The sequence below is a fragment of the Dreissena polymorpha genome, chromosome 2 (assembly GCF_020536995.1).
Source record: "Dreissena polymorpha isolate Duluth1 chromosome 2, UMN_Dpol_1.0, whole genome shotgun sequence".
Classification (NCBI taxonomy): domain Eukaryota; kingdom Metazoa; phylum Mollusca; class Bivalvia; order Myida; family Dreissenidae; genus Dreissena; species Dreissena polymorpha.
The window spans coordinates 83,523,926-83,596,014 of record NC_068356.1 but is presented as its reverse complement, the minus strand read 5'-3'; the positions used below and the strand labels follow the sequence as shown (position 1 = coordinate 83,596,014).

General features: G+C 36.0%; 3 protein-coding genes across 4 annotated transcripts in view; all 3 read left to right on the top strand.

The window, feature by feature from the left end:
• LOC127867858 (major facilitator superfamily domain-containing protein 6-A-like) overlaps positions 1–1,529 on the top strand; it is a 43,102-nt gene extending 41,573 nt beyond the window's left edge. For both annotated transcript variants that reach the window (XM_052409351.1, XM_052409350.1), the window contains exon 7: positions 1–1,529. This exon is cut by the window's left edge and continues 381 nt beyond it. The gene's annotated coding sequence lies outside the window, so the exon portion shown is untranslated.
• A 2,602-nt stretch (positions 1,530–4,131) lies between these two features.
• LOC127867857 (uncharacterized) lies at positions 4,132–15,697 on the top strand. Its single transcript, XM_052409349.1, has 9 exons — positions 4,132–4,406; positions 9,358–9,526; positions 10,105–10,310; positions 10,621–10,779; positions 11,875–11,990; positions 12,587–12,770; positions 13,035–13,085; positions 14,082–14,214; positions 14,334–15,697. Exons 1-9 carry the CDS (start codon positions 4,328–4,330, stop codon positions 14,920–14,922), a joined length of 1,686 nt encoding a protein of 561 aa, XP_052265309.1. The 5' UTR covers positions 4,132–4,327; the 3' UTR covers positions 14,923–15,697.
• A 6,772-nt stretch (positions 15,698–22,469) lies between these two features.
• Positions 22,470–43,743, top strand: LOC127867856 (uncharacterized). Its single transcript, XM_052409348.1, has 9 exons — positions 22,470–22,787; positions 26,426–26,600; positions 29,569–29,780; positions 34,648–34,809; positions 35,809–35,924; positions 38,901–39,084; positions 39,444–39,521; positions 39,884–40,034; positions 40,411–43,743. Exons 1-9 carry the CDS (start codon positions 22,715–22,717, stop codon positions 41,657–41,659), a joined length of 2,400 nt encoding a protein of 799 aa, XP_052265308.1. The 5' UTR covers positions 22,470–22,714; the 3' UTR covers positions 41,660–43,743.
• Positions 43,744–72,089: the final 28,346 nt, after the last annotated feature.

The following is a 72,089-nucleotide window of genomic DNA, read 5'->3' as shown; positions in this document are numbered from 1 at the left end:
TAGAATTGTTTCGTAGAAAACGCCAACTTACGTAACCAAAGTCAATATACACATGTACATATCAAACATACATCAAATGAAAACTTTCAACTAAGAAATGTGTGCTCACGTGTTTTCAACTTGTTTTTTTGTTTGAAAAAGTTTGGGCATATTATACGTCTGCATTTCGCTTTTAATTTATTCTTACTCCTGTGCGCCATTCATCGGTGCAAACACATACTATTTTCTTGTTTTGTTTACAGTTTTGCTATATCAAAGCTTATATTGTACTTTATTTTTATCCATTTTGAAATTGAATATTTTACTGTGCTGTTTTAAATATAAGTGTGTTGAATGGTACGCGTCTTGTGGTCAAGAAATGCCCGTCGTCACCCGCTGTTCTCTTACCTCGTCATGAATCAAATCGCCTTTTTGAGAAAAATAGGCTTAATGCATGGGCGTTAAGTGTCTTTCCAGATAGGCCCGTGTATTTCACAAAGACGACATTTACCCTGTAAACTGAATTTTCGTTTAGATGAGACTTCCATCAAACTTAAACTTTCATAAAAGCCGAAAGTGTCGTCCCTGATTAGTATGTTGGGACTTCACAGGCTTTTCTACGACGACAATATGAGCCACGCTCTGAGAAAACTGGGCATAATGCTTGTGCGTAAAGTGTCGTCCCAGATTAGCCTGTGCAGTCCGCACAGGAAAATCAGGGACGACACTTTCCGCTTTATGACATTTTTCGTTTAAATGAAGTCTCTTCTTAGCAAAAATCCAATGTAGGCGGAGAGTGTCGTCCCTGATTAGCCTGTGCGGACTGCACAGGCTAATCTGGGACGACACTTTACGCACATGCATTATGCCCAGTTTTCTCAGAACACGACTGATGTGCGCGCTTGAATGAAGCGCAGTTCTTCAAGAACAGTGCGCAATGTAATTCGAATAGTATTCTACTTCACACTTTTTGGGGATGCTCGTTAACCAAAACATTAAAACTAGTTCGATGATTCCCTTGATTATGCTACAGGACAAGAACGCTGGTCTGACAGAGCTTAATTGATGTCATCTTGTCTTCAACAACTTGCTAAATTTACAATTGCTGTCACACTTATTTTATTAAGTAGTTTTTATTAACTGTTTATTGTTATTTTGATTCCTTGAAATCATTACTGCTCGTTGTAGGGTTTTCTTAGAAGAGAAATCTTCGTTTATCGTTTTCTCTCAAAGTTGGATTACACTGCCTACTTTAAAGGGGCCTTTTCACGTTTGGGTAAATTGACAAAATTGAAAAAAGTTGTTTCAGATTCGCAAATTTTCGTTTTAGTTATGCTATTTGTAAGGAAACAGTAATACTGAATATTTACCATGCTATAAAATGGCCATTATATGCATCTTTTGACGATTTAAAAACCTGAAAATTATAAAGCGTTGCACCGCCAAACGAATTAATAATATGGAGAGTTCTGATGTTGTCGTTATATTTTGTGAAACTACGAGGATTGCTTATATAAAGTATAAAATACATTTGACATTGTATCAGTAAGGATGGCCGAGTTTTAGACTTTTTAATCCAGGACTCCAGGGGTCCGTTGTTCAAGCCCTGCTGAGGGTTACCTTTAAAAAAAAATCTTTTTGTCCCCTACCGGTAAAACCGGAGGGGACTAATGGTTTGCGCTCTGTTTGTCTGTTTGTGTGTCTGTCTGTCACATTTTTCTGGATCCTGCGATGACTTGAAAAGTTCTAAATATTTTTTTATAAAAGTTTAAACATGGATAGATGGCAATATGGAGATTATGCACGTCATTTTATTTTGTTCTTACCTCAAGAATTCTGGTTGCTATGGCAACAAATAGACGATAAATATTGCTGAAAATGGTGGACTTTCACCGGTAGGGAACCATATTGCTTGACAATAGTCTTGTTTTAATTTTTATTCTTGATTTTTTACTGGAACTTTTTAGATCCAATGTTTACATTTATCAATATAAGCATTTAATGACAAAGCTCAAAACATGCCAAAATCTGTGAAAAGGCACCTTTAAAAGTATTTTTCATGATTTTCCTATACATCAAGTTTTGTAAGTCTGGTATCATTTTTAAGATAAATATGTCTTCTTCCTAAAGATTAAATCGCAAATAAAACGTTTTATTATTTCTGAGAAAGAAAAAAATCGCCCAAATGCAAGCACCCTTGGAAATCGAGTAATTGTATCTGAGATTTCGACAAAGGTACAGTAACTGAATAAACACTCTAAACCTTCATATTGAGACGTAGTCCACAATGAAATGCACCTAAATGTTGCAGACAGACAGACATACGATACAGGACATAACCACAAAAGCATGGGTGCGATTGCTAAATTGTTTTTAAACCAGAAGAGACAAGGAACTCTTTAGAAATAGGCACTGCTTTCGAAGGAAAACGGATATATACACAATGATTTAGTCTAATGTACCCTTAACCACATGTATGGTTGGAAATATAATGTAAACTGTAAGGAAAGTAATGTTGGAACTTGATTGTCATATATCACGGCCGTTAATCGAGGGCGCCACTTCTATTTTGTGCGATGCATTAATAAATGAGCCATTGCTACTTTCGAGGTAGCGCTGAGGACCGGATGTTATGAAATTTAACGGATAATTCTTCATGTTGAGTAGGTTTTATAAAAAATTTTTCCCAACATATTTCGCAATATTTAAAAAAATCGGGAAATTTATTGCGATTCAGCGAAGATTTTTTCATCCACAAGTTTTACTAGTTTGCATTGGACATATGAGTATTGTTTTGGGAAAACTGGGCATGTACGTTAAATGTCGTCCAGATTAGCCTGTGTAGTGCAGTACGACACCTAAAGCACATGAATTGCGCCGCCGCTTGTTCCCAGCGCGACACTCATATGACATTGACTTCGACATCGTAGTGAAAATTCTGAAGGAATGAGCTTCGATGTGGTAATAAAGGAACTTATATTAAATGAGTGAATTGAGTATGACATGTAATACATAATGAACTTAAGTATGTTGATGATGGTAACGGTAAATTTTGATAATGGAAAGAAGGTTTGGTAAATCAATGTTTACCATGTACCTCATAAATATGGTCGCCGTATAATGATTGCGCAAATGTGATGTTACTTTCGTACTGAATTGAGAGACACGTACACGTTCATGGAAAACACAATATACTTACAGAATCACTTCCAAAAGTGCAAGAGGTAAAGTTATTTATCTTCCTCTTTTGTCACTATTTAAGGACGTATAAGAAAAAAAGCGGTTTTTACGGTACAACGCAGCGATTGAACATCACATACAAGTTGGATTCATTCGATGCTTTAGTTAAAAAGATCATGTCGAAGATGTGTATGCGCAATTATACAAGTGTTTTCTCTACGTTTATAACTAAAAAAGACCTGTAAAACGTGTGATTTTGCTGTACATCAAGCATTCGTAAAAACCTTAATTTTCCACGTAGAAATAATTTGTCATTTTATCTACATATTAAAATCATAAAGGATTTATTTAAGGTACAATAGTAAACATAAGTAAGATGTTATATGTGCAATAACAGATTTTACTTGAGTAGCATGTAAATTGAAAACTATCGCTGTTAGTGAGTGTATTCCGAAATGTATGAGGAACTTTCGCGCCCGAGGTTGCATTAATTGTTGACACGAAGTTTGTACCGGCACTCTTACATAATTGAGTCGTGTTCTGAAAAAACTGGGCTTAATGCATGTGCGTAAAGTGTCGTCCCAGATTAGCCTGTGCAGTCCGCCTAAACTTGATTTTCGGTAAGGAGGGACTTCCTTGAAACTAAAAATACCATAAAAGCGGAAAGTGTCGTCCCTGATTAGCCTGTGCGGACTGCACAGGCTAATCTTGGACGACACTTTACGCACATGCATTTAGCTCACTTTTCTCAGAACACGACTCAATTAACTAATTAAACAATTATCTCTGGAAAAATGAGTCGATTTCAAACCTTTAACTCAAATAAAAATGGAAATTACTTTAGGGCTTAACAGGACCTGAAACATATCATTTATTACATCGTAAAAATTTAGATGAACACATCTGGTGTCTATAAAGACAAGGGCAGAGCAGTGACACTCGTAGGCGATCGGATGTTGCTTGTTGAATAACAATTATTTTTGTTTAGTAGATCCGCGTGTGTTGGTTAATATTAACATCATTTAACATCAAGTATATTTGTAAAAACATTCGAAACTATGGAAAGGCGGAAATAAATAAAACTGTTAAACATCATTGTGTTATCTCAACGAGTTCGATGATTTCCCCGACATAGCAAACATAACGGCAGTTGTTAGTCGTACTTACGATGATGTTAGCACAAGTTTGCACAGTGAAGTGTTATTTGATGTGTATTATTATCACACTGATACCAACAGTTGGAACAAGTAAGTGATATGCAAATACTTGCGAGAGTTTCATATGAGAACTATAGTTATATAGTACATTCGCAAAACGAAAATCGTGGCAGCATATTCCTCTTAATTATAGCAATCTCGACTTAATATTAAAACATGGCGTGTTTTTAAGCGTTTATGTATACTACGTGTTTATGTTGTATTATAATATCTGTCAGTTAATCGTACCAAACTTTAAATACTCTTCAAATTGTACAACTGATCATAAAAAGATAGTTCTTTTAATGTATTATTAATTTTTTATTTTGCAATTTTTAGACGCTCTATAAAATGGTATAATTATCAATGTTTGTTCCTTGCTTATTGATAAAATTTCAAGTCGAAGTATTGTATAATACATATTCTACAACATAAATATTATAACATCTCTATTGCAAAGACATTGAACAGGTGAATATTAAACAATTGAAAAATTGAATTCTAATAAAATTGATATTCTATTGTCATATAGTTTGAAACCAATTATTTGCGTTTTTTTATGTATTACTTTTTCGTTTGTCTTGAGTAAATTTGCTTGAAATGTGAGGTTCGGCTTGATTTGAAACCAGCTGAGAGCTGATAGGCATTCCGAAATTTGTTTTTGGGTGTGATAAGTACTGGTCGTAGAGAGCTGGTAGGCATTGTGAAATTTGTTTCTGAGTGTGATAAGTTCTGGTAGTAGAGAGCTGGTAGGCATTGCGAAATTTGTTTCTGAGTGTGACAAGTTCTGGTCGTAGGGAGCTGGTAGGCATTGCGAAATTTGTTTCTAAGTGTGACAAGTTCTGGTCGTAGAGAGCTGGTAGGCATTGCGAAGTATGTTTCTGAGTGTGACAAGTTCTGTTCATAGAGAGCTGGTAGGCATTGCGAAATTTGTTTCTGAGTGTGACAAGTTCTGGTCGTAGAGAGCTGGTAGGCATTGCGAAATATGTTTCTGAGTGTGACAAGTTGTGGTCTTAGAGAGCTGGTAGGCATTGCGAAATTTGTTTCTGAGTGTGACAAGTTCTGGTCGTAGATAGTTGGTAGGCATGGTGCATGTTGTTTATGTGTGTCATTAGTTCTGGTCGTAGAGAGCTGGTAGACATGGTGCAAGTTGTTTATGTGTGTTATAAGTACTGGTTGTAGAGAGCTGGTAGGCTTTGCGCAAGTTGTTTATGTGTGTTATAAGTACTGGTTGTAGAGAGCTGGTAGGCATGGTGCAAGTTGTTTATGTGTGTTATAAGTACTGGTTGTAGAGAGCTGGTAGGCATGGTGCAAGTCGTTTATGTGTGTTATAAGTACTGGTTGTAGAGAGCTGGTAGGCTTTGCGCAAGTTGTTTATGTGTGTTATAAGTACTGGTTGTAGAGAGCTGGTAGGCATGCTGCAAGATGTTTATGTGTGTTATTAGTACTGGTTGTAGAGAGCTGGTTGGCATGGTACAAGATGTTTATGTGTGTTATTAGTTCTGTTCGTAGAGAGCTGGTAGGCATGGTGCAAGTTGTGTATTTGTTTTATAAGTACTGGTTGTAGACAGCTGGTAGGCATGGTGCAAGTTGTTTATGTGTGTTATAAGTACTGGTTGAAGAGAACTTGTAGGCATTGCGCAAGTTGTTTATGTGTGTTATAAGTACTGGTTGTAGAGAGCTGGTAGGCATGCTGCAAGATGTTTATGTGTGTTATTAGAACTGGTTGTAGAGAGCTGGTAGGCATTTCGCAAGTTGTTTATGTGTGTTATTAGTACTGGTTGTAGAGAGCTGGAAGGCATGGTTCAAGATGTTTATGTGTGTTATTAGTACTGGTTGTAGAGAGCTGGTAGGCATTGCGCAAGTTGTTTATGTGTGTTATTAGTACTGGTGATAGAGAGCTGGTAGGCATGGTGCAAGTTGTTTATGTGTGTTATAAGTACTTGTTGTAGAGAGCTGGTAGGCATGGTGCAAGTTGTTTATGTGTGTTGTAAGTACTGGTTGTAGAAAGCCGATAGGCATTGCGCAAGTTGTTTATGTGTGTTATAAGTACTGGTTGTAGAGAGCTGGAAGGCATGGTACAAGATGTTGATGTGTGTTATTAGTACTGGTTGTAGAGAGCTGGTAGGCATTGCGCAAGTTGTTAATGTGTGTTATTAGTACTGGTTGTAGAGAGCTGGTAGGCATGTTGCAAGTTGTTTATGTGTGTTATTAGTTCTTGTCGTGGAGAGCAGGTAGGCATGGTGCAAGTTGTTTATGTGTGTTATTAGTACTGGTTGTAGAGAGCTGGTAGGTATTGCGCAAGTTGTTTATGTGTGTTAAAAGTACTGGTTGTAGAGAGCTGGTAGGCATGGTGCAGGTTGTTTATTTGTTTTATTAGTACTGGTTGTAGAGAGCTGGTAGGCATTGCGCAAGTTGTCTATGTGTGTTATAAGTACTGGTTGTAGAGAGCTAGTAGGCATGCTGCAAGATGTTTATGTGGGTTATTAGTACTGGTTGTAGAGAGCTGTTAGGCATTGCGCAAGTTGTTTATGTGTGTTATTAGTACTGGTTGTAAAAGACTGGTAGGCATGTTGCAAGATGTTTATGTGTGTTATTAGTACTGGTTGTAGAGAGCTGGTAGGCATGGTGCAAGATGATTATGTGTGTTATTAGTTCTGGTCGTAGAGAGCTGGTAGGCATGGTGCAAGTTGTCTTTGTGTGTTATAAGTACGTACTGATTGTAGAGAGCTGGTAGGCATGGTGCAAGTTGTTTATGTGTGTTATAAGTACTGGTTGCAGAGAGCTGGTAGGCATTGCGGAAGTTGTTTATGTGTGTTATAAGTACTGGTTGTAGAGAGCTGGTAGGCATGGTGCAAGTTGTTTATGTGTGTTATAAGTACTGGTTGTAGAGAGCTAGTAGGCATGGTGCACGTTGTTTATGTGTGTTATTCGTTCTGGTCGTAGAGAGCTGGTAGGCATGGTGCAAGTTGTTTATGTGTGTAATTAGTACTGGTTGTAGAGAGCTGGTAGGCATGGTGCAAGATGTTTATGTGTGTTATTAGTACTGTTGTAGAAAATTGGTACGCATTGCGCAAGTTGTTTATGTGTGTTATAAGTACTGGTTGTAGAGAGCTGTTAGGCATTGTGCAATTAATTTATATGTGTTATTAGCACTGGTTGTAGAGAGCTGGTAGGCATGGTGCAAGTTGTTTATGTGTGATAAAAGTACTGGTTGTAGAGAGCTGGTAGGCATGGCGCAAGTTGTTTATGTGTGTTATTAGTTCTGGTCGTAGAGAGCTGGTAGGCATGGTGCAAGTTGTTTATGTGTGTTATAAGTACTGGTTGTAGAGAGCTGGTAGGCATGGTGCATGTTGTTTATGTGTGTTATTAGTACTGGTTGTAGAGAGCTGGTAGGCATGGTGCAAGTTGTTTATGTGTGTTATAAGTACTGGTTGTAGAGAGCTGGTAGGCATTGCGCAAGTTGTTTATGCGTGTTATAAGTACTGGTTGTAGAGAGCTTGTAGGCATGGTGCAAGATGTCTTTGTGTGTTATTAGTACTGGTTGTAGAGAGCTGGTAGGCACTGCGCAAGTTGTTTATGTGTGTTATAAGTACTGGTTGTAGAGAGCTGGTAGGCATGGTGCAAGTTGTTTATGTGTGTTATAAGTACTGGTTGTAGAGAGCTGGTAGGCATGGTGCAAGTTGTTTATCTGTGTTAATAGTACTGGTTGTAGAAAGCTGGTAGGCATTGCGCAAGTTGTTTATGTGTGTTATAAGTACTGGTTGTAGAGAGCTGGAAGGCATGGTACAAGATGTTGATGTGTGTTATAAGTACTGGTTGTAGAGCGCTGGTAGGCAATGTGCAAGTTGTTTATGTGTGTTATTAGTACTGGTTGTAGAGAGCTGGTAGGCATGGCGCAAGTTGTTTATGTGTGTTATTAGTACTGGTTGTAGAGAGCTGGTAGGCATGGTGCATGGTGTTTATGTGTGTTATAAGTACTGGTTGTAGAGAGCTGGTAGGCATGGTGCAAGTTGTTTATGTGTGTTATTAGTTCTGGTCGTAGAGAGCAGGTAGGCATGGTGCAAGTTATTTATGTGTGTTATTAGTACTGGTTGTAGGGACCTGGTAGGCATTGCGCAAGTTGTTTATGTGTGTTAAAAGTACTGATTGTAGAGAGCTGGTAGGCATGGTGCAAGTTGTTTATGTGTGTTATTAGTACTGGTTGTAGAGAGCTGGTAGGCATGGTGCAAGTTTTTTATGTGTGATAAAAGTACTGGTTGTAGAGAGCTGGAAGGCATTGCGCAAGTTGTTTATGTGTGTTATAAGTTTTGGTCGTAGAGAGTTGGTAGGCATGGTGCAAGTTGTTTATGTGTGTTATTAGTACTGGTTGTAGAGTGCTTGTAGGCATGGTGCAAGATGTTTATGTATGTTAGAAGTACTGGTTGAAGAGAGCTGGTAGGCATGGTGCAAGTTTTCTATGTGTGTTATTAGTACTGGTTGTAGGGAGCTGGTAGGCATTGCGCAAGTTGTATATGTGTGTTAAAAGTACTGGTTGTAGAGAGGTGGTAGGCGTTGTGAAATTTGTTTCTGAGTGTGATTAACTCTGGTCGTAGAGAGCTGGTAGGCATTGCGCAAAATGTGTCTGAGAGTGATAAGTTCTGGTCGTAGATAGTTGGTAAGAATGGCACAAGTTTTTATGTGTGTTATTAGTACTGGTTGTAGAGAGCTGAAAGACATTGCGCAAGTTGTTTCTGTGTGTTATAAGTTCTGGTCGTAGAGAGTATGTAAGGATTGCGCATGTTGTTTATGTGTGTTATAAGTTCTGGTCGTAGAGAGCTGGTAGGCATTGCGCAAGTTGTTTCAGCGTGTTAAAAGTTATGGAAACACATTTATCCTTGAAAAAAATCAGCCAAGTTTACATTAAATTCAAATAAAATGGTACTTATTTTAGGGCTTACTCTGAACGGAAGCAAACTACATTGTCAAAAACCCATACGAATGCTTCTATGTTATTCTTCAGAGAAATGTATTAATACGTGTAAGTACAACTTAATGAAGGGGTCATCATCCAATCTCCACGAAGGAATACTGCATGTCAAGGACCCGACCAATAACACCAACTGGCTGCCAGTTTGTTGGACAAATCTTGAATTCGAAGACCAAAAATGCCTGCAAAATACAATAGACCAGTAAACATTTCAGCATTACTTTCTCGTAAATCAACGAATTGTGGAAACAATAGTGTAAATTGTCGTATATACTTAAATATTTAAAAATGTTTACGTTATGTTTTCAAGATGATGGTGTGTAAAATTCAACGGTAGGATGACATATTGACCAAAGCGGTAGCCGAGGTCAAAATAATATTATTCCTTCGATTATCACAACATATTGTAAAGACCATGACTAAATTAGTTTTCGTATTATATAATAATGTTAGTTATATCAAACAAATATCTGACCCACGTAAAATTTACATCGTAATTACAAAAGTACATATTTAGATCGCAAGAAGCATGCGGTATTATCTGTTTTTATACTCTAGAGTATCGTTTAACAATTGTTTCGTGGCTCAACAATAATATCATTCTCTATACTCAAATAAAATGAAAAACCAGGACATCAAATATTTTGAGAATTTTACATAAATTACAGGACGACAATGTATATACACTAAAATCAGGTAAATCGACATATACGTATGTAAGATGCAATACATATATCTCAATGCGTTTCCAAAGTGTTTTCAATGTGATGTGTATTATAGGTCTAAAACGGGGATATATGTCTTCCTTGACGGAGTGTTTCATTTCCCATACACAAACATCACAAACAGCTTAGTTCACCTCAATGCAAACGTCTGCAACAGCCGCTCAAATATTGCGCCAGTTTCGTGTGACCTCTGTACGGAGACCAAACAGAGCGGTTGTTGTAACCCGCTAGCAATATGTTTACAATCAGCACGCCCTTCAGGTGGGTACCGTCACTTTACTTTGTATTTTCTTAAACTTTCAATATTTAGACATTATGATTGACTACCGGTCCAAGCTTGCCAAACACGTTTTGAAGTACGTTGTGGTTTCTACATATTTTTAATAGCGAACAAAAAATATGTACAGGTAATCACAAAAAAAATGAAACAATATACATTCGCAGTGCATTTATGAATGAGATGCCCCAAATATGATTCATGGTATTCGTAGATATAAAAAGAACTGGTTAATTTAACAACTAATAAGGCAAATTCAATGTTCCAAAGAAAATGTATGACTCTATGATCCAGAGTTTGGACCAGCCGAATGCAGTAGAAACTGGACAGGAGCTCAGTCTAAAAGGAACGACAAACCTTGTCACAACGGACATACGTTGAGCATGTCTAGAATTCGTAGTGCGAACATTACACAGTTTCCTGGGAAAGCATGGACGGCATCCGCGTTTAAAGGTATGTTTCTAGATAAGTATGTGGCACTTGAGCTTCCCAGACACGTTTATTGTTAATTACAATGCTGTACAGTTGTGTGTCGATTTTTTCAAGCTTTTATGAATTTAAGAAAGGGATTAAAACATTGCATTGAATAGGAACAGATTAAAACAAATAAGTGTTCGCTTCGTATAATTAATCAAGCAAGCTACTAGAAGGTCGTGGTCAAATATGAGTAAATATTCAATATTTGAATAAATGTCGAAGAAGACTTCTATGTCATGTAACGTCTTTTAAATATCAAACTCTGGGTCTGGTGGTTTCAGGGTAGATGTTATTTAAAGCTATTTTTCTACTTCACGGTTCCTCTATGTCGTAGTCAGTTTTAATACTATGAGCATAATGTGAACAATCCTTGTACAGGACGAAATATCTCAGTCAGCTTTTGAATTTGAAAAAAAAAACAAGAGTTCTTACAACGTTCAGTATATAACTAGAAGGGGCCATTTTGAACCTAAGGGCCATGAAAATACAACATTGAAGAATATCACAATACGATGTTACGTAGCAAATACGAAAGCTCTGGACATTCCGATTTCAGAGGAAATATTTTTAAAGTTTTCACGATATAAACATTATAGGTACATGAAACCACAGGGAGAAGCAAACCCCAAAGACCTTATTGGAGCAAACTTGGTATAGGACCATGTAAAGATAAAAAACATACTAAACTTTCCGGCCTTTTAATTTCAGATAAGATGTTTTTAAGTTTTCCTTTTATGACTATAAGGAAACACAACCATTCCACATGGCGGTTCAAACTTTGCACACAGGGGTATATTTTTTGCAAACTTGGACCACCATAAGATGTTATAGAACGAATGTTATCTCAGGGCTATGCAACGTCATATGAGATTTTTTTTTATGTTCTCACAATATACTTATAAGGAAAACAAATTACTCCCAGGGGATGCACATTGTTTACACCGGTGAATTAAAAAAACAACAACTGTGTACAGTACCAGCATATGATGTTTCATGGCTAAAACGGTTAGGATTACTTGTTGCACATACTAAATATTGAAATGGCACATATTTTATTTTAAATGTACCCAGAGATTTGCGGAGAGTACAAGGGGACGACCATCAATTATGTAGAATCTGGCTTAAACCGATGTCTTCAAGACTGGAACACCCGACATTATCTCAAGAATAACTACGTCATTATGGATGTAAGTGTAAATACTGGAAAACCAAATTTCGACATTGACCGTGTTAAACAAATATTAAGCCGTCAATACTTATTTTGCATAAGCTTATCTTGGTACATATGCATAATTAACTGTCGATATAGATGCTGTAAAACACAGACACATTAATATTCATATATAAACTAACACGTTGAGGATAATCTATTGAAATAGCACCTGACCTTAAAAGCAATTGCATAAATCTTATTTTTTATAATCTTTTTAGAAAATCTAAATGTACTACTGTGTTGTTTAAAATCACTTAAAAGCGCATGCTATTGCACTGTGGTCGTGAAGCTTAGCCTCTTATTGACTTGATTACCGCCATCAGACCAATGTCTTACCAAAGATCTATTACATGTAAACGCTCCTAACAAATAGACACGCCCTCAATGTGCATACAAAATAAGGGCGAACGGTTGACAGAAAATGAACGTTATAAGTAAGCATAGCAGTGTGTGCTCCACAACTATTCTCCCTCAAAAATCGTTTGTCGTACGATGTTTACTAATACGGGGTCAAGAAGTGCAACTGCAGATTGTCTACGCTATATTACAATACTGCATTGATCATTGCAGCAATATCTGAACTGCTCGTGGAGTTCTGAAAGACCATGTCCACGCAATCAAGGCGTTGTATTTGAATTTCATGAATTCGTGGATCACAATGATACGAACAATATATATTGTATCGCAGCATCTCTTCAAAATGATTGGGACTTCACTGTGGAAAATTGCACTACCCTTTTACCTCCCTTTTGCGGTAAGATAACATAAAAATAAACATCATTTGATTATTGTATTCAGCTTGTGCACATTATTTATATGATTAAACATTTAACATATTTAAAAAAGCATATATAAAATGCAACATTTATAAATTTTAGTCACTCACATTTAACATTTGTAATACAGAGCTGGTAAAACAAATAGTATATATATGCCAGTAAAAGGATACACACTATTCACTATTTAGTCATATTTTGCCATATATGATTTGTCATTTGTCATATTTGCAACCTTTAAGGAAAGGTGACAGGTGCCGATAATCCAACTCAACCGCCTACTGCGAACACCGGTAAAGGACTGTCTTTTCGTAATTCGACTCATAGTGCATCAATCTCTTGCACGACGGTCACATTACATTCACCTCTGTGTTGGGCTCAGAACGGACTATTGTTTTGAAAGCATCTCATTCATGTCATGATCATTCCAAGCGTTCATCATTGAGGTTACAGTATACTAAACAATCTCTTGCACGACGGTTACATTGCATTAACTGCATTAAAGAAAACCATCTCATACCATGATATCTTATATCAGTCTTAATTAATTATTATAAAATTGATATGTTTTTTTATGTTAAGAAACCAACATACATAAATACGTCGAAGCAATGCCTAACGTCACTCAATAAAAAATATGTACAGTTGTTTACATTTGTGAAGTGCGTTGAATGATTACATCTGTGTAAATGGGCAATACAATAGTTCCAAAGAGTTGCATTAAAACTCACAAGTTTTTGCACGATTTATCGTACATTTAAAAGTCATTTTTCTTAATTAAATGCATGCGATCTTAAATATCCACTCAACTATACATTGTATGCGTTTGTTCGGTTTTAGCTATTTAGTAGACAAAATGGCGTGCTGAGCCTTATGCAGAGTTGTATGTGAGAGCAAGGAACGACAACTCTGCGTGGAGATTGATAGTGCATATTGATGATCAGCTGTATCCGTTTTGATATTTTAACGCTCTAGTGCATTTGCATACGTACACTGCTGTCGATCGTTGTTGAAATGGCCATTTTAGTATCAGAGATCGTAGTGAAAATGCCCGCTTTTGATTGTTTCTGCTTGAACGGTTAAGCAATGGGCCGCTATACGTAAATACAGATTTCGTACTTATAATAAGATGTATATTCTGTAGCCTTTACTTTGTTTATACTATTTAATGTAAGTTTCAGACAACAACGTTCAGTTTAGTCAATTGTTTGTGATAAGAAGTTTGATTATCCAGCTGTAACTTAGTTCTTGCATCCTATGACAAACAGTGTGTTATCTTTGTTCAATAGATACGACATCCCACCGCCGGTTCAGCAGAATGCCAACAGTCAAACCACGGAGCAACGAAACAGTGCTTGTGATAGCAATCACGGTGCCGAGCACCTTGTGTGGTGTTATAGCAGCTTGCTGTTGTTACACACGGTACGTAAACCAATCTTCTAAAAGGTCTTATAATCATTATTTATTTAAGAATATGAACAGTGCGAGCGTTACAGTTTGGTTATGCAAATGTAATACATGTTTTGTTTTCTCAACATCAGTTACAGGAAGGTAAACCGATCTAGCGGCGATTCTCCTAGAGAAAACACAATTATAAATCAAACCTACGGTGACCACCTAGATGAAACTTACCATTTACTGGATGAATCGAGGCTTAAAGAAAACCCAAAGCCAACTTTACCTGTGAGAAATAACGCTCATGAATTAAGCGTCATGGATGCCTATTCGATGCCGCATGATTCAATTGTTCCTACATTAACGCATGTCGATTATGAATTGACGTACGATGACCAGCTTAAATGTGCACACAACTTCCAGAATAAAGTAACTGGAAATAGTAACGACCCATGCGCTGTAATAAATAGTCTTCGCAGACCCAGGCGCAAATCTCTTTATTATGACATTCATGCAGTTGAAATTTCAATCATTGGTTATAATTGTTTACATGACTCATTGCCAAAGCATTATAAGCGCCGAAGTTCTGTGATGAACACTGCACGAATAAAGAAACTTAGATCTGAAAGCGATATTTGTTACCATATGACAAACCAACGAGGTAATGTTAATAACAGTGGCTTAGAAACCAGCGAAGATGTGAAAACTGATTTTCAAAGTGTTTCTCTAACTTAAATACACTCTACGATATACACTTTTGAACATAAAACGAACGTTTATTCATCAGTCAAACAGATTTTTAGTTATTAAGGAATGGTATATTCTGACTAAATCTCCACAAGGAAGATGGAATGTATAGGATAGGAGTATGTAGAAAAAGATCATAACAGATCAATCGGGCACTTATACTTTATTTATGGATTACGAGTATCTGTATTACTTTGCAACGCATCAACTTGAAAAGCTCTGTATACTTATCATGGGCGATGATGGTACATATGTAACATTAGAACTTGTTTTCAGACACTATTTTGCACGTGTATTGCATTTGAAGATGCAAATACCAATTCCCCAAGGTGTTGTCGCATGTGATATCAAACAAAGTGGCCGTGTGGCCAAGTCGACAGACACATTCTTAGATGCTTTCGTCATCGAGAATAAGAAGCGTGTTACGTAGAGACAAAAGCGTCCAATCTGAAGTGTACAGCTAAGAAAAGAAATTCGTGCGATATATTTAAATTAATAAAAATAGAAGTTAAACAATAAACACACACATGCAAAGATCTACAGGATGTTAATTGTAAAAAAATAGAAGCGAAAGAGGAAGCTTGCGCGTAAAGAACGTCAGAATCGACTTCAATATTACATACAAATGTTTCGTGATTTTGTATTTTTATTCAGAACATATTGCCGCATATTTGAAATAGAACTCTGACTTAGCTTTAGTTTTGCAATTGTAGTAAATAACCTGAAAATAAATATGTTCAGAAATAAAAGCATCATATAACAAGGCAGACCTCACAACAATACTTGTTCACCACCTTATTGGGTCGGTTTTGAAATATATCGCATCTTGCCAAGATGCTCCAAAGGGCATGCCTATTTACATTTTTTGGTTTTGCAATTCCATCTTGACTCTCTTAATTTGAAATGAACAGTCGTAATGGCTCGCAGTTATTTAGTTTTGGAAACAGTTACCAAAATGATTTATTCGCAATTATTTAAGGACAATTAATGGCTGCTTTACTAAAAATCTTATAAAGATCTGTTTATCGGTTATAATTATTCCTCCAGAAAAGCTTGAGAAAACTTGTATTCCGCCCAGCGACGACCGTACACACTAAATATAGACAACACGCACACTATATTGACGGGTATTGTGCCATTGGGGCCGCTTTGTTATCAAATATCGAGCCGATTTAATTACGAACCGAGCATATCTTATATTGAGTAAGTTGAATTGATTGTACCTGAATTGACATCGACATTCAAAGGCGAACAATAAATATCGAATTGGTTCAAATATGAGCTAGCTTTAAATTTGGTAAGCACTTGCATTGGATTAAAAATGAACGGCTTATATGGAGCTCATGTTAATATCGTGCTAGCTCTGAGATTGAAATTCAAACACGTACCGCGAATAGCGAGCAAGGTTGAATATAAAAGCCAGCACTCACTTCGACATAAAACGGCGTACCGCGAATATAGAGGTGGTGCAAATTTATTGCTGGTGCAAAGCTGTTGTGGCAATTCAAAAACAAATCCGAATATCGAGCTAGGATGAGTTTCAAGCTAAACGTCAAAACTGACCACGCCAAAGGTGTCAACTTATTTATATAGACTTCTATACCTAGTAGCTTAAATGTTATTCTCTGAAACCGCAAGGCCCCGATCTTTCATATTTGGTGTGTAACATCAGATAGTAGTGCTCTACTACGGTTGTTTAAATTATACACATTTGGCCAATCGTTGTAATGCCACATGAGTCGCAGGTTTTATTAAGAACTGTACAGTAGTTTGTTTTAACGTATTCAGCAATAAACTGCCAGGATAAATGTTTTACAATATGATGTGTAATAGAGTATAGTGGCCCTCTACAAAGTTAAAAAAACAATCATGCCATGCCCAATATGTCATATGGATTAAAAAGACTTTGGTGAAATATGCTGAACATCTTTTCTTCTGAAAGAACAAGACTACTGGGCTTTATATTTTGCATGCTACAGCATAAGGTGTTCCTTAGCTTAGTTCCTGTTAATGCCCCTAGTGTAAAAATTGGCTAGCCATATGGTGGGGAGACGAAACGAAGACGAAATTAAATTAATCAGCATGAAAACTAAAAAATACACATCTGAAACCAAAAAACACACATCTGTGATAACAGATTTTGGTAGTGTACAAATATTGTTGAATCATTTCAAAGGGTTTGAAATTTGACTCTTGTTATTTGTGTTTGTAGCTATGTTGCAATTTTACTGCCTATACTAAAACATTAAAGGATGAGTAAGTGTATCTTTAAGCACAGTCAATGAGAAACAATTTTGTGTTTGCAAATAATGCAGAATCAGCAAAGGAAGCACACCTTGACACACAATTTTAACTAAGAACCACTTTTGTTAAGATGCAGATGCGATTATGTAATAAATATGTGCCTAAAAGGGCTCACATAATGTGCTCCATCCGGAATGGAACCATGAAGAGCATGTGATTCACGAGTTTAAGGACATCGAGTATGTCCGTAGTAAGCAGGTGAGAACGTTGAAAGAGACTCGCATCTATGTAAATAAACAGTACCCTATGGAAATAGCCGACACAATGAGAAAACTTGTACCCTAGACGAAATCGGTTAAGAGCAAGAATGCCTGACTATCGTATGATACCATATACATTTGTATATCAATCAGGTACTGCGGCCTCCAGGGCGGTAGTGTGCGTGTACTAGAGGCTTCCTGAATGTTAATGGGCTTACCGGTCAGAAATTTGACGATCCTGATTTTACAGAACTTGTATCAAGTCACGATATTATTTTCTGTATGAGACATGGGCTTCAGATACAAGTTTCATTAATCTGTCTTCCTTTGATAGTTACGATTATTTCCCTCAATTCCATCATAGAAATGCCAAAAGAAATAGCGGAGGTGTAAATTTATATATACATGAACCTATTTAAATTTGTGTAGTAGACGTTGATTTTTCGATACGCTAGAAAACGATACAGACAGTTATAATATTTTGGGTCTAGTTTTTATTACAGGTGAGTTTAATGCCAGAGCTGGTCAAAACACGATTTTATAGTGTTTGGCCAATATGTTGATTTTCTTGACTGTGAAAAGTGCAATGCATAAAAGTTTTTAACAGGACAAACCATGTAACATGTTTGGTTGTATGCTGGTTGACCTATGTAAAACTTTGGATATGGGATTCGTTAACGGCTGATTATTTTATGATTGCAGCAAAGGTTAATTTACATTCGCATCACGTAAAGGTTCTTCTACAATCGAATATGCACAAGTACGTAAATTTCATTTAACTCTGATTATTGATTTTGTCGTGTCAAATTTTAAAAAGTGGAGCGATCATGCACCGCTACATTTTGCTGTCATATGTAATACTAGCCTATTGTCAAAACATGAATATGTTGAAAAAATATAGATGGCTTGCGGATTTAAAGTGATGACTTTAAAATTGGCTTATTATCGACTAACTTACAATTAAACCTCGTGTCTACATGTATAAATTACGTTGTAAATCAGTTTTCATTTCTCTTGAAAGACATGGCTGAAACACTGTTTGCACAATATTTTGCAAATCGTAATAAAAGACATCTTTATCCATTCCATTTGCTAAGCGTGCAGAATGGGTTAAAAACGAGCTGTATTTCAGCTAGCCTGCTACTACGAACAGAAGAAGTCTTAAAGCAGTTGTAAAGGTTTGTAAGAATGGAATTGTACTGTTGCATTAAATCTACTTTTGCCTGTCTGGTGCATAGGGCTTACCTGTATGTCACCCAGTTCAAATTAACACGAAATGCAACTGCGCTGCAACCCCATTTTAACACCATTCATCACACAGGCTCCATCCGAGCCATGGCACAGAATTTGTTAGCAAGAATTCCTCTTTCTGCCATATCATTGGACAATGTGTTAGTACTGGTAGTGGAATTTTGTCACCTTTGCCAAAGTTACGCAGAAAATGCGACTTTTCCTCAAAATATTTAGTTACGAATCGAACATACATGATGAGTTTTCTAGTGACCGATATACCTGTTTACTCGTCACTTAATACGGCAACACAAAATGAGTAGTTCATTTCATCAAGGATATCAGCAATGATCTGCTATGGACTGTTATATTTCATTTTAGCAATGGAAACTGAACTGTAAGATGCATTCCCAACATTAAATTTAGACATATTGCTACACCCTTCTTTCTCTAACAGTTCCAAGAAGGAGGCATATTTTTCTGAAGCTGTTCTCTTTGGTGAGCCAGTATTAAGTGTCGATGGCAGCTTCAACTTCTGCATCACGGTGTGAAAGAACTTCTAGAGCATTTAACCGCGAGCTCCTGCAACAACAGAAAGTTTAGGGTCCTCTGTCTCAACGTGTTGGGGCTAGTGTTAACTACGGAAATCCGTGCAACCAGTAGTTCATGCGTTAGAAAGCTTGTCATCTATACAGTACCTGCACAACATTTCCCTTTTTTCATTTTGAACCAGCCTTGGTCAGTCTTTCTTTCATGACTTTTGGCGTTGAGAAGTAGTTATTTTTTTCGGACGGACCGGGTTAGGGGTCACACTTTCATTTTAGTTACTTGCGTATCGGATTTGGACTGCCCAACCTCCGAAGTAAAGACCTGGATTTCGAAAGAAATCCGTTCTCCTTTTAGATATCGCGAACACAATCGTCTGCTACCAAACGTACGCATTAATGAGCTGTCTCTCCTGATTTCTAAACTATGGAGTGCGCGAAATTAGCACACACATTATAAAAATGTGCGTGAACGTTTAAAAAAATCAATAATAAAAAAAATCGCGCTGTCTAGAATGGACACTGCAAACTAGGATATGTATTATTCAGTTATCCAACGAAATTGTGAACTCCTTTTGCACGAAACACTTTTAATTCAGATGCCGATGTTAATGGCGAAATACGATTTTTCAATATCGGTTGATAAAGTTGAGAAAGCGATAAAAATAATACATCGAAATAAGACAAATGGTATAGATTATTAATAAAATTAGTATTTAAATTAATGTTGAGTTTTTCTCTCGCCATATATTCGTGAAATATTTAATGCGATATTAGTTTCTGTTGTTTTTCCGGAAAGTTAGGCAGATAGATCATTGTCCAGAAAGGTGAGCATAGCTATGTTGCAAACTGCAGAGGTATCACATCATTAAGGTGTTTTTCATGGTTATCTACAACTAGATTGAACGTTATCTATAATTCGGTCGTTTAAAAACCACATCGTTATTTCCAATGCGCTTTTTGGTTTTCGTAAAGTTTTGTCCACTACGGATGCCATATTTTCCTGTTGTCAATATTGTCTCAATAACAATAAATGGTTATATGTAGCATTTATTGATCTTAAAAAATGCTTTGATAGTATATCGAAATGCACTTTGGTAAAAATTATATATGGCTGATATACTTTGTAAAGTTTTGCTTAATATTAAAAATATGTATGTGCATGTCAAATAACGTGTAAAGCATTGTAATAGTCTTTCCCACTACTTCGAATGTTCTGTCGGCTTAAGTAAATGAGAGATTGTTTCCCCTTTGCTAGTGTCTCTATTTTTTATGAGGACGTTATAATGTTTTTACAAAATAATGCAAATATTTGTATTGAGTTATATGATATTTTTGTGCAGTTGATATGGAGATTTTAGGTAAAGCGCCACAATAATTACAAACACACTTAATTAAGAAGGCAATTTATTGCAATACTAGGAGTTTAAAATTCAGTAGTTCAAATACTATAATTATGGTTTTCAGAAAACGCGGTGCACTGCATGGAGACGAAAGAAAATGAACCAATACAAATTGTTAAACAATTTAATTAAATCGCCTGTGTTTTTAAATGTACTGTGAATTTTGCTAAAAATAATGAGTTTATAATTGGTAAAACTTTAAAAGGTTTAAATATTAGGTTATATTATTTAAAAAAAATCCTTTAAGTTAAAGACGTGTTGTGTATTGTTCGATGCTTTTGTAGGTTCTACACTTAATTATTCGTACAAAATCTGGGGTTTTACCAAGTCAAAATATATTGAACGTGTGCATTTGAAATTTTCTAAATCTATATTATATGTAAGAAAAACAACTTCATCTCATGATTTGTTGGAGTATACAGCGACATAGGACGATACCCTTGACATTTTCTAGCTGTACGCATTTAGGTAGCTCAATTCTGTTACAATAAAGAACATGTTATAATGTTCACATTTTTGTTTATTTTGTCTGTTATACATGCTCGTTAATAAGTGTATGGTTATTGTTTCATGTTTTAAATGCGTATAACTTAAATACATTTATTGGAATGTTAAAATATTAGATTTTACTTCATATTTAAAAATGATATTCTTGAGGCATTGATCATGTGAGAAGGAGCGTGAAACACGAAAAGTTGTGTCGTGATATATGTTTAGATTCACGCAAGTTACTTTGGAAAGACTATACGAACGCCCAGAAAAAATGCATAAGCATAACTATGTAGAACAAATCTCTGACACTTATTGTGTACTATAGGTGCAGTTAGATTGTTCATATTTTGTATTTATCATTTTGAATATTTTAGTAAACATATTAGTAATATATTACGAAGAGTTTCAACATTCAATACATGAAATGTGAGCGTATACCGAACGAGAAAGGCTCATACAAGACAATCAGTGTCAAAAGCCTGTATAAGTATCTCTCATTGTTTAAATGATACGCACTATTATATCTTAACATTGTCTCATAATTATGGGCAGCACTCAACATGATACAGAACCTGAACATGACGCGTTCACTCGATCGCCACTTGAGCTCCAGGCCATTGTTCCCGTTCTATAATATTTAACTGCGCGCCACATCATCAATTGTTCTGAAACAATAAGTATTACACGCTCCGTATCTATGATAAATCTAACATAAGAAAATCAAAGAAGTATTTTCACATTTTACGAAATTAAAGGATAGGTTCATCTGCTACCAAGCTTTTATTTTATATTGTATTAGATCTTATAAACTCTCCATAACATAAATGTGCATTCATAAATGGAACTCTTTCGTTGTAAATATATTGGTATTGCATTTAATTGAGGTGAAGTCTTTAACATGTGCACTCGTGTTTTTCTGTAGAAAATTGTATTTCAATTTTTCGACTATGTAGTCTAAATTTGGTCATTTTGTTGATCGCCTTGACTTTACTCAAATGTTTTCGATAGTCAACAACCCAGCTTTACCCATTTATGCCTAGCGTCCTGAAAAAAAGCCTTGACAAACAGCGAAGACCATCATGCGGCGTCTCATCTGGGTCTGCGCTGTTTGCTTAAAGAAATTCCTGTAAGAAATATTCTAAATATAGAAATAACTATACTAGACTTCCCTAATTTTGGAAATAAATTGATCCAAATTAGAAGGATGGGAGAGTCCTCTAGGCATAAATGGGTTAATTCCAGTTTGGCAATCAACCCAGATAGAATTTATTGTTTACTAAAATGGAAGAGTGTTTAAGTGTTTCATCTGATATAATAATCTGTTTTCAGATAGAATATCATTTATTACTAAGACACTCGACTACAGGATGTATCTTGTTGACTAACGAACATGTGTGTATACTATTTCCGTCCGTGTTTGAAACGAAATTTGACATCATAAGGGAAAATACTTCACTGCAATTTTTGGGAGTGTGCAGATACTTATAAGAAGCAATGTTCAAAGTGTAGAGGATAAGGCGTCTGTATTTTGTTTATTCTTTGTAATGTGTTTTTATTTTTTTTCTTGTCATAAGGGACCTCACTTAAATATTTGCTGACACTAAGGATGCAGTCAGGATTTGTTATACAGTGGTGTTCGATGTTAAGTATGATCTTCATTAACTTCACGGTTGGAACAGGTTAGTCTAAGATGGAGTACATCGACGAAAATGCATGCCTATCACTATTTTATTTGACATGCGTAAAACGCCAATACAAGGTACTCTTCAGTTTTAGTACATTTGACAAACTAGTAATACATGACACTTTTTTATTAAAATATATATCATGTTTAACACAAATTAATGCAGGTGTTAACACAAATGTATATGATTCCTAAATTAACCCATTTATGCCTAGCGTCCTGAAAAAAGGACATTGCAAAAAGCGTAAACCCAGATGAGACGCCGCATAATGCGGCGTCTCATCTGGGTCTGCGCTGTTTTACTTAAAAGGAATTTCTTTATGAAATATTCTTAATTGGAAATAAATATACTTGACATCCCTAATTTTGGAAATAAATTGATCCAATTTAGAAGAATGGGAGAGTCTACTAGGCATAAATGGGTTAAAATCGGCGTGCGTTTAAGTACAAGGGATTACTGTGGATTGTGTTTTGTGCAAATAAGTTAACAACACAGCCTAAATGTTGTTCAGAATTTATTTGTAAAAACGTTATAAAAATGCAGTGCCAACACGAGTGTTCTGTCACAAACCCAAGGAACCTAAAAATATGCGCTGGCAACTTCAAAATCAATATGGGTATTTCTCAAGTAACCACTTTTTTAAATATCAAAGCCCAAAGCATTCTTAATATAGAAATACATCTGCTGTGAAAAGACTCTTTGGTCTTAACCTTCTACAAGTTGGACTAAAACTAAAAATCGATCGTCCTTTCTTACCTCACCAGTAACCATCACATCAGTTTGCGTGGTATCAGGGCAACATATCATTTATATATCGCGGGAAAAAAAGGTCTACGGATCAACCGACGGACAGACCTATCCACCAACCTACCCACCGACATACCGGCACACCGAAAGTGATTTTTATTTAATTCGTTATAACGTTTATATATTACTAATATGTAAACATAACTGAAGTAAAAGCTAAGCGCGTTTGGTGCGATTTGATTTATTCACTACTTATTGATTCATCAAATGTATCAAACACGTACAGTTAAGATGCACAGAGTGTGGAAGTTGCAATGTTTTTTCCTTCAAAACAATCGCAATAACATCGAATTTAAAAAGTCACATTGTCGTCAATCGTATTTTTTAACAATTATCATAGTTTCGTCGACGACAGAGTAACATTTTGTCGGTCTGTTACGTTGAAACGAAAACAACCAATTGGTCAAACTGGCCATACTCACTGATCCATTTAAATAAATTATTGCATTATAAAATTGTACAAGTTGTGGAAAATAATCTAACTATAAGGTTCTGATGGTTTTACCTTTGTGTTTAAGTGTGATGATAGTTGTAAAGGTAGAGGAAATATCACCGACATTCACGTTTGTCTACTTAAGATTTTAGGGCGCTCATAACCTTCTTCAAACAGGCTTTCAACTGCTTTTCCTTTGAATGCGACGAAGTCCGTTTGTATCTATGTGTTTTTTATACGTATTTAGTTTGAGCTTTTCTCGGATGTTTTTGCAAAAGGTCAAGTGACAGACATGAAGAGACATGTTGACAGTTTGGTAAGAATGACAATTTAAAAAATGTCATAGATTTTGACAAGATTAATAATCATAATAACAATAATAATAATAATAATAATAATAATAATAATAATAATAATAATAAATAAATAATAGTAATAATAATGATAATAATAATCATTAATAATAATAATAATAATAAAAATAATAATAATAACTATATTTCATGAAGAAATCACATTAAGAAATAATTTCTTTTTTACAATGTGGTCTTCAGTAACATTACACAGGTATATATTTTGAAACATGCATACGACATACAAGGGAAAAAAAGAACTATGAAGATAAATGTCATAATAACTTACTTAACCATAACCAACCAATTTTTTTGAATAAGGAGTTGACTATGGTTTATTAAGTATTATTTTAGCAGCTCGTTTTTGTATTGAATGTATTTTACGTAAGTGTGACTGTGTTGCTGAACATCTTAATGCGCAACAATTATCCATAGTCGTTACATATATGAGTTGTAAAACAGTTTCTCTGTTTCATAGTTAATAGAGTTAATTCGTTTTAATAAGGCCAGTTTAAAGTTAAGTTTACGACATACACTGTCTATGTGCGATTGCCAGGTAAGATGCTCACCAATCGTAACTCCTAGTAAATAAAATAGATTGAGTACTATATATTGGAGCAAGGCGTCGAAGAAGAATGATAGAAGTATCGGTTCGTTTATAGATAATCCGAAAGCGTTTCGAAAGCATTTTATCGACAAAGTATATATTAGTCAGTGGAACAATAAATGGCTTTTGAAATACCCAGATCTGGTATCAAACGCCTTGAAGAAAATCATGTTGTCTTAGCTGACAATTGTCTTCGTTAATCAGGTTTGCAACTTTATTATTTCCGCACCGACTGTCTACGAAGTAGAGCGTATAGGTTGAAATCTTCATGGATATCGTCAATCCGTCTATCCATGGATATCGTCAATCCGTCTATCCATGGATATCGTCAATCCGTCTATCCATGGATATCGTCAATCCGTCTATCCATTTGTTGGTAGACGCAAACCTGTCCGGAAAGTTGTTCTACATTTGTCAGCAAACTGGAATCAAACGTTAATGCAGCGTTGCTGTTGATATGAGGATATTCATTAGCTATAAGAATTATCATTCGTTATTTTTCTCAAGATTGTTTTCCTTTTTTTAAATTTTCTACAACATGGATATTATAAAATGAAACCTGCATTTATAGCAAAATAATTTAAAAAAACATACATCTTTTAACCAATGACATTTGGTATGTAAAATTGTTTATTGGAACTCAACTAAGTTTGATAAAATCCTGATGCTAGGCTCTCAATTGGCCTTCCCAGAGGTGTTAGGGGGGGGGGGGTAGTTATATAGATTTATATAGCTAAACAGCTTAACACTATTTTCGTCTGAAACATCATAATCGAAAGGTCTAATAAGAATATTCCAATCATCTTCATGTAATTTCAGGAAGAAGCCACAGTTAATTGTTGTTTAAAGGAAATATAGCATTGGTTGTTCGCGTATATTCATTTGAAGGTGTACACACATAGCATGTTTTACATTGTTTAATAAAATTAGAAATATCTAAACCGATAACAAGTTAAAAACAATAAATTAACTTAAGTTTTTCCAATTAAATATAGTTTTTATAAAAGATGGCTTGCATGTTGGCGCCCGATGAAAATATAAATGTAAAAGACTATTTAGTTGAAAGCAATATGTTCGCCATAATTCAACAGTAAAACCAAATCATGTTTTTTATTGTAATTAAATCATTAAACCTAGCTTCGACATGTTATAAACAATTAATTCATGTATGTTAAGCTGTAAAGTAAAAGAAGCCATATTAACCTGAACGAACACGTTTAATAACACCATTGTAAAATTAAGGTTAATCGTATCGTCCAAGATAAATCATTAACACTTTAGCAAACAAGCAACACATTAACTCAGCAAAACTAACGTATTACCTTTTTTACACAAATATGTTTGCCAAAAAATTAACTTAATTTATGGATAAATATAAAATCCAATACAATTTAAGACACAATGATGCTAATATGTCTTTTTTTGTTTTCAGAAGAACCTAAATGCGATAAAACGTGCACGTACTCATTAATGAAGGGCCCGTCACGTGATGCGTCAGAGGGTATCTTACATATCCAGGATCCGAAAAATAACACCAACTGGTTACCCGTGTGCTATGCGAAACTCGACTATAATAACAAAATTTGCCTAAAAACTAAAATAGCTAGGTAAACCATTTATTAATAAATACTTGTGAATCAATGATCGAATTGATCATTAAAGTGAGTATGCACGATTTGGCAAATATTTACGAATTTATATAAAATGTGTAAAAAACTTATTATACATATATTTCAATATAAATGAAAATAAAAGTTAAGAAGAACATGTGTCGAAAAATGCGAAATAAGCCAGATATTTAATTCTGAAATCGAAAATGTCTGTACAGTCGAATTCCCCAGCATGTATATCATGCATGTACGATGTGAATCTAAATTTAGATTTACGGATCATTTTTATTTCCTGCAACGATATATATTCATACGACACACAACTCCGATCCTGATAAAAAGTCGATTGCTTCGGTTATTGTAGGACAATATGTAAGAAATATCTTCGTCACAATCGGCTCGGGGCGCTAATTTGTCTTTTCTGCATTTTATGAAATTCGTCTTCAAAGTATACTTTTTCTTGTCTCTTTGTTGTTATTGTAACATATTTTTATCAATATATTACAATTTAACACATGACAAAATCGTGCATACTCACTTTAATAGCGCTTTTATATTTTAACAGTAAGTAACAGACATGGTTACATACTCGAATCGATTAACTAAAATCCATAAACAAAAAACCCCTTGGACAAGCAGAAATACTGTCCAATGATAAAATGACATTAAACGAAAAGCATGAATTTAATTCTAAATGGTATATAAACTTATTTCAATAACACCTTCTTTTAATGATGTATTTGATCCGGGACTATTTTGCAAAAAATTTGAATTAAATGTAGTTAGTATTATATGTGAATGTATTTCATCAATTCAAGTCTACAAAACGCGAAATACGTTAGATACCTTAGGTCGCCGTGGCGTAGTGGATATAGTGTACGCCTAGCGAGCGGGAAGTCATGGGTTCGATCCCCACCTTTCTTTAGGTCTCCCCCATACACACCAAGTACTGGTTCTATTACCAGGAAACGAAATCGAGAGCGTTTAAAATAAGCCTTAGGCTTTCGATGCAATCGAGCTAAAATAAGTAGGTTTAAAGTAAATACCTTAGACACTCACCTATTGTTATAGAAAAGGGAAACTATAGGTGTCTTCATTTGATACTATTTGATAGTTGTTAAATATGAATTAAACTGGATTAGATGTGAAAAATTACGTTGTTCATAAAGTATACAGATTACTGCGTCGTATCTAAATGCAAAATTATTGATTTTACAAGAGCAAAAATTACCACGAGAATTGATATCTTAAAGAACCAAATAAAAGTTGTGAATAGGTCAATAAACATTTGCCGGAATCACACCATGAGGGTGTTAGCCAGAGCCGTTGTTGTAGAATGAACAGTTCATAATGATGTGCGCATAGTTTTCTATTCTTACTTGATTTGATGAAGATATTTGTAATTTAAATAAGATTTATGCAATTTACGACGTCTAATTTCTGTATGTTTTCTCCTTGTTAACTATACGCTAAACCGAAACTTTGTACCCATGATAGAAATAAGATCTAATGCCCCAAACGAGTTCCTATTGCTGAACACTAATTTTGCTCACTATAACCGCGTCTGACATCCGGCTGACCTTTAACTATTGTACTAAAATAAAACCAAATGAGGAAGTTTAAGGCCTTTACAAATTGATTATCGTACGTTACAACACATATAACGATACAATTTTATTGCTCCTTTTTATGTTATAAAATATGAAAATAAGAGATGAACAGAGGGACAGTTTCTTTGTCGATTACAAGTTCTTATTTCCCCAGGTCAAGTTTCAACGAATGTTAATTGCCGTTTAAACGTAAATACTTAAAACTTCAGAAGGTCTTATTTTGTTTGGTTTTCAATATGATGTACTGTTACATTATCTATACATAAAAACAGATTCATTGGTTAAGACAGTGATCCGTGAATAATATGTTTGGTATTCTTAAATGTATAGTTTTCCCGAATTAATACGGTTACCCGACGACGCTCTACATGATATTAGTCCCTACCCATCAATTAAATCAATTGATGTCTTGGTCAGTATGCCATTATACCAGTGAATATCAGATTATATTCAATGGCACTTAAGTCACTTATTGAATAATATTGAAGGGTAGTCATATAGTCACTAACTGTTGAATATCCGAGGATAGCCATAACGTCACTTACTGTTGAATATCGAAGGGTAGCCATATAGTCACTAACTGTTGATTATTGAAGGGTAGCCATAAAGTCACTAACTGTTGAATATTGAAGGGTAGCCATATAGTCACTAACTGTTGAATATTGAAGGGTAGCCATAAAGTCACTAATTGTTGAATATTGAAGGGAAGCCATATAGTCACTAATTGTTGAATATTGAAGGGTAGCCATATAGTCACTAACTGTTGAATATTGAAGGGTAGCCATAAAGTCACTTACTGTTGAATATTGAAGGGTAGCCATAAAGTCACTAACTGTTGAATATTGAAGGGTAGCCATATAGTCACTAACTGTTGAATATTGAAAGGTAACCATATAGTCACTAACTTTTGAATATTGAAGGGTAGCCATAAAGTCACTAACTGTTGAATATTGAAGGGTAGCCATAAAGTCACTAACTGTTGAATATTGAAGGTTAACATTTTATCAAATCAGAGGCGGTAATGGCGGTTACTGTAACATCATACTGGCAAATAATACCACATATTGTATTGCTAATTAGTGAACACATTTTAATGCTATATGATCATTATATTTTTTAATAGTGCAAATATTTGATGTAGGTGTTGTGTGCTGAGTGTTTGTAAAACAAAATATGTGAATAATGAGTTGAAAAACATAAACATCTTCACTGTTACATGTTTCTAATTATTTGTATTCACTAGCATGGCATTTGCACAATAAAGCATGCATGTCTTGTATATGTATACTGATTTTTTTACATTGTCAACGCATTTTAATATGTTATACATAACATGTTATACATGTACATTTTAGTTCATCATCTGGGTCATACCCTTTCCCGAACGAGGTACTTCATTTTCCCAACACAATTATTGCGAATAGACTCGTCAGGCTTACTGCAAACATGTGCATAAACCGCTCACAAATTGAACCGGTTTTATATGAGCTCTGCACGGAAACCAAACAAAGCGGTTGTTGCAACCCGCTAGCAATCTGTTATCAGTCGGCGCCGCAGCATACCTCGGGTGAGAATTGTCACAATAATGTTTGCTTTATTTTGTAAATAAAAACATATGAAAAGAGGCTAACGCCTTGCTAAGCATTTGTTAATTTAGCGTATACGTTATCAAACCAAATATGTGATTTTTTTTTATAGCAACCAGGTCATTCTGAATGTACCATGCACCCGTTTTAATATATTATAAATATATAAGATCAGGCACGAGTTGTCCTTTCATACCATATTTTTATTAAACGAGTTCAGGAATTTTGTTAGCAAGCTAGCCTTTTTACTAACGAATTTCCTGGACGAGTTAATAAAATATTGTATGAAATGACAACGAGTGTCCCCGGGGGGGGGGGGGGGGGTGGAGGGGGGGGGGGGGTGGTAACTTCCCAAATTTTAGGGTAGGGATGTCCCACTGAGACTTCCGAAATCGAAATGTGACCCATATTTTTGAAAAAGCAGACCCATTTGTATACAATACCATTGAGAAAGTGGACCTATTTCAATACAAGAATTTTGATAAACAGGACCTATTTCAATACTAGATTTGATAAAGTGGACACATTTCATACTATAATTTTGATCTATATCATATCAATACAGTATACCTATTGAATTTGCTATTATATGTTTATTTGTAAATTTCATATATGTATCATACAACTTTATATAACTTTTTATACCCATTTATATACAAGAATGAAATTTATCATACCCATTGTGATACTGATACTTTCAAATCTATATGCATTTATATACAAGAACATTTCTTATTTCAATACCCATATCTATACTAAGATGCTCAAAACCATACCCATATCTATAATTTTAGTCGAAAAACACACCCCATATTTTCGGCACACCCATATATACCCGTAAATAGGAAGTTACCCCCCCCCCCGGGCGAGTGTCAGATCTTTTTTATCACATGCTTTTAAATGAGCAAATTAAATAAATATTTTTGCAAACATAATGATAAATCCCGAATGTTGTTGACATTTCGTGACTTCATTTGACGTTGCAACGTCATTTCAGCAAAATAACAAAATGCGATTGGTCAATCGAACGAAAATAAGCCAATGAAAACGCTTAAAAAGTATATTTCACATGTGTAAGATAAAAATATTCGTAATGGTTATATTACATGGGAAACAGGGCATTGCATGTGATAAAATAATCTCTTTATTTTCCGAGGGTAACGCATTAAGACAACACATTGATACAAAGTCATGCAAACAGTTTAACAATGGCAATCTTATTTTCAATGAGGCCTTCAAACAACTATTGTATGTAAAATGCATGTTTGAATTATTATGCGAACATGTATATATTTGTTGATAAGAATATATATTATATAAATACATTAAATGGAAAATGGATCTTGAAACCAATAGTTATGAGGCCGCCAGCGTATCAGACATTTTACACAAAGCATCGCTTTCTCTGATGTCCGAAAGTGTCGCCGTCTGTGACCGTGTTCTGAAAGAAACTCAACAGCTGAAAATGGACTATGAAACTAAGCTTTCATCACTTATCAGTAAACCGCAATTTGACAAGAAACTTTGTGAACTTACAGACTTTTCAGTTAAAATGAAAATTGATCTCCTCATAACTAAAAAACGAAAACTTAAATTACTTCGAACTCGGAAGATAAGTGCAGACGATCAGTGTCTTCTTTTGATTGAAAAAGATGGAAACTGCTTTTTCCGGTGTATTGCAGCAGGAATGTTCGATGATCCCGATAAACATGAACTTGTAAGAATTTCTGTTACTAATCACATGCTGGACAACGAATCCACTGACAAGAACTATATTGATGGTGATTACGGTGTACACATAAGCTGCATGAAACAAAGCGATGGCAACTCTCGCTCTTGGGCTACAGAGGCGGACATATTAGCGGCTTCTACATTATACGACGTAGACATATACGTGAAACAATACAGCAATGGATGCTTTAGTTGGCTGCGATTTCTTGTCGAAAAAGAATCGCCAAACCGGAAGTTCATTTGTATGCGGCTTGAAAACCAGCACTTTGACTTTATTCGGCAGCATGAAAGACCTACGTCCGTGATTACAAAAGAAACAACACTCACCTCGGAGGAAATGCAAACCACACGGTGCATGGCAAAAACAAAGACGAAACATTACGAAAACAAAATGAGTGTTGTTACCAACCTGTCAAAGAAGACGTTAACTGATGCTCAGATATCCCTGCTGTCGAAGGGACTGAAGTTCATACCGACTAGAAAAACAATAGACAAAGGAAAATTACTTACAGACTTGTCAGCGTGGGAACGCCGTATGCGCTTAAAAGAATATTTTTATTCAGAAGACGTTGAACCTAGAACCAGGGAAGATGAGCATCAATACAAAAAGAAGACCTCGACGAGGAATCCAAAGGCTGGCCGCGACAAATGGCTGGACACATATATACAAGCGGTCAAAGACGACATCATTTGCGGATTAAAACAAAAATTTAAATATAATCTAAGCAAATCGGAAGAACAGGCAATCAAAGAATTACTCCACGACGATGAAATAGTAATTCGCCCTGCCGACAAGGGGTCGGGGATAGTGATAATGGACAGGGAAGACTATGTCAAGAAGCTGAAGTGTGAAATGTCGGACAGTGAGACATACGTCTCGTTGACGGATGATAAAACAAAGCATGGGGAAAACAAAGTGAAGAAAGTGGCCGATACCCTGTCCAAGAAGGGGTCGATCGACAGTGACCTTAAAAGGTATCTCACCAGCGGCGGTAGAACTTCCGGTAAGCTTCAGGGCAACCCGAAGCTTCATAAACCAGGGATGCCTCTCCGCACTATTGTAAACGGCCGCAATCACCCGACAGAGAAGATGGCAGAAATAGTGGAGAATGAATTGCGCGATCATGTGACGTCACTTCCGTCGTATGTGAGAGACACAACCGACTTCCTAAACAAAATAACACAGATACAGCAGCCGTTACCAGACGGTACCATCATATTTTGTTTGGATGTAAAGGCTCTTTACCCCAGCGTACCAAGAGAAGAAGCACGTGATGCAGTAATTGGAGCTCTCAATCGGCGAGTGCAACCGGAAGAACCAACCAACGACATGATCACAATGATGGACACTGTTCTAAATAACAACACCATTTCATTCAATGGAGACCACTACATGCAAAATGAAGGAACTGCTATAGGATCGCACTTAGGAATGAATTACGCATCGACCTACATGGGAGCCTGGGAGACAAGAGTTATTTTCAAAATCAAATAAACATCCAATAGCCTACTTCCGGTTTGTTGATGATGTTTGGGGCTTGTGGACACCTGGTTTGGAGGCACTAAAGACATTCCATGCGGTTGCAAATGAAATCCATCTACGAATACAGCTAGAGCTCCGCTACTCCACAGAGCAGCTCGAATTCCTAGACACCATGACGTCTATTCGAAAAGGAAGGCTGGTTTCAGACCTATTTACCAAACCAACAGATCGGCACCTCTACCTGCACATGGACTCGTCGCATACCGAGTCTACGAAGAAGGCCATTCCGTACGGCTTAGGTGTGAGGCTGAAATGAATATGTTCGGAAGAGACGGACTACAAAAAACACAGAGATGAGATAAAAGAGCAACTACAGAAGCGAGGATACAATGGCCGATTCGTCGAGACAGAGCTGAAGAAAGTTGTTAGCAAGAAGCGAGAAAATCTGCTGCATACGAAAGTGCCTTCAAAAAGTACTTCCAGGGTACCGCTCGTTATCACTTTCTCCAGAGCGCTACCAAATGTCGGCCATATCCTCCGGAAACAACTGCCAACACTCCACATTTCAGATCATATGAAAAATGTATTTCCTGAACCCCCGTTAGCAGCATTCAGAAAAGACTGCAACCTTCAAGACATATTGGTTCATAAAAAGCACAACCGGATGTTTTTCCGAGTTCTTAATAGGAGCGGACCTTGTGGGGCACAGTGGTGCGCAATCTGTCCATACATGATGAAGGCTGCAAAGTTCAGCGACACCACCGGCAAAAGCTAAAATGTGCGGAACGAGGTCACCTGCAAATCCACCAATGTAGTCTACGCTCTACACTGCGATCGGTGTAAGACCTTCGTATACGTAGGAGAAACGGGAGATACCCTGTACCAGCGACATCTTCTTAACCTGTCCCGGATACGGACTCGACACAACGACCCGGTAGCCGAGCACTTCCACACAAACGGCCACAGCGTCGCAGACTTCCGGGTCATGGGACTCGAAAAATTAAATGGAACCGAAGAGTACCGGAAGACCATCAAACAACGTTGGAAGCGCAAACTGAGGACGTTCAAACCATATGGACTAAACACAAAAGACTAAAATTGGCGCGCAATGTAACGTGCGATAATATAACGTCACTTCCGCTAAAGATGATATGCTTATTCACAAATAAACGCCGCTGAAGAAGACCGAGGGGTCGTAAGCTACGGCAAATTTAATAAAAGCGTTTTATTTTATATAAACGGCTAAAAGCGACTTTATTATAATATATATATATATATATATATATATATATAGTTATATAAGTAAAATGTAATAATCCAGATTGTGAATATTATATAATAAAAGTAAAATGCCCTGATGAGCTATGCGAAACGCGTTGGCTAAATCAATATATATTTAAAATCCCAGACACGTGTTTTTACTTTTATTATATATATATATATATATATATATATATATATATATATATATATATATATATATATATATATATATATATATATATATATATATATATATATATATATATATATATATATAAACTACTCACAATGGGTATGAACATAACTGAATTAACTGAAAATCTGAATTAAATAAATACATTTGTAAGACTTAGTATAACTCTATGATCCAGATATTCGACCAGCCGAATGCAGTAGAAACTGGACTGGGGCTCAGTCTAAAAGTAACGACAAACACTGCCCAGAAGGTCATGAGACGTTAAGCATGTCCAGAATTTGTCGTGAAAACATCACGAGGTTTGCTGGGAGAGCATGGATCGCGTCTGCATTTCAAAGTATGTGTCGGGATTAAGCATGTTACACTCAAACTTTCGACCCAAGTTTACCAATGCAGTTTATTGTAAAAAGGAAAGCAATAGCCTTTCGTACATGCGTTCATTTTCAGGAATTATATCTAGAGTTGTAGATAGAGATAATTAGAAAGCTAACATGGTCCTTATTCGCCCACCTGAACCAAACCTCTACGCCTTGTGGTTTAAGAGGGATTGTTTTGACAATAATTTACTATTTAACTCTGTATGTACCCTAAGACTCTCTGGGACTAAACTGATGTTTATCCGAGCGACATGATATGATGTTACATTCCAAATATCAAAACATTGGGCCTGGCGATTTAAGAGGTGAGGATCTTACAGTTTTCTCTCTATTAATTTAAGGTAAACGAGTCCAAGGGAAGGACCATGATTTAAATATTTCCGATTTAACACGTCAAATACCAAACCTCTGGGCCTTTGCAAGTTTAATGAGGCTGATTTTAACTGTACACATTGAGAGAAAAAGTATCCATCAGATGGGGGAATTATTTGTACTTATTGGCAATGGACCAACCGATGTTACATTCCAATTAGAACACATCTAGGAATTGTAGTTTTAGATGTTGGTTCACAAGTTTATTTAAAACGTCTGACCCCTGCAGCAAGTCAGTATGACCCTACGGGCATGAGTTGTACAATCTTTGTAGAGGACCATCTTACGATATAGCATACCAATTGTTTAACGTATAACTACTACTATTACTACTACTACTACTACTACTACTACTACTACTACTACTACTACTACTACTACTTCTACTACTACTACTACTACTACTACTACTACTACTACTACTACTACTACTACTACTACTACTACAACTACTACTATCACTACTACGACTACTACTACTAATAATTATTATTGGTATTACTGTTATTATTATTATAATTATTATTACAATTATTATTTTTATATAAAATTGCAATTGCATATTATTCCAAATCATTTGAACTCAGAGATTTGTGGCGGGGACAATGCGACGATGATCAAGAATGTAGAATCCGGTTTAAACCGATGTCTTCAAGACTGGAATACTCGGCCTGATCCCCGTAATAACTACGTCATTATTGATGTAAGTCCAGCTTTTAAAGTTGCATGTGAATGTTTGCGTAAAATAAATAATACATCTTCACGAAAAATTATTTACAAACTTGTCTTAAAACCGCTTCCGGAAAAACTATGTGAAACAAACATTTCGCAAACTTAACAACCTTTTCCTTTAATATATTAATATTTTAGATAAAAGTTTCGCTCTATAAGATACTTCTTTGTGATAATGTTTTAATAGTTTAATTTTTTTTGTCATTTCTATCATTAAAGACGAGTTTGTGTTCAAAATAACCTTCCCAATGGAGTTTTTTTTCATTTCCCCTAGTGATTGTTTGTTTTCCCATGGGATTTTTTTCCACATAAAAATGAAATTTTCTTCTATTAAAAGACATTTAATTTTTTTTACAATGCTTTAAATCGATAACTTAGCATACACAGACCTATTTTTTCTGATAATCCTATACAGTGGTTGAAAAATCCCATGGTCAAAAGCGAAAAGTCCTATTGGAAGACGAAAAATCTCTTTGAAAATGCAAACATTGCCATGGGAAGACCAACTGTTTATAAATTTTATAGTGAAAAAACTCATTTTTAAGCAAACTTTATCAATTAATATTAAATAATCAGACTTTTATCGCATATTTTTTGTTCATGAAGCAAATCTTAGAGAAAAAGACTGCTTAAGTTTGCGAAATTTGGTTATTGTAGACAATAATTTGCTGAAATAGCATCTTGTCTTAAAAACACTTACATTATTATTGTTTTTCATAAACTTTTGTTTACAAAATCAAAGTGTACATATGTGATGTTTAAAATCGTATTAAAGCACGTCACTTAACACCGTTAAGCTCTGTCTCTTGTTGACTTAATAACTTCATCAGGCAACGGTCTTACCGAGGATCTGACAACAAACAAATATTTAAGCTCACGTCAAATAAACAAATGTAAACAATATCTTTCTGAAGTAAAGGACTACAAAATAAACGGAGTAAGTAACTAAAGCACCCATGCAAAAGACGTCGGATCTCGGACAAATTCGATAGCATTTGCTGAGGTCCGATGAAATTTCCGAAACATCAGACCTCATGTCCGACAAAAAAAAAACAATATCTAAAACTTTGACTAAAGGGGCCTTTTCAGGTTTTGGTAAATTGACAAAAGTATTTTTTTTGTTTCAGATTCACACATGTTTGTGGTAGTAATAATTATTGTGAGAAAACAGTCATACTGAACATTTACCATGCTCTAAAATATTAATTATATGCATCTTTTGATGATTTAAAAACCTGAAAATTATAAAGCGTTGCAACGCGAAACGATTTAATAATTTGGAGAGCTCTATTATTGTCTTTATTGTTTGTGATACTACGTGGATTGCTTATATAAAGTATAATATACATCACTCACTGTATGAGCACGGATGGCCGAGTTGTCTAAGCGTTCGAGCCCGGTTGAGGGTTACTTTTTTTCTTTCTTTAATTTTATTCTTGTTTTTTTACTGGAGCTTTTTAGATCCAATATTAACATTTATCAATATAAAGCATTTAATGACAAACTTCAATACATGCCAAAATCTGTGAAAAGGCCCCTTTACAAATGAATACGAAACTATGAATATGTAAAAAAAGCACGGGCTGGTTTATGTTTATTTTACTTAGATAGATTACGTAACTTTAAAATAAAACGGATTTGGCCTACCAGTCAAACCGGCTATCTTTGCTGGTGACGTAATAAACTTCAAGTGCCATTCTTAGGACCAATCAAATATTGCACATTGTTTTGTGACGTAGGCGCCGCAAAAAATATGGCAAGCGGTTCGACGCATAATCCCAAGAAACAAGGTTTCTCATGAGAACCTAGGTTCCAAATGAGCAAGTTTACGCCGTCCGACGCGTAATTCTGGAAACCTAGGTTCTCATGAGAACTTAGGTTCTCATGAGAACCTATGGTTCCCAAATGAAAACCACGGATTTAGTATTAAAGACGCGTAATTATGAAAACCTAGGTTCTCATGAGACCCTATGGTTCCCAAATGAAAACCACGGATTTAGTATTAAAGACGCGTAATTCTGGAAACCTAGGTTCTCATGAGAATTATGGTTCCCAAATAAAAACCACGGATATGGCAAGCAGTTCGACGCTAAATCCCAAGAAACTTTGTTTTCTCATTCTGAGAACCTAGGTTCTCATGAGAAACCTAGTTTCTTGGGATTATGCGTCGAACCGCTTGCCATACCGCAACACATTTTTGAGAGGTTGAAATTGAATTTTACTGATTTCAAAATATTAAAAAAATTATTAGCGGGATCACAACATTAAAACTTCCTGTTAAGATAATTCGTAACGAGTACATCGAGATATAAAGCGAATATTAATACGACATAAAGGCTTTTTATTTTCTCACTATGGCTGGAAGATGAGCGGCATTAACAAATTAAAGTTTTTTAAAGTAATAATAAACAAGTAATAAAGGATATAAAAAGGCGAAAAAATGGTTATGGAACGGTCGTCACAGTCTTGATCGTCACGTGATTACCCCTCTGAGATTACTAATGTTTTATATAGCCGTTTAAAATTACTTATAACGTATAAACAACTGACTAAGCTTTCTTCACTTTTACTGAAACTTTTACCATATGTTTGCATAGTGCGGGTTTCAATTCAGTTGTTATTTTATTGTATTTAGAATTGTTAAACATTGTGACCGTCATAATAATTAAATAAACTCTACAAAAGGTAGTTTCTAGTGTTTGTTGAAGAAGAACGAGGTCCGGTAAAATCTAGTGAGGTCCAGTAAATTTTAAAAGTAATCGGAACTCATGTCCGGTATGATTTTTTCGTTCGCATGGGTTGAGTCTAAAGCTGAATAGCTATACTTCTTAAACAAAAAAAACACATCGTTACTTGGTTTGTCTTTCAATGTTTAATAAGACGAGGTCCAGACGCACAACTGGGTATTTCCTACGGTATATTATAATACTTCATTTATCTATTGCAGCAATATCTTAACTGTTCGTGGAGCCCTAACAAAACGTGTACAAGTGATCAAGTAGTAACATTCAAACTACTTGAATCCGAAGAGAACAATTTTAGTAAAGATCTATATTGTATCGCAGCCAACATGACGGAAGGTTGGAACTTCACTGTAGAAAAGTGCACTACCCTTTTACCTCCCTTTTGCGGTAACTAAGACAATTTTCAAAACATGAAACCTGCAAATACAATATTTGTTAATGCAACTGCATATTTGAAAAAGTCTGTATTACAAAGACGTTCATGTTGTAATTAAGTTTAATTTGTTGATGTTTTTCTTGCAAATGTCAATTATAAGAGATTGAATTTAACCATTTCTAACAAAGTGCAATAACGCCTCGTGCAAATTGCAACAAGTGAGCATATTATTATTATTACATTTTCTTAAAAAGAAAACGTACCTACATTTCAAATATTTTACACCCTTTAAAACAGGTTTGCATTATTATTTTTAACACATGTGTTATAAGGAACTCATCGCATTTTAAATTTTTTTGTATCCGTACAGGAAAGTCCCAACTATCGACGACAAAGCAGTTCGATGACACTTCCCCACCCAAGCCGTCCACTGTCAGCACTGTCACATGTACGTAGTGTGGTCTACTGGTAGAGTATGTTGATCAGCGTCTGTATACGTTTCGAAATGTTAGTGTTAGCGATCTAGTATGTTCCTTTTGTGAACTGCTGTTGATCGTTGTTCTTACATATGTTCCATTTGTGAGCGAAAATACACTAATGGTATTGTTCTTGTTTTGTTGTTTAGCAAGTCACTTGACTCGAATAAATCTCGCCGATAGTAAGTTTGTATCCTGAAGGTGTAGTTGAATTGTTCACTTTGGTTATATTTGCAAAGCAGAGTTTCCCTGCAGAACCATGCTATTATAATTGTATTTCTCATTTGAAATTTCCCTAGAACTATAACTAATTATTTCATCATATTCGTAACAGATATGACGCCATCAACAGATATGACGTTGACAAAAGATATGACGTCTCGCGCACAGACCGACAAGGAGGTGGTTGTCATAGCAATCACGGTACCGACCTGTGTGATGGTAGTAGCGCTTAGTGTCATAGGAGTCTGTTTCTGGTACACACGGTACGTAAATCAAGTCGCTAAAAGTCACGTTATCGTTGTTAATATAAATACACGAGCCTCACTCTGCAAAACGTGTTATATGCATAGTGCCGTCTTAGATAAGCTTATATAAGCCGCACAGGCTTATCAGAAACGACCCGTTCCGCTTTCATGGTATTTTGCATTGAAATAAAATCTCTTTTTTGCAAAAAATCCAGTTCAGACGAAAATTGTTGTCCCTTATTAGCCTGTGCGGACTTCACAGGCTTATCTGGGGCGGCACTTAAAGCAAATGCATCAAGCCCTATTTTCCCAGAGCGGTTCTAATGTATTATAAATGCGAGCGTTAATTTATACATATGAAAGACAGAGCTATTTTACTCAACATCGATTTCAGAAAAAATTTCCGATCCAGGGGTGATTCTCCAAGGGTAAATTCAATTGTCAACCAAACATACGGTGAAAACCTATCAGAAACCTATCATTTATTGGATGAATCAAGGCTTGATGAATCTCCAAATCCACCGTTACCTATGCGAGACGACGTGCACGAATTAAGCGTCCTGGGTGTCTATTCGATGCCGCTTGATTCCATCGTTCCTGATTTAAAGCGTGTGGATAATGATCTGACATACGATGGCAACCTTACATGTAATCGTAAAGGCCCATCTATGATCACTGGAAAGAGAAACGACCCACGCGCTTTAATAAATGGTCGTCAAAGAACCACACGTAAAGCTCTTTCTGAAGACAAAGGTACAATTGGCATTTCGATCGTTGGTTATAATTGTTTGCATGACTCATTACCAAAACATTACAAGGTCCGAAGTACTGTGATTACGAACGAACTAATACAAAAACTAAGATCTGAAAGCGATATAATTTATCACATCAAAAACAAACATAACCATGTTGACAACAGTGCGTTGGAATCAAGTGTGGATGTGGAAACGGATTTCAAAAGGGTTTTCCCAACTCATTTTGACTCTAAATTAGAAACTAATTTGAATGACAAACAGGACGACTCTTCTGTCGCACTAGACGTTTGCCGACCTAAGGAAAACTTCTGTGCTACACCTCCGTTGGAGTATTCTTATTCTGACTGCATCTCAACACATAAGGCTGGAGCCGTTGGTGATGATTATGTAGATACGGAAAGCTTTGTCGAACCCGATGACCTTGGCATAAATACCTTATTTAAAGATCACGTTTGTTTGGACTGTCTTACACAGGAGCAACTTGATATGCTTGGTATACGGATTGTGAATGTTGATGATACATACGTAACATATGAAAACTTGCCGAATCGGTTTTCAGACACAATGTCTTGCGACGTTGGAGGTGCCGAGACATATTCCGAAGAAGCAACATTCGTTATGGATCAAAGTGGCACTAAAGCTAAGGCAAAAGACACAGTCATAGCAAGTTTTCATTATCGAGACTTAAACGCATCAAACGTAGAGAATGAAGCGAGTAAAACATCCAGTCAAAAGTGCACATTTAATAGAAACAATTCGTATGATATATTAAAATATATTAAACAAGAAGATACCGGGAGTAAAAACCAGTATCACACATGCAATGATGTAAGGATATGGAGAAGAAAGAGGAGAATAGCGCACCACGAACGTAAAAAATCTACTTAAATATCATTTTCTTGGACATCACATGGTTTTGTATTTTTTTTATTATTTTGAAACAGATTGGCGAATCATTTGATTAAAGCTATACCATCAGAAAGGATTTTTCATTTTAAAGTAGCGTCCTACAGTAGCGTGATAAAGGCTTTAGTTATAGTAAATGGCAAATTAGCTGCTATTGTTTGACTATTTTATACGAAAAAATATATACACAATTGAAATTATTCGTCAATTTTTTATTTCCTGAGGTTTATCGGGAAATACCAGTGCTTTATACTTGGTTATTCACTTTTTCGAAAAGGTTGAAACCTTACCCGCTGCTATTTCGTGTTTGCTTTTTTTCCCGAATGAATACAATCATTGAAACAGACCGTCAAACAAATCTTCAGGTCTTAAAAAGTGTGTTGTGCTGTAACTATTTTGACTTAATTGCAGTTAGTGAATTAAATATCCTAGGCCATTTCGTCCGTATCTGATCAATATCAAGTGCTTTTACAGACGATATTGTTCAATTATCAAATTGCCAGAATTTTTGAAGTCTTAACGCGGATTTTAAGGATGCGCGAAGGCGAACATGTTCTTACCCTGATCGCTCTTGAGTAATTACTCGCCGAGAAACATAATTGTCTCTTGGAATGAAAGTTTACTTGGAATGAAAGTGACACATTTTTAAAATAAGTTGAATACATAGGGATAGTTGTGCAATTTGTCGCTGGGATTTTATATAATCGGCAGAAATAGTAGATACGCAATTAAAATGTTTAAATACATTCGCAATCCATAAAATTTATACTTTGAAACATTTTGTTACATTCTTCTTTCAAACTATTTAAAATAACCATATTCACTGATGCGTTATCTAGCAGAATATATATTTTCTGTTTGATGCGTTTTATTGCCTAGATATGCTATTAATGGCTTGAGTGAATGTTTGTTAATGTTTAAACACCTTGCAAAGATATGTGACATGTCATTTCACATACTTTAATAATCATACATACTATTGTTTATTAAGATGTATGTCATCCGTTTTTCAAGTTATATATATTCTTGAAATCTTAAAAGTTGCTGTTTAACATGGAAAGGAAATGGCCACTTTACTGCTGATATATAAAATTCGAACATATTTTATGAATGTTAGCAATAGTTAATACATGTACTACCGTTTATTTCCGTTGTTTAGATTGTTCTTGGTTACAAATGAGCGACAAAATACGACTCAAGTTTGAGTTACGATATAATATGAAACGACGGGCAATTTGTTATCACATTACAACTAGATGCAGACATCATCATACCGATATTGAATCGTATTTTGTCGCTCATTACGTCATTCGATCCACTTTCACTGTTTTCGGCTACATGCATAGGTAATCTGGTTTATATCGTTAAACGTTATTAATATTTTCTCTCTAACGGACGTTTCTTGTTTGATGTATTTTTAGCAGTCACATAAACAACCAAGCTATGTAACATGGATCTTTCACGCCCATTATTGCTGCTTCTTCCTGTATTTGCACGATGATGATCTGGAATTTTAACTATATGATGCTATATTCTTAAATATTTTTCTTTAAAGAAGGGATGTAGTTGACACATGTTCGTAATTTTATTTCATCTCTCCTCAAAAGTTGTAACTCTGTTGCTTTGGTCGCCTTCCTACCATTGAGTAATTAAATGGTAATAAAATTGAATGCGTTTTAATTCCCTTTTATTATTGTTTAATGTGAGTTGCAATGCTATGAGGTTAGATTTTATTTACACTTAATGTATCATGAATATTGCTGGGCCAAGTGGCAGGTTGAACGCTCTTAAACCGGTTTTAATCCCCAATGCTTTGCATTGTCCGTTCCAAGGCGGTGACCCCGGATTTATTCTTCTATGTGTGTATGTTGTTTCGTGTTGTGCTGTTTCGTACTGTTTTGGCAATATGTCATTATTGTTGTTATTGTTAAATTATCATGTTATTATTGCCTTAAATAAAGGAACTACTAATTGTTTATAATGAGAATGCAATACTACTCCAGCAGATGGAGTTTCACTTCTTTATATGGATTATATGATATGCGATAAAAACACTTCCAAATCACTTTAAGCAAACTGTTCTAAAATGAAACATAAAACACTCAAAACTGATGAAATTCGTTCGATAAGTTTGGGGATGAAATGTTTGAGCTGTGCTTATAACTATTCATAGAGATTTTAATAATGTCAGGTAATGTCTATTATTGTCTAATTTTACTTGCACATCAGACCGTCGAAGGATATATCACTTACTTAAGATTAAAGAATTCAAATGAAAGTGGTGATTGTCGTTTCTGAATCAACCACGTATTTCATAATCGTCGTACATGTTCAGTAAGTCATATCGCCCACCTGTTTATGAGCAGAGACTTACAGGCCTAGCAAGTTCTTGCCAAAAGTACTTACATCACGGATTTTAAAGATTCAAATCATTAAAACCGGAGCAAACGTCAAGCAACATAAGACGAAGGGGAACAACCCGCTTACATATTTATCTTCAGTTTTACTTGGCTTTAGGCGACTTCTCCAAATAGCATTACACAATGAAACATCCTCAGGCTAACATCCCAATAACACCAGCAAACAAAGTATAGAACATGCACCTTCAAATTCATGTTGTTATCGCTCGGCTAACATGATTAACGTAAAACAAATTATGTAGGTGAAAATACACACCGTTGCTTTATGCAGATTGATAGCAAACCACTCTGCAAAGTCATCATTTGATCATTCTCTGGGAAAACGGGGACTTTTGTATGCGCAAAAAAGTTTCGTCCGCACCGGCTAATCAGAAACGACACTTTCCGCATAAACTGGATTTTCGCGAAGAAGAGAGCTCCTGAACAGATATATAAAAACGGAAATTATCGTCTATGATTAGCTTGGTCTTTAAAAAATCTTAACTCCTGTGCATAAAGCCCAGTTTTCCCATTTGATTCTCGTTTCATTTATATGGGCAAAAAATATATTTAATTTACGACTGATTATACATAAGACCCACGCGCTGTAAAAAAAAGTCGTCAAAGAGTCATACATAAAGCTCTTTTTGAAGACAAAAGTATAATTGACATTATGGTCGTTTGTTATAATTGTTTGCATGATTCATTACAGAAGGATTCAAGGTCCGAAGTTCTATGATATTAAAATGAACGACTAAAAAGATCTGACAGTGAAACATAAATTATCACATAAAAAACAAACATAATAATGTTGACAACAGTGCCTTTTGATCAATTGAAGATGTGGACGAGGTTTAACCAAATCACATTGCTTCTTAATTGGAAACTAATTTAAATGACAATCATGACAATTCTTCAGTCGCACAAGATGTTTGCAGACCTAAGGAAAACTTCTCTGCTATAACTCTGTTAGAGTATTCTTATTCTGACTAAATCACAACACACAAAACATGGGCTGATGGGGATGATTACGTTGATACTGAAGGCTTTGTCGAACCAGATGACCTTGACGCAAATACATTATATGAAGATCACGTATGTTTTGACACAGGAGTAACTTGTTACGCTTTGTATACGGATTGTGGACGTTGATGATACAAACGTATCATATGAATACGCGCCGAGTCCGTTTTCAGACACAACGTTAGAGATGTTTTGCAACGTTGGAGATGCCGATAACAATGCCGAAGAGGCCATAATAGGAATCCAACAAAGTTTTACAGCTGAGGCAAAAACACAGCCTTAGCAAGTTTTCATGTTCCAGGCTTAGAAGCTTCTTACTAGAGAATGGCACGTGTGAAATGTCCAATCACAAGCATACAACCATTTCATATTACAAAATATCAAAACCGAAGATACCGGGAGTGAAAACAAATCTCACACATGCAATGATGGAAGAAAATGGAAAAGAAAGATAAGATAACTAGCGCGTAAAGAACGCAAAATATCAAGTTTAATATAATTAACTTAATTATCATCTGATTGCTTTCGTATTTAAACTCTAATATATACTGTCTGATGGTTAAAATAAAGCTTTAAAATCGATAATGGGTGTGCATTTTAAAGAAGCGAAGAACAGGAGCAGGTACAGGGTTTGAGTAAGATTGGGTTGCCAATTGTAAGTACAGAAATTAAGATGCTGATATTTGCAAATTTTGTACGGAAACAAATAAAGAAACTATTAATTTTTTTTGGTGTTACATTCCTGATACTTGATACGGGAAAAACCAGTTTTTAAACATGTATCAATTACTTTTTCAAAAGGGTTAAAATATTGTGTCATATTAGTTCTTTTTCCTTGGTCCCGAAAGAATACTAAACATGAAACAAAGCATCACATAAATCATGCCAAATTTTGTGAAATCAAGTAACAATTACGACTGTGTTGCAGTTTATGGTTAAATCCATCATATCCGATTCACGTGTACTTATCAATGTTTATTGCTTGTACAGCCGATAGGGAACAGTCCTCATGATAGAATTTTGAAAGCATAACGGGTAAAATATTGGTTAAGCAAACACGTTATTTTTCAGATCGCGCCTCAGATATTCCACTAAGCAACACTGTTGTGGAATGAAAGTAAACTTTTTAATTAGTTGGTTAAAAATAGGAATGATTGTGCTGCAGCGTAACAAGTTTAATATTATATTAAATATTATTATACAAAATACTATACGCATTGGAAAATTATAAACAACACAAATTCAATGTTATTAATGGGTCACAAAATTGGCAGAAATTCCCACTATAAGCAATGTCTTACATACAAAGAGCCCAGCTAATTAATGAATTAACGGATACATGCTTCAGAACTATATCTGATGGCCAGTGCAAATGGTAATTATAAATATGGTTAAAATAGACCAGAATAACACACCAAGTTAATAACTCATTGATTATCTTGCTAATTAAACATGTCTTGGTATGCAGCCGGCAGATTGAATGTTGTTTGCTTTCATGTAAATAGCGAACTTCCTTATTTGTCTATCGCATTCTACCTTTGGGAATGTGGTTTTGCACAAGATTGTACACGTCAGCATTTGGTGTTCCAATTTATAATAATACACTGTTCTTCAGTAGAGAAAAGAGATTCGCGTACACGGCCGGTCATAACGGTCACACAATTTGTTATGGTCATGGGGCAAAAAGGCCATTTTTACCCCTTTAAAATCCGAATCAATGATTATTTCTCGCAAAAATAAATAAACCAAATCATGCACCATTGACCGTGCAGAACATTTATATTCCAGTTGTTGATATCCATAAACATTTAGGTGTTTTCAGGTTAAATGACTGTACATGGCATGCGCGTATATCCTTTATAAAGGAAAATGCGTAGATTAAAAACAATTCTTGATAGACAAACTCTCGAGAAAATATGTTTTTCGTTTATTAGACCAATCATTGAGTACTCTGACGCTGTATTTGACAATTGTACGCAATACGAAAAAGATGAACTAGAGAAAATACAAACTGAAGCCGCGCGAATAAAAGCCGGATGCACACGTCTAATCTCATTAGAAGAACTTTATAATGAATTAGGATGGGAAACTCTTAGTCAACGAAGACGTAAACATAAAATAATATTAATGTATAAAGTGAAATCAAACAATGTTCCGAACTTCTTACAGTCCCTTGTTCCCGCAACAGTTGGGTCGCGTAGCAATTACTCATTAAGAAATGCGTCAAATCTCCAACCAATTCAAGCGCGAACGTCACTGTATTCAAATTCGTTTTTACCGTCCACTGTATCCGAATGGAATAATCTTCCAGATGACGCCCAAATCGCTTAATCAATCCATACCTTCAAAAGGCTTATTAATATTGATCGACCGATTCAATTCTCGTACGGCGAAAGACGCTCTTAAATATTACACACGCGCTTACGTACAAAGTGTAGCGCCTTAAATGACCATCTTTTTAGACTTAATATTGTTACATTTCCATTATGTGTATGCGGACTTCAGGAAACGACGTCACATTATTTTCTTCAATGTACTCAGTATACACATGCTCGCGGCGAACTTCTTAACACAATATCCGTTTATTCCGTCCCCTGCATTGAAACAATTCTATTTGGAGACAACACGCGTGACAACCTAACCAATATTAGAATAGCTGATGCTGTTCACAAATTTATAGTTAATAGTAAGCGATTTGATTCGTAAATAAGCTACAGAACGACTCACAGCCCTTTTCTCTTCTTTTCCCTTATCTAATATTTCAAAACTACCTTTATCTTCTTCCCAGAACCCTACCACACTATCCTTCACCTCAATATGTCAACTTAAAGCTTGTTTTTTTTTACAATTTAAACACTATACACGGAGTTTGTCTCTTTCCTAAACTGTTATTATTGTTTAAAGATCAAAATCCGATCATGTTCGCCTGAAAACATGTAATTGTATTTGTATAGGGAGGAGAACTATATAAGACATTGTCTTTCGTTCTAATCCTATTCAAACATGTTCATTGTATAAATGTTACATGTAATGCTATGTAATAACAAATTGTATTGCTTGAAATATATATGTTTAAACTAAAAAGGCCATTATATTTAACTTATTGCTAAGACTATTTTAGGAACATCGAAAAACGGTGTGTTGGAATTAAATCAATAAAAATATATTGTTATGAACACTGAAAAGGACTTCGTGTATGTTTATTATGTGTGTCAAAGACTATGTCACAGTGCAATGTGTCGCTGTGATTTCATGGAATCGGAATAATCTTTCAACGGAAAGCAACGCACATTAAAAAGAGGGTTTATTTATGCTCGGCATCCATAAAATTAATACTTTGAAAATGTTTGAACCTCTAAACAATGTATAAGCTCTACCATTCTTCGTTGAAACTGAATTTGATGACCATCTCTACTCCTATGCCGTCTTGCAGAATATATATCGGCTCTCTAATGCGATTTATGGCGTATATCTACTATATAGTTTGTTTGTAAACAGTATGTAAATAATGTTTATACCTCTGGCGATGATAAGTGACATGACATTTGACTTTAAGATGTATGTCAACCGTTGTTCAAGTTATCTGTGTGTGTGTAATCTAAGATGTAGCTGTTCAACGTGTAAAAGAAATGACAACTTAACAAGTAATGTATTAAGACCGAGCAGATTATTATTGTTGAGCAATAACTTATACGTGAACTTCAGTTATCTCCGTTGTCTACACTGTTCGTTGTTACACATGAGCGACGAAACGATTAAAGTTAACGTCAACAGCGCCATATGAATTTACGGTCAAGTTGTGTTCATGTGACAATGGCCATATGGAAGAAAAAACGAGTTAATACGGGAACAAAATGCAAAGGACACATTGCAGAAAGATTGTCCATGGGTGGGTATAGTGTTTGAGTGTTTTGCGGGATATTTCGCCGTTTTAAATTATATCGCAGTCGTATCATAATCATGCAGAGCCGTTCCAACAGTATGAAGTGATCAAACGTATCATAGTAACTTACAAGTACAATAATTATATCAGATATTTTCAAATGCTCTAAACATGCTTATAGGAGACCAATATCTTAAATCGGCATCGATTATTGTTATATTTTGAGCAATTATAATATATACATATATCAGAGAAGGAAATCAGGTATTTCACTTCTTGGTTCACGATTTTTATCCAGTCATAAGACCTATCGCCCACGAATCTGGCTTCCAAACTGCTAATAAACTATAATTTATTTAATGGTATGACACCACAAAAATACATTTATCTTAAAGATATCAATATTATATAGGTATAAACATGTTAATAGTAAATTGGGTAAAGTAAAGGACAAAATCTCAATGTAAGTAGTGTAGTGTAGAATGCAATTCATGTTGCAACAAAGAAAACACAAATCAATGCATGTCAAAACTTGGTTTAGTTCGAAGATGTTTTATCGACATTGAATAGTGAATAAACCTGTCGTGATAAAAAAAAATTTGCACTCGAAACGCGTTCATTCGGATCCGAATGGCAGGTCACAATGTTGATATAGCATTTACGCGAAAAAAATATACTGAATAACCAGCAAGACGTTTCTGAATGTATCATAAACCGGTATAACTCTATGATTAAGATTTTGGACCATCCGAATGCAGAAGAAACTGGACAGGCGCTCAGTCTTAGAGTAACGACTGCAAACACTGTGCGTAAGAAAAGGAGACGTTGAACGTGTCTAGAGATAGTCGTCTCAACACCATACTAGCTGCAGGGGAAAGCCTGGACCGCATCTGTGTTTCAAAGTATGTGTCGGGATAAAGTCGAGATTAGACATGTGACACTTACGCTTACGAGAAAATTGCGGTTTATTGTAAATGATATTGCAGCACACATGTGTGTCAGTGTTGATGTGCAGACATTGCTTTAGAAAGAAATGATAATCAGGCAATCATGGCCCCGATTTGCTCACAATCCTAAAGTGCGTGTACTTGGAAGAGGACTTTCGTGCAACGCTATGTACCAAATACTCAGCCTCTTTGCATTGCGGTTTCAGAGGACAATTTCTGAATGTATACAGTTTAGTAAATAGGTTAACTCCAGGGAGGGGCCAATTCAAACCAAAGGGGAATGATTTAAAAAAAAAATGTAGACGACCAAACGATTTTAAATAGCAATGCCAAACGCTGGGACCTTGCGATTTCTACTACTGACACTACTACTACTACTACTACTACTAGTACTACTACTATAACTACTACTACTACTACTACTTCTAATAAGTATAATAATAATACTGGAACACACGACGTGATCATCCAAATAACTACGTTATTATTTCATGTTTTACTTGATAGCCTTTTGTTTTATTATTTACGTGAGCAGAATAAAAATAAATATAATTGGAAGAAAAAAACATGATCTAGTTTATTGACCTATTACAGGCTGACAATGAAAAAAGTGTACGAAATCTATCCATGTTTGTTCATCTCCATGTACTTTGTTATTTATTTATCTACTTAAAGGGAGATTATACGATTTTTATATGTGTTAAATTGTAATATATTGATAAAAATATGTCACAATAACACACAATAGGCAAAAAAAATTATACATTGAAGAAGAATTTCATAAAATGCAGAAAAGACAAATTAGCGCCCCGGGCCGATTGTGACGAAGATATTTCGTATATATTTTCTTACAATAACCGAAGCATTCGTCTTTTTATTAGGATCGGAGTTAGTGTTCGTTTGTCGTATGAATAGATATCGTTGCAGGAAATTCAAATGATCCGTAAAACTAAATTTAGATTCACATCGTTCATGCATGATATACATGCTGGCGAATTCGACTGTACATTTTCGATTTCGGAATTAAATATCTGGCTTAATTCGCATTTTTCGACACATGTTCTTTTAAACTTTTATTTTAAATTATATTGAAATATATGTATAATCAGTTTTTTTACATATTTTATATTAATTCATAAATATTTCACAAAATCTTATAACCTCCCTTTAATATAAAAATACAAAGAAAACTAATAAAGGGTTTACAAAGTTGTTGTTTTATTACACATTATTAAAAAGATTTTAATCTTGGATTTAATTTTTTTATGTTCGTCATTGACCATATGTGAATATGTTGTGTTTTATTATGTGTGTAATCATGGGCTTAACGCCTAATGCATTTTGAAGTAAACTCTGTCTACACATGTCTAATAGAGCATACATTACTTCCTTAAGCTACTCTCTTAAGAGCATTAAAAATGAAACCGGGGATTTTTTCGTTTCTGAATCAACCATAGTTCAAACGTTTATGTAGAGTAATTCATACCACCACATACGTTTTGATTATCAGAAATAAGAACACCAAGCACGATCTTCAAAACACTTTCTAAAACATTGGATTTATTGAGTCAAAATATTAAAACAGCAACATACGGTAAGCACTCTGTTAGAAAGTGAACAACCCGCTAAAATATTAAGCTTTATTTATCCTCCAATTACATTATTCAATGCATGCTCCTCTGTTGATCGGGCAAAAATAACAATAAAATCCGCAAGTAGTTATCTCTAATGAAATATTATTTGTGTAAAGCAAACATATGTCGGTGAAAATCAAACCATGGCTAGATGACACTTGATATCAACCCACGGCTCGATGAAACTTGATATAAAACAATGGCTTGATGACACTTGATATCAAACCATAACGTGATGACACTTGATATCAAACCGTGGCTTGATGACACTTGATATCAAACCATGGCGTGATGACACTTGATATCAAACCATGGCTTGGTGACACTTGATATCAACCCACGGCTTGATGACACTTGATATCAAACCATGGCTTGATGGCACTGGATATCATGCCATGGCTTGATGACACTTGATATCAAACCATGGCTAGATGACACTTGATGTCAAACCACGGCTTGATGCCAATTATTATCAAGCCATGGTTTGATGGCACTTGATATTAAACCATGGCTTGATGGCACTTGATATCAAACCATGGCTTGATTACACTTGATATCGAAACATGGCTTGATGACGCTTGATATCAAACCATGCCTTGATGACACTTGATATTAAACCATGGCCTGATGACACTTGATATCAAACGATGGCTTGATGACACTTGAAATCAAACCACGGCTAGATGACACTTTATATTAAACCTTGGCTTGATGAAACTTGATATCAAACAACGGCTTGATTACACTTGATATCAAACCATGGCTTGATGACACTTGATATCAAACCACGACTTGATGACACCTGATATCAAACCATTGCTTGATGACATTTGATATCAAACAATTGCTTGATGACGCTTGATATCAAACCACGGATTGCTTAATCTTGATACCAAACCATGGCTAGCTGACATTTGATATCAAACCATGGCTTGACGACACTTTATATCAAACCACTCTGCAAAGTCATCACTTGCGTCTCTTGGGAGAGGGAGCTTTTTGCATTTGCGTAAAGTGTCGTCCCAGATTAGCTCGTGCAGTTCGCCTTACTCTAGGGAGACGGGATTTTTGCCTATGCGTAAAGTGTCGTCCTAGATAAGCTTGTGCAGTCCGCCTTGCTCTAGGGAGACGGGGCTTTTTGCTTGTGCGTAAAGTGTCGTCCCAGATAAGCTTGTGCAGTCAGCCTTGCTCTAGGGAGACGGGGCTTTTGCATGTGCCTTAAGTGTCGTCCCAGATAAGCTTGTGCAGTTCGATTTGCTCTAGGGAGAAGAGTTTTTTGTACATGTGCGTAAAGTGTCGTCCCAGGTTAGCTTGTGCAGTCAACACAGGCTAATCTCGGACGACACTCACGCAAATATGGGATATTCGCTAAGAAGAAAATTCCTTAATAAAAAAAACAGCATTTAACGCACGTTCATTAAGCCTTGGTTTTCCAGAACGATGTTCATTAAATGTAGCTTCACACGAAATATATTTTATTTGCGATTGATTTTTCAATAGTAAATTGTAAATAGTTTTACATCCGAACCAATAATACGACATTTAAACTATAAGAAATAGCTCCCTCATGTTTGTAACTCTCTGTTAAAAACAAATTGAGAAAATCTTTCTTCCGATCTTAAATCTTAGTGAAAAGATATTGTTTGAATTGTTAAATGTGAAGATTGAAACTTGAGGCTATAACACATTTGTTAAGACACATACATGTAGATGTATACGCAAATTAATCAGAACTATGTAAATAAAGGTAAATTTCTTTAAGAACGTTGTCAAAATATAAAAATGTCTCCCTGAATCGTATTTCGAATGCAATACTGGCTTTAATGAAAGTAATTGTTGCACACGGTATCAGATTATATTTAAAAAGAGCGTATGGAGACCAGTGTGTCCCATGAGTAATCTAATTCTCTGGTAACAGGTGATTGATATAGGATCATTCTTCATTTTGATTCAGAGAGAAACATTTGTATGTAATTATTTTCAACCTCGAATGTGCAGTTCTCAAACATTATAATATGCCCTTAAATGCATTTGCATCTATAAGATAAGAGTTTCTCTATGCGATGTATTGGACAGTTTGTATATTAGCATGCAAGCGGACGGACGGACATATTAACATAATTGCAGTTTGACTTGGATAATCCCTCGCACCCCACTTCTTGCACATTGGTATAGTAATGCAGACCTTCTACCTTGCATGTATTGAGTATGCGGCGTAAGACTGCATTTTCACCGCATAGACGGTGCCCTGCTTACGTGTGACAAACAGTCTTTGCGGCGTAACGCCGATGCAGCATCACAGTGCAAAGGCTTTTTTCTTCCTTAGCATGGGCCTCTATAAAGGCCCCTTCCCATTAAAAAATGTCTTTAAAATGATGCAATTTTCCCCAAATTTCATGTTTACTCTGGGAAATGTCATCCCTTTTTTTAGTGTTTTCCATATTCCCCCCCCCCCCCCAAACAAAAACGGAAGGCCAGGCCTTTTCACAGAATCAAGAAAAAGCCCTGCAGTGCATCATACATTTAAAACAACACAATATATCTACATGATAAATCAAATCTTTATATGCAACTATGGTACCATTATTTACCTTCACTATATAACAATCTAAATCTCTAATTGTCTCTCGTTTGAAATCAGATTGCAATAATATGTTGCACTGAATAAAAACCATCACCGGAACCCACATGTACTCAAATAAGTTATGCTCTTTGATTGACTATTGGGGATTAGGATAGCATAGTTTCGTATTCTTAATACTTGATGAGACATCGTCTTGACGTGTGCGTCCATGCAAAAAAACTCAATGACGCGTATTACATAAACAGTAACAATGAGGCGGTGATCGCTTTGGCATATTTACGGTTATTCGTTTGCTTTTGTCATAATAATCATATCCGCTAAAATGATAGTTGTTTCCCAGACTAAATTCAGAGAATCATATCATATTGGCAAAAAGTTGTGACTTTGGTACTATGAGTGCCTGAATATATACAGCAAAACACACATTGGCTTCCCATATTGGACAAGAAACAACAACCTTCTTGCAAAGATTTTCAACAAAACAAATGCTTATTAAAAAAAATAAATAATAATAATTTCCATACTATAATAATACGAACAGTTATATAGAGTAACGGATTTTCAAGTTGTTCACCCATGTCCTTAAGCATCCGAATCATTGAACATTAATCACCTAAATAAGCAAATGTTTCCGGAACATACACTCCTGAATAGAATATCAGTCTTATTACAGTTTTAGAAACGGTGACAACTCCAAACGACAGTTATATACGCCATATTGAAAGCACACGAGACGACAGGAAAATGACACCAGAGACGTTTTTGATTGATAATAACGTCATTAGATTTATTAACAATAAAGTATCATTTAGAAAGAAATCAAAATGAGGAATAGTATTTAGTACGGTGGCATAAAGGGGACATAGGCAATATTTTATTTAACAGTCTTTATGACGTGCGCACGTCATAGCTATGACGTGCGCACGTCATACAGTTGCATAAAGGGGGCATAGGCAATATTTTATTTGACAGTCACTATGACGTGCGCACGTAGTAGCTATGACGTGCGCACGTCATAGCTATCGCGTGCGCACGTCATAGCTATGACGTGCGCACGCGATAGATATGACGTGCGCACGTCATAGTTATGACGTGCTCGTCATAGAAATAGTTTAATAATATAACATAGGAAATATTTTATTTAACTATTTCTACGACGTGCGCACGTCATAGTTATGACGTGCGTACGTCATAACTATGGCGTGCGCACGTCATAACTATGACGTGCGCACGTCAAAGCTATGACGTGGGCACGTCATAACTATGACGTGCGCACGTCATATCTATCGCGTTCGCATGTCAAAGCTATGACGTGGGCACGTCATAACTATGACGTGCGCACGTCATATCTATCGCGTGCGCACGTCATAGCTACGACGTGCGCACGTCATAGCCTTGACGTGCACACGTCATAACTATGACGTGCGCACGTCATAGAAAATAGTTAAATAAAATATTTCCTATGTTCCCTTTATGCCGCCGTAATTTAGACCATTCAAATGATGATTTTCTTTAAATACTTCGGCGTCAGATGGACAAGCAACTTATTCCCAAAAATGTACCTTTATGCATAACACCCGTTAAATCGATGAAAAAAGCATGTTGAAATGAAGACCTCGATGTAAAATGGTCAAACGTGCGCATCGCAGAAATTAACTTTACTTGCTGCAAAAATAAATCGCTACAGACCAGCCATAAGCGCAATTATATTCATGAAAGATTGATATATTGCTTTACAAACGTTTAAATGCGCCACTTAAAGGAACAACAAAGCAAATCGTGTGAATCAAACAACTCAGAGTTTTGGAAAACAATCGGGGAAGTAGTTCTAAGACCTGAACGCAATATTATAATACTAATAATGGAAATTAAAACTGTCGATGAAACTTACTCGTGTGACTTACCATTAGTGTTAACCTTGTGGAAATCATGCTTCCAACAGTTATTTGCAGCTCATGAACATTACCCCTATTTAAACAAAAACGATGCGAAATCGGATCTACGCAACTGAATAGAGGTATAAGTATACTAGATGTTAAACACGCAATACTTAGTCTTAACAAAAATAATCACCCGGCTTTCATCAGACACCAAGTGAAATGTTACATTAAAATACTTGTTTAAATAACTTGCCCAAATCATTGAAGAACACCCAGCCACTGATCGATATATAATCTCAGGTGTGAACGAGTAACACCGTGACAATATCCATGTTTGTTCATCTCCATGTACTTTGTTATTTATTTATCTACTTAAAGGGAGATTATACGATTTTTATATGTGTTAAATTGTAATATATTGATAAAAATATGTCACAATAACACACAATAGGCAAAAAAAATTATACATTGAAGAAGAATTTCATAAAATGCAGAAAAGACAAATTAGCGCCCCGGGCCGATTGTGACGAAGATATTTCGTATATATTTTCTTACAATAACCGAAGCATTCGTCTTTTTATTAGGATCGGAGTTAGTGTTCGTTTGTCGTATGAATAGATATCGTTGCAGGAAATTCAAATGATCCGTAAAACTAAATTTAGATTCACATCGTTCATGCATGATATACATGCTGGCGAATTCGACTGTACATTTTCGATTTCGGAATTAAATATCTGGCTTAATTCGCATTTTTCGACACATGTTCTTTTAAACTTTTATTTTAAATTATATTGAAATATATGTATAATCAGTTTTTTTACATATTTTATATTAATTCATAAATATTTCACAAAATCTTATAACCTCCCTTTAATATAAAAATACAAAGAAAACTAATAAAGGGTTTACAAAGTTGTTGTTTTATTACACATTATTAAAAAGATTTTAATCTTGGATTTAATTTTTTTATGTTCGTCATTGACCATATGTGAATATGTTGTGTTTTATTATGTGTGTAATCATGGGCTTAACGCCTAATGCATTTTGAAGTAAACTCTGTCTACACATGTTTAATAGAGCATACATTACTTCCTTAAGCTACTCTCTTAAGAGCATTAAAAATGAAACCGGGGATTTTTTCGTTTCTGAATCAACCATAGTTCAAACGTTTATGTAGAGTAATTCATACCACCACATACGTTTTGATTATCAGAAATAAGAACACCAAGCACGATCTTCAAAACACTTTCTAAAACATTGGATTTATTGAGTCAAAATATTAAAACAGCAACATACGGTAAGCACTCTGTTAGAAAGTGAACAACCCGCTAAAATATTAAGCTTTATTTATCCTCCAATTACATTATTCAATGCATGCTCCTCTGTTGATCGGGCAAAAATAACAATAAAATCCGCAAGTAGTTATCTCTAATGAAATATTATTTGTGTAAAGCAAACATATGTCGGTGAAAATCAAACCATGGCTAGATGACACTTGATATCAACCCACGGCTCGATGAAACTTGATATAAAACAATGGCTTGATGACACTTGATATCAAACCATAACGTGATGACACTTGATATCAAACCGTGGCTTGATGACACTTGATATCAAACCATGGCGTGATGACACTTGATATCAAACCATGGCTTGGTGACACTTGATATCAACCCACGGCTTGATGACACTTGATATCAAACCATGGCTTGATGGCACTGGCTATGACGTGTGCACGTCATACAGTTGCATAAAGGGGGCATAGGCAATATTTTATTTGACAGTCACTATGACGTGCGCACGTAGTAGCTATGACGTGCGCACGTCATAGCTATCGCGTGCGCACGTCATAGAAATAGTTTAATAATATAACATAGGAAATATTTTATTTAACTATTTCTACGACGTGCGCACGTCATAGTTATGACGTGCGTACGTCATAACTATGGCGTGCGCATGTCATAACTATGACGTGCGCACGTCAAAGCTATGACGTGGGCACGTCATAACTATGACGTGCGCACGTCATATCTATCGCGTTCGCATGTCAAAGCTATGACGTGGGCACGTCATAACTATGACGTGCGCACGTCATATCTATCGCGTGCGCACGTCATAGCTACGACGTGCGCACGTCATAGCCTTGACGTGCACACGTCATAACTATGACGTGCGCACGTCATAGAAAATAGTTAAATAAAATATTTCCTATGTTCCCTTTATGCCGCCGTAATTTAGACCATTCAAATGATGATTTTCTTTAAATACTTCGGCGTCAGATGGACAAGCAACTTATTCCCAAAAATGTACCTTTATGCATAACACCCGTTAAATCGATGAAAAAAGCATGTTGAAATGAAGACCTCGATGTAAAATGGTCAAACGTGCGCATCGCAGAAATTAACTTTACTTGCTGCAAAAATAAATCGCTACAGACCAGCCATAAGCGCAATTATATTCATGAAAGATTGATATATTGCTTTACAAACGTTTAAATGCGCCACTTAAAGGAACAACAAAGCAAATCGTGTGAATCAAACAACTCAGAGTTTTGGAAAACAATCGGGGAAGTAGTTCTAAGACCTGAACGCAATATTATAATACTAATAATGGAAATTAAAACTGTCGATGAAACTTACTCGTGTGACTTACCATTAGTGTTAACCTTGTGGAAATCATGCTTCCAACAGTTATTTGCAGCTCATGAACATTACCCCTATTTAAACAAAAACGATGCGAAATCGGATCTACGCAACTGAATAGAGGTATAAGTATACTAGATGTTAAACACGCAATACTTAGTCTTAACAAAAATAATCACCCGGCTTTGATCAGACACCAAGTGAAATGTTACATTAAAATACTTGTTTAAATAACTTGCCCAAATCATTGAAGAACACCCAGCCACTGATCGATATATAATCTCAGGTGTGAACGAGTAACACCGTGACAATAAATATTAATTAAACATTAATCTTACATTTTGGAACAGCCAAAACATCGCCGATTGAGTTTGTGTTCAAGTTCAACCCAGAAATTATAGAACGAGTCAGTCAATATCGCTATCTGGGTCTCGTTTTTACAGACACATTGGACTATTCTGTAACCGCAAAACACACTCATCGTCTAGAGCACTATGATTACTGATCTCGAAGTATAATAGTCTAGAGGTCAAACCCTGATTTTTGGTTTGACCTGGACTTACAGTACGCATAAAATGCTTTGCTGTTTTATTGTTCCCCAACATCTCTTGAACCAAAATCCATCGGATGCCTCCTTGGCACCATCGAGCATTTTGCTAGAAATCCAAAATGGCCACAAACATGGCTGCCAAAAGTAGAAATGTTCCTATAACACATATATTTTTGAATACTTGAATTGTTTGTTTAGGTGAATATTAACATTCTGGAGGCATTTGATAAAAAATGCTCTTGCTGCAAAAAAAACCCAATAAAAAATGGCTACCAAGATGGCGGCCAAGATGACAAAAGCGTGGTATTTTCATAAAAATCTATTTAAAACCTGTTTGCGAGCACAATCAAACACAATTATACCACATTTATCTAAATTATTTTTCTTTGAGCATATAAGAATTATATCAAATGAAATAACGCATCATGTGATACATTTCATTATCAAAAAGTGTAAATACAATACAATTTAATAAAAACTATTTTTTGTGGGAAATATATCATAGTTGACATTTAAAATGCTTAAAGGAAAATTATGAGAATGCATAGTGAACATTATAAAGTTATCTCCCTTTATTTAAAATCCGCAATTTAATCGTCTGCAATGAAAACAAAAAGTAAAAGCAAAATAGATTTCAGCTGCTCATCGTGGATTAACAATTGTTAATTTGTAAGTACAGTAAGCCATATATATATATAAAATGAGACAATTAATCGGATATCTAGAGATGCTTTGACTCCAATAAAGTCGTTTGGAAAAGTTCATTACCAGGGACCTTAAGGGCCTGTAACGAACCGAGAGGACATTTGAAACTTAAATGGACTCTGTTAAACCCAAAGAAAACTGAAGATAATAGTCCGAGTCATTTAATAACTCTCAACTCAAATAATAACAAGGGCTGTTTGTAAAACATGTATGCCCCCCATATGGGCTGTCCGTTGTAGTGGCAGCCATTGAGTGAATACGTTTTTTGTCACTGTGACCTTGACCTTTGACCTAGTGACCTGAAAATCAATAGGGGTCATCTGCGAGTCACGATCAATGTACCTATGAAGTGTCATGATCCTAGGCAAAAGCGTTCTTGAGTTATCATCCGAAAATCATGTTACTATTTCGGGTCACCGTGACCTTGACCTTTGACCTTGTGACCTCAAAATCAATAGGGGTCATCTGCAAGTCAAGATCAATCTACCTGTGAAGTTTCATGATCCTAGGCATATGCGTTCTTGAGTTATCATCCTAAAACCATTTTACTATTTCGGGTCACCGTGACCTTGACCTTTGACCTAGTGATCTCAAAATCCATAGGGGTCATCTGCAAGTCATGATCAATCTACCCATGAAGTTTCATGATCCTAGGCGTATGCATTCTTGAGTTATCATCCGGAAACCATTTTACTATTTCGGGTCACCGTGACCTTGACCTTTGACCTAGTGACCTCAAAATCAATAGGGGTCATCTGCGAGTCATGATCAATCTTCCCATGAAGTTTCATGATCCTAGGCTTATGCGTTCTTGAGTTATCATACAAAAACCATTTTACTATTTCGGGTCACCGTGACCTTGACCTTTGACCTAGTGACCTCAAAATCAATAGGGGTCATCTGCAAGTCATGATCAATGTACCTATGAAGTTTCATGATCCTAGGCCCAAGCATTCTTGAGTTATCGTCTGCCAACCACCTGGTGGACGGACCGACAGACCGACAGACCGACCGACAGACTGACAGACCGACCGACATGAGCAAAGCAATATACCCCCTGTTCTTCGAAGGGGGGCATAATTATAATAAACAACCGAATAAAGTTCAACAAATTTGTATTATAACTAACTTGCATCAAGAATACAACATCAATTCCTTCAACAATTTATCATAAATAATACAATTCTTAAAATCACATTTACAATGCTCAACCAGTCTCAATAAAATGTACGACTAGATATTCCTACGCCTTAATCTTAAATCTTATTAAAAGCTCTATTGTATGCAAAAATATTTATAGCGTATTTAACTTACTTTTAATTTAAAATGCCTAAAAATAATATTTATACGAGAAAAATCCATTAATGAGAATGTGCCTTTCATTCCCCAAAAAATCAGAGTCCCTTACTGTGAAATTAACAGAGCTTATATACTAAGGCTCCGAGCAGGTCCGAGCCTTGCGCAGTCATAACATTAATCCGAGCAATAACTCAACCGCGCACCATCCGCGCATCTTCCGAGCGTAACCGAGCAACCCAAAATAAACAGAGTTACCGCCTAAAGTGTAAACAATAAAAACTTTATTAAAATGACTGGAAATGTAAGTATAATAATAAGGTTTAGAACATATAAATACACATGACTGTAATTATTTGATAAAAATCAAACCTTCGCATGATGAAGAAATCTACTGCGAAAATGCAAGATTAAACCGTCTGCTGACAAGTTTGACAGAGGTCGTCAATAAGGTCAAAAGTCACTTCCTTTAAATATGGCGTCTATCCAAACATGTAATTGTAATCACCAACAAAAATGGACTTTACATGGATATGAACCGTACAAATGGTTAATTAAGCATAGTAGATATTGATAATAAGATGTTTAGTTTTATATGCAATAAGAAATTACACTTAACATAGAGTTAAAATGTAAAACATGGTTATAAAAACAAAGATGTACTCGTGACCTATTTGATTAGAAATGTCAAAGGTGAGGTCATGACATTACCCCCTCCTTAACATTAAAGGTCCCTCTTTAATGCCTATAAACATTTAAACTTATGGTAATACACACATGTATAACAATCTTTAAACTTTAACAATAAAGTACAACATCTTTAATATATTTACAAAATGTCAGCACCAATTTTGCGCACTTAAAGAACTAGATTTTTTTTTTAGCATCTTCACATTCACAATACAATTACAATACTTATTATTTTCCAGATATAAAATAGATCATTAATAAACACACAGGATCCAAATACATAAGATATTATTAGTGTAGTATATAGCAATGTCTGTGATAAAATCTTACAAAATTATTTTTTATTATTATTGATATATTACTGTGATACTTAAAACTATTTAATTGTGCCTTTACACTGACTGTGATATAACTATAACCACTGTGATAAATGTTCATTAACATTTTATAATCTTCTATTTCCGGTACAATGGACCGCGTTCACGGCGGTTGTAGTGGTTGCCATTTTCCTTGCGACCACTGTGGCCGTCTGTTTTTCTTCTAGTCATGATGTCGGTTTCGCTCCTTAATTCCCTCGTCGACTCTCCGCTGATGGGCCTCAGTTTGAATCGTGGGCTGTGTCATGGGGACAGCAGGAGGCATCCGGGCAGGCTGTGCACGCATACAGCTGATGGTTTCTGCCAGATTGACCATAGTCATGACCAACTGCTGGTTGGTGTTGCCCTGTGTCTCCAACTTGGTTTTTATTCCTTGAAGCATGTCCTTCATGCTTTGCAGTTCCTTCAGTAATCCACGACAGCCTTCACATGAGGTCTTGCATGAAGAGGATGAAGATGATGATGAGGAGGAGGAAACTGACTTGTTCCCCTTCAGTTGTCTACACTCCTCAATAGTTGGAAGGCTGTCCAGGATTGCTGGAGATGGTGGAGTGTTGTAGACCAGTGATGGTGAGTTTTCCTTTGGCCTTGGCGTTTCGAGCCTTGCCGCCGACATGTCAGGGGTGTTAGATCTTTGCATGGATTGCTGTTCCTCGATATATAATCCAGAAAATCTAACCCGTTAGGGAACACGATCTCAACTGCCCGTGTCAGAGTGGCGTCAGCCACTGAAGCTACATGCCTTGGTCCAACGGTTTATTGGTTGGGATTCCTTACAAGGTAGCTTTCGCTATCCTCCACCCCCTTCTCTCGCAGCAACATCCTGTGTCGAGGAAAGTTTGTTACATGCCGCTGAAAATCCTCGAACTGGAAGCAGCGGAACAGGCAGAGCTTGCAATGGAAAGGCGCCTGATCCAGCGTACGGTGTTGGCGCAGGAAATGGTCCATGATGCGGTATCGGGGACCAACTCTAACCTCACCCTTTACATGGTAGCAGCGAAGACACTGATACCGTTTCCGGTCACTCCAACCATGGCCTGACTTCGTCTGCTCTTTCATGATTCTAAAACAGAAGATTGAATTTACTCTAAGTACTGTATACTAACATTTTGCATTCAATCTGTTACATATGCAGTATCTGGACGGAATCTGTAAGTCCTTTCTCTTCTCTCTCTCTCTCTCTTTCTGTACTCCTTCCAATGTTCTCACCCCGTTTGCAACAACAAACATCCTGTCGGCTACTCCTTATTATATTAATACCCAAACTGTATTACTCTCATACTGCTCTCCGCCATACTGTACTATCTCCAAAACATATACAATTTCCCTATTTATCTCGCCAAATATAATTGTATCACAGGATTCTTGTTTTTCTACTTTTCACAAGTGCCTTCATAACAGCTTCACACTAATTATATTTTGAAGTACAGGTCCCATATATGCAAGTAACAACTGATTTAGCATTGTTTACAGCAGTAAAACACATAATTAATAGCGCAATAACACAATATAGTTGCAGCAAACACAGATCTCCTGAAGTACACATCAAAATATGGGATGACATTTCCATCACAAACTGGCATTTATCAATATCTTCATGTGATTGTGAAGAAACCTCATCGTAAATGATATTCATGAAATAGCACGTTGAACATTAAAACAAACAACTCTTGTACTTTTACATCGCATCTGTAAACTTGCATGAAACTTGTAGCACCAATATCTAGCAATGATCTATATACAGTACAAAAATGTCAAGTAATTGAACATTAAATTGATATGAGACTTTACAATGCAAAGTTATGAACTTTCCAAAATCACATTATTCCTTATTCATCTTGAGTTTTCTTCTTTCAGTTTGCAGCCACTTTGGTGCGTTGGTGCCCTCATACGGCTTCAACTTGTTGTGATTGACGACTTTTTCTTTTCCATGACGATCCAACAGTATTCTGAAGTTGACATTTGACAGCGATTGCATTACAACAAAAGGGCCTTCGTAAGAAATCTCCAGTTTATGTGTAATCCCAGGTTTCAACTCTTCAAGCAGCCATATAAAGTCTCCAGGCTCGTATGAATGCACACATTGTCTTTTTTTCATATATTTCTTTCTGTCTCTTTGTTGCTACAGATAAATGTTGCCTTGCTGGTGGTCGTGGTGCATCTTCTCTTTAAGTGTTGCAACATAGTCACCATATGACGTGGTTTTTTCGCTGTTGGGGTTCCTGCTGAATACTAGCTCCGACAGGAGTCTCACTTCTCTTCCCATCATCAAAAGGTTTGGTGTCATGCCAGTTGATTCATGGGGTGTTGACCGGTAGGCTGCAGCTAGACATCCTAAGTTTTTGTCCCACTGGTCCTGCTCACCACAGTGGTATTCCTTGATCATTCTTACCAGAGTTCTGTTGAACCTGTCTGCTTGTCCGTTGCACTTGGGGTTATTTGGGCTGGTTCGTATCTTACTTATCTCGAGGATTTTGCAAACTCTCTGAAAACTGAACTTTCGTAGTACCGCCCCTGGTCGCTAAGTATTGATAATGGGCATCATCCCCACCTAGAAATGAAATCATTGAGTATCCTTGATGCACAAGTTTCTGCTGTTTGATCAGGAACAGCTAAAATGTCTACGTACTTTCCTAACTTGTCTGTGGAAAAGGACCGAGATAGTCTGTTGCTATAATATCCATTGGAGCGCCTACTTTTATTGTACCAAGAGGTGCTCTGGGTGTCTTGGTTGGTTTCTTGTCTGATGCAAATGTATCACATTGACGAACATATAGCTCAATATCCCCTTTCATCCCATACCAATAGTAATTCTGTTTGATTCTTTCACATGTTTCCTTAACTCCAAAGTGCCCTGCGATTATTGAATCATGGTTCTCAAATAAGACTTCCTTCCTGAGACTATGTGGTACTATGAACTGCCAAAATTCCCCAGTTTTATTCTGTTTTACAAATCTTTACTACAGTAATCCGTCTCTAACTTCTAATGTGTCTCACAGTAACGAATATTGATATTGATAGCAACTTTTCACTTGTGATTTTGGTGTCTTTACTTTTCGCTTGTAGTATAGGTCCAATGTCTATATCTTCGTTTTGTTATTGAGTTAATTGGTTTGTTTACCGCCCTCCTATTGATGCGAAAGATAACACTTAAACATTTATTCTCTCTCTTTTACTTGTATCGTCTGGTGTTTAAGAGGTACTTGGTAGATTATCTTGGTCATTGTTGACTGCTCTAACTGTATTGGACTCTTTGCAATCATTGTTTGGTACCAGTGTACTCTCTTTTCCTAAGATTTTTGCATACACCCCCGATGCAATCATGTTGTGTGAGGGCCGGATACACTTTTTGCATGGTCCACATTTAAATCTCATTAGTGTCCTGCTCCGGACATGCACAATCTTTCGGGTTTTCAAACCTAGACAACGCATCACAGTGTCCATGCTTCTTTCCGGGTCTATACTCTATTGTAAAATCATAGTAAGAGAGAGTCTCAATCCATCTTGCTATCTTGTCCCGAGGTTTTTTGAGTTTGAACAACCATGTTGAAGCTTGATGGTCACTCTTAACTAAGAAATGTCGGCCTGGTAGATTCTGCCTGAAACAATTCTTTTTCTGTAATGCAGTATTTTTTCTCAGCTTTGTTTAAAGCCCTACTAGCATATGCTATCACTCTTTCTCTGTCTCCTTGTACTTAATGTAAGACTGCCCCAATTCCAAGATCACTGGCATCTACATCTAGTCGAAATTATCTGCCACCATTCATTGGGTACCCCATGATATCTGAGCTGATCAGTTCTCTCTTGAGTTCTTCAAATGACTGTTGACGCCTGTCATCCCACTTAAACTTCTTGTCTTTCTTTGTCAATTCCGACATCGGCCTAACTTTGCTTGCAAAATCTTTCACAAATCTCCTGTAGTATGAACCCATGTGTATGAACTGCCTTACTTCTTTTGCATTCTTTGGTACTGGCCATTCTACTATTTTATTTTTCTACGATGTATGCAGGGTTTGGCAGAACTCCCTCTTTTGAAATGTTGTGTCCCAAGAATACCACTTCCTCTTTCAACATCTCACATTTGTCTGGGCGCAGCTTGAGTCCTGCGGCCTCCATTCTCTCTAGAACGTGTTGGACTCTTTCCATATGTTGCCTGAAGTCAGAGCCAAACATGATAATATCATCAATATAGATTAGACAGGTTTCTAATTGCAATCCTTGTAATGCTAGTTCCATAGTTCTTTGAAAAGTGCTAGCCGCGGAGTTTAGACCGAATGGCAGTCGGAGCATTTCAAATTGTCCATACTTGCACACAAAAGCACTCTTTGGGATGTCCTCTTTCTTAAGTGGAATTTGGAAATATCCACTTGTGAGGTCAAAAGTACTAAATAAAGTGGCATTTGCAACTGCATCTAAACAATCTTGTACCCGGGAGATAGGAAACCCAGCTGGTTTGACTAGTTCATTGACCTTTCTGAACTCCACGCACGGTCGTATTGCCCCATTTTTCATTCTTAACAAGTACTATTGGGCTTGCCCATGGAGATGTGCTTTCTCTGATAACTCCCTTGTCTAGAAGCTCTTGTATAGCTTTCTTTTCGGCATCGACAAATGCCATTGGCATGAGTCTTGGTTTCTGTCTTATAGGTGCTGCATTTCCTGTATTGATTGAATGTTCTGTTAGGTGGGTTACACCTAGGTCAAGTTCATCTTTGGAAAAACTATTTTTGAAGCGGCAAAGTAGCTTTGCAATTTCTAACTTTTCTTCGTGACTCCTATTTGTACATGCGTTTTCATAATACTTTGTAAGTGGCTTAGCACCTCAAAACTCTCCTTCGTGTTCATCTCCGTGGCTCTTATCATTGTAGGCTCGTCTTGTTTGATAGTAACTCTTCGAACGCTTATAAAGTTGTCTTCCTCATCACTATGCTCTTTTTGTACTACTGTCCCTTTAATATGATCTATCTTCTCTGCTTGCCCTACAATGGTGTCTTGTTTTATTGACCAACTTGTTGAAAAAGGGTTCAATATCCTGATTTTGCATGTCGGTGCAGTATGGATGTCAACCAAAACTGATGCCATGTGCAGAGGTAAGGTCTCTTTGAAGTGATTTGTTGCTTCTATAATGACTTAAGTGTCTTGCATGAGGTCATCGCTATCTAATCTGTCTACCAAGACATCTATTATGGCCTCGCTCTGTCCTGGTATGGTATAATTATCTGCAGCTCGAACTGTTCTGATTTCTTCTTTCCGGCCCACTTGAATACATGGTATTTCTATCCCTTGAAAAAGTATCACTCCTCTTGACAGTAATAGGTCTGCTGGCCCTCCTTCATCATTTTGTAAGATGTCAATTTCTAGCAATGCATCATATTCTATTTCAGCTACTATGATTTCTCTTGTCAAGCTGATGTCCCCCAACATAATATTAAAGTTTGCCTTTCCAAATTTTTTTAATCTAGTTCGCCCTGCCCCTGTTCAGCAAGCTGTTTTTCTTAATTCTGGCCTCTGTCGGAAATTATTGTTCTTGTGGCTCCTGTGTCGGCCGTAAAGGTCAAAGTCATCCCTTGTATACTGCCTTTGACATAAACTCCACTACTTTCAGGCTTTCTTCTTCTAATGATTTGCTCTTCTTTCTTTTGTTGATCTAGGCCATTTTCTTCTATTAGGACCTCCCCCCGGCCATTTGGTTGGGTCCTTTGTCGTTTAAATGTTGTTGAAAAGTCTGTGCATTCGGGTTCAATGGCTGATTGCTTTGTTTAGGGTTTTGATATAGGTTATTTCTGTTGTTAGGGCCGAATCTGTGGTAATGGTCTGTTTACTTGCTGGTGTTTATTTGGACACTCTTGCAAAGTGGTGCTTTCCGTTGCAGTTGTAACATCTAACAACGCTTCTGTGGTTGTCATCTTTTGTTGGTTTATTATTTACCGTCTCAACCTTCTTGCTTAGTTCTTCTATTTTCTGTATCAAAGCTTGTATCACATCATCCTTGACCGCTGTATTGGTCTGAGCCTGATTGACATTTGTTTTCCTTACTGTTTGATTTCCTTTCTCTTGGTTTCAGTCTTTTCACGACACTTGACTTGTCTCTTGTTTGGTACCCTGAATGCATATTCAACTATGTCCAAGTCGCTTTCATTTTCACTGTGTGTTTCATCTGTCTCTGTGCCACCTGTCCGGCGCACGGGTCGTTGTCTCCGATTAGAGCCTATTTGATGTCGCTTCCTAGTTTGAATGTAGTTAACTACGTTAAAAACTGCCTCGTCGATATCCCTGGGCTCTTTCACATACTCTACTTCCCACCTTACATCTTCATCTCGCAGTCCGTCAAGGAACCTTTTTACCAAATCTTCTTTTCTTGTTGCTACATCCCGACGCTTGTGCGCTCGATCATACAGCCTTTTGAGTTAAGCGGCGTAGTCTTCTGCTGTTTCATTTTGTTTCTGGTCTCTTTTACTAAATATGGCTGCAAACGTTCTGGGAGTTTCTATTGATCTAAATCTGTTGTTGATTTCCCCTACAAGTTCATCATATTTCTCTAATGTCTCTCTGTGTAGTTGTGTGAAAACAAATTCCCCTGCTGATCCTTGTAGTTTTGGCAGAAGATGGTCTAGCTTTTCTTCATCATTCCATCCTTTTCTATTTGCAATAGTTTCAAACCTGTTGAACTCAAACCTGTTGAACCATACTTTCCATTCATCCTTTCAATTGAAAGGATGGATTTTAGTGCTGTTATTACATTTATGATTGGAGCAGCTTATGCTTGACCTAGGTAATATGTTGTGCTGTATGGCAGGTTTTCCAGCAAAATATTGTTTCTATGAAGAGAGGGGAGATCATTTTGTTGTTGAATGATGCTATTTTGTACAAGAACTGTACTTTCATTTTGCCTTTGAATGTTTGATATCATCTTATTGACTCCTTCTAGTGTTTCAACCATCTGGCCTTGCATGTGTACTAATTTTCCAAACGCTGCCTTTAACCATTGATCATCCTGTTCAGTAGGTTCTTGTTCTTCATTTACTTGGTTCTCATCTTGATGGCAAGTTGTACTTTCCCTTTGCTGTAATTCATCTTTGAAGATAATTTTATTTTCTTGATCTGTGTCAGTTTCTGACACTTTCTTATGGTGTGAAGTCAATCACTGGAATTAAGATGTTACTTTATCCCCGCAGCTGCCACCATAAATATGTAACAAGCCGAGCGGTTCTTCTTTTTCGTTTCCTTTTCGCAATATGATAGCAAGCCTACTTTGGTGTCAAACCGACTTTTAAGTTGTATTTAAACATTTTAAACTTTAATGAACTCTGTTAAAACCAAAGAAAACTGAAGATAATAGTCTGAGTCATTTAATAACTCAACGCAAATAATAATTATAATAAACAACCGAATAAAGTTCAACAAATTTTTATTATTAACTAACTTGCATCAAGAATACAACATCAATTCCTTCAACAATTTGTCATAAATAATACAATTCTTAAAATCACATTTACAATACTCAACCAGTCTCAATAAAATGTACGACAAGATATCCCTACGCCTTAATCTTAAATCTTATTAAAAGCTCTATTTTATGCAAAAATATTTAAAGTGTATTTAACTTACTTTTAATTTAAAATGCCTAAAATAATATTTATCCGAGAAAAATCCATTAATGAGAATGTGCCTTTAATTCCCCAAAAAATCAGAGTCCCTTACTGTGAAATTAACAGAGCTTATATACTAAGGCTCCGAGCAGGTCCGAGCCTTGCGCAGTCATAACATTAATCCGAGCAATAACTCAACCGCGCACCATCCGCGCATCTTCCGAGCGTAACCGAGCACCTCAAAATAAACAGAGTTACCGCCTAAAGTTTAAACTATAAAAACTTTATTAAAATGACTGGAAATGTTTCTTTAAGTATAATAATAAGGTTTAGAACATATAAATACACATGACTGTAATTATTTGATAAAAATCAAACCTTCGCATGATGAAGAAATCTACTGCGAAAATGCAAGATTAAACCGTCTGCTGACAAGTTTGACAGAGGTCGTCAATGTACACTACTCATAATTCAACAAAAAGGTCAAAAGTCACTTCCTTTAAATATGGCGTCTATCCGAACATGTGATTGTAATCACCAACAAAAATGGACTTTACATGGATATGAACAGTACAAATGGTAAATTAAGCATAATAGATATTGATAATAAGATGTTAAGTTTTATATGCAATAAGAAATTACACTTAACATAGAGTTAAAATGTAAAACATGGTTATAAAAACAAACATGTACTCGTGACCTATTTGATTAGAAATGTCAAAGGTAAGGTCATGACAGGCCTAATATGCCTGCATATTACCGTCGGCACTGCGTGTTGATATTGAGGACGGTAGCAGAAAAGGCAATTCTAAATGCAAGAGCTAAGGTCCTAGGCCTTCAATTTATGTGTGACATAAAAAATTGTCAACCAATTAACCAGAGTTCGATGGATACAAAACAGCCATTGTAAGGAGGCAAGGCCAATGAATGAAACGATTGTGGATATTGGTGCTAAAACACAGAAAAACAAGGCAATAAGTCAAAGTTTATTTGCTTGCTATGCGCTTTCCGGCTGTGACACAGTTACTATGCTAACTTGGATTGGAAAAATTTAGGTCATCAAACAATAAGAGAAAAGGTTAACCCTTTGATCATATTTAGGCCAAGGATTTAAGTTTTGATCTTGTTGTTTTTTCAGAAGTAACGTCGTTTATTGTAGCGTGCTATGGAAGTTATAATATAGCTAGTATGTAGGATGACAGGTATGAAGTGAAATGGGGGTAATACACTTTGGACCTATAGGCAGTTTAAGACAGGGTTAACAAAGAAGCCACACGTCAAGCGTAATACGATAAGTCGATAAGTCGAGAACAACGCAATGCATTGGCTAAATTCCGCTGTGGTGTTGCACCTTTTTTGTATAGAACCAGGACGTTATGATGGTGTATTGGAAAATGAAAGATATATCTGCATGACGTGTGTCGAGAGTGAACAGCATGCCTTATTGGTGTGTCCGCTATACGTACATTTAAGAGCAACTTCTACAGAAAGTTTGTTTTTTTTAAATCCAAGTTACAGAGTTTGTCATGACATTTTAATGAAGCTTAGCAAACGCATGTATATAGTAGACATTTAATGTATGCACGTATCAAATAGTAATACACTTTCACAACTACAAATGTATACATTGAATGGTCTCATATTTCATATGCGTGTTAAATAATAAAAACTTAATATATATCTTTTATTTATTTTAAGAAAATTATTAATTTGAATTTAAATATCTAAACGTTCTTTTTGATATTTCTTACAGATGTAATTTTTTTTTATTATATGTATAATAAGAGTGGTTTTATAAATATGTATAATTGTGCACTGCTTTATTGTGTTTTTATGTACAAAAGTGAGGCGTTAATAAACTATCATGCCTGTATTTTGTATGTCTCACATAAGTCCTACCACTATCACATATTTTTATGTTCGCTATTTTTTTTTTATTGATATCGGCTTTTATTGACATTGCATTCGGAGACACCGATGCTTTTGATGTTCAAATATCAAAACAATCACAAGCAATTACTAATTTAAACCTCGAGGATCCAAAACTAGATGAATATCGTGCTTAATGCGCTGCTCGTATTTAATATTGCCCGATGGGTGCTCGTCTTTGACAAAGAGATGAGTGAAATCAATTAATAATGGAAGCACTGCATTGTTTCTACTTTTATGAAAATTAACACATGTCCATCATGAAACATCAGTCCCCAAAGGCG

Bases quoted from the DNA above. Each gene is read 5' to 3' on its own strand.
- LOC127867857 (XM_052409349.1), top strand. From the start codon at position 4,328: ATGATGTTAGCACAAGTTTGCACAGTGAAGTGTTATTTGATGTGTATT. The intron at 4,407-9,357 runs GTAAGTGATATG...GTTATTCTTCAG, and splicing joins GATACCAACAGTTGGAACAA to AGAAATGTATTAATACGTGT. The intron at 11,991-12,586 runs GTAAGTGTAAAT...TGATCATTGCAG, and splicing joins ATAACTACGTCATTATGGAT to CAATATCTGAACTGCTCGTG.
- LOC127867856 (XM_052409348.1), top strand. From the start codon at position 22,715: ATGCAGTCAGGATTTGTTATACAGTGGTGTTCGATGTTAAGTATGATC. The intron at 26,601-29,568 runs GTAAACCATTTA...TGTACATTTTAG, and splicing joins CTAAAAACTAAAATAGCTAG to TTCATCATCTGGGTCATACC. The intron at 35,925-38,900 runs GTAAGTCCAGCT...TATCTATTGCAG, and splicing joins ATAACTACGTCATTATTGAT to CAATATCTTAACTGTTCGTG.